The sequence below is a fragment of the Ailuropoda melanoleuca genome, chromosome 15 (genome assembly GCF_002007445.2).
Source record: "Ailuropoda melanoleuca isolate Jingjing chromosome 15, ASM200744v2, whole genome shotgun sequence".
Lineage (NCBI taxonomy): Eukaryota > Metazoa > Chordata > Mammalia > Carnivora > Ursidae > Ailuropoda > Ailuropoda melanoleuca.
Genome location: NC_048232.1, coordinates 3,087,985 through 3,160,073, shown reverse-complemented (window position 1 = coordinate 3,160,073; position 72,089 = coordinate 3,087,985). Strand labels below are relative to the sequence as shown.

The 72,089-nt window shown below is 45.9% G+C and overlaps 1 long non-coding RNA gene across 1 annotated transcript; it reads right to left on the bottom strand.

Moving 5' to 3' along the window:
• Positions 1-37,539: 37,539 nt before the first annotated feature.
• On the bottom strand, positions 37,540-44,238 carry LOC117796375. Its single transcript, XR_004620833.1, has 3 exons — positions 44,034-44,238; positions 39,890-40,063; positions 37,540-37,594 (listed from the first exon to the last, which is right to left on the bottom strand). It is a non-coding gene; the product is annotated as an uncharacterized LOC117796375 (long non-coding RNA).
• Between the last annotated feature and the right edge of the window lie 27,851 nt (positions 44,239-72,089).

Sequence of the window (72,089 nt, the reverse complement as noted above, 5' to 3'; positions counted from 1 at the left end):
TCCAAGTCACAGAGAGGTGGCTGTCGGGGAGGCAGGGCAAAGGGAGGGACAGCATGGCGTCAGCACCACCCACGCCCTGGTTAGATGGCATTTCATGGAGCGAATGGTCAGCAGGTCAGACACAACTGAGAGGGCCATTGAAGTAAAGACAAATATCTTCGATTTAGCAAAGAAAACTGGCGAAGGTCTTAGGGGGGTTGGAGCAGTGAGAGACAGGGAGAGATGCTGGGATGGGAATGGTGGTCTGGGCACCTGTGGGCGGTGTTGGAGGTGAACCAGTGCATCTGCGTGTGCCAGTGAGTCAGCCGGGCACGAGTCTATACCATCTGCTCTTCAGTTAGTGCCCTACGCACACCTGTAGGGCCGTGATCCTTTAGCAAGCCGAGCCTGGGACTGGCTCCACAGGAGAGCTGCTCCCGTCAGCCCTGACCCCAGGACCAGATGAACACAAAGACAAGTTGCTTGAGCTCTGTGTCGAGACCGGGCAGTGGGCTGGGGTAGCGGTCGACATCACACCACGTCTACCCATATGACGCCCACTCATCCCATGTGGTTGTTGAAAGGTGAATGAAACAGTTGGCATTGAGGTTGGTGACATTCAGTTGCATTAGCGTGTTTCAAGTGCCTTACGGCCACAGTGGCTAGTGGCCCCCGTCTGGGACCGCACAGACTGCAGCGCCCTCCCGTCTGCACGCACGGCCCCCGGGACATCACTGGCTGGAGGCAGGGAGCAGCCCAGGAGTCATTAGCGTGCGGACCGAGACCAGACACAGGTACGACCGTTCTGAGCCAGCAGCCGGAGCTCTGCCAGGTGAGAAGAAGCGTTAGTTTCCTCAGAGGGGCTCAGCAAGGGGGGGCGCATCAGCAGCAGGGCCCTGGAGCAGGGCTTCTGACGGCGTCACCCCACAGCCTCGGCCAGGTCCCCCATACGGCACAGGACAGCCACCTCCATCCGGAGACCTCGTTTCTCACCAGCGCTGGGCCCAAGTTCTTCTCCTCTGTTGTCAGGTGGCAGAGCCACAGTCTCACACCACTGGAGGACTCACAGGTGAAAGCCAAGTTTCTGAGGAAGATTCAAGAAAAAAAAAAAATGGAAGACTATGAGTGAGTGAAGAGGGAGAGCCAGCGCTACTGGGACTGCAGGAGATGGCATTCCCCTGCGCGGGCATCGCGGGAAGGGAGTAGCTCTCCCAGAAGCAGATGCTAATAGAGAGAAAGTTAGCAGGCAACAAAGAAAGACAATTAATTCAATAAATGATGTTGAAAAATGTGTAGACTTGGTTGGAGGGAAAAAAATCAGTTCAGACCCTTAATTCATACCATATATAAAAATAAACTAAAGAGGAATTAAGTGGAATATATAAAAAGCCAAAACACTAAAAATAACAACAATTTAAAAGAATCAAGGGACCTTTAACTATGTCAAGAGGAGAAGAGGACTTTCCAAGAAGAAAATCAATGAAAGAGATTACAGGCAAGATACAGATGGATTTGATTAATGCTCGGGATCGGCCATGACGTCATGAAGGCACAGGCTTTCTCCTCCGCTCCCCGAGGTTTGGGGGCTGGTGCGGGCTTGTCCTAGGAGCCACCGCAGCCGAGCCCTGCATGGTCGCTGCCAGCCAACTGGTCATCTCCACGGGCCATGCGGGGCTTACAAACACTAAGATAAAGTGAAAACCATCAGTAACTCTAAAACGTTCATTGCAAGGTGTATGAGAAGAGAGGGAGGGGCGTCTGGGTATGTCAGTCGGTTAAGCATCTGCCTTCGGCTCAGGTCGTGATATCAGAGTCCTAAGATCGAGCCCCACCTCAGGCTCCTTGCTCAGCAGAAGGCTGCTTCTCCCCCTGCCCCTCTGTGCATTCTCTCTCTCAAATAAATAAATAAAATCTTAAAAAAGAAGCAAGAAACGACGGACCATATACTACAAGGATTACAGGCACCTGCTTCCGACAGCTAAGTAGCTCACGGGTTACTCACAGAACAAGTTGTGCGGGGCCTGAGAAGCAGAGGAAAAAGCCCTCAACCTCTGCAGTAACGGAAAGAAATTCAAATTGTTAAAAAGGTTGAGATTTCATTTTTTTGCCTAACGAATTTGCAAGTGTTTCTTTTCTTTCTTTTAATAAAACCGCCATTTCTGTTAGAATTTCTGGTAGACAGACAGTCTCATTCATTCTTGGCTGAAGTCTAAACTGGTACAGAATTCCCAGCAGGAGTTTCCCGATTTATAACCATAGACTGAAAACCCTCCATGCCCCTCGAGCTGGCAGCTCCATTCCTAGGAATATTCCGTAATATGCAAGCTGGCTGGCCCATAAGGATCTGTGTGCAGTGATGTTTACTGAGGTTGGGCAGAACTGTTAGAGTCAGAAATGTTCAAGACTCAGAGACGACTCTACCATTTGGTGTATTATTAAGATAGAGTATTGGGCAGTCAGTGACATGGGTTAAGCGCCCTCGGCATCAGCTGGAAATGTAAAGCACAGGAGGCAGGCCATCGTGCTGAGTAGGGCACCTCCCCCCGTGGCGTGTGTATGAACGCTTATTTGATGTGACAAACAGAGGGGGTTGTCTCCTCACATTGTCCTAGCTGCGAAGACTGGGGGTACACACTGCATCCCCCAAATAACGGTAGGTAGTGCTCTTTGGCTAACACAAATGAGTTCTATTTTTTCCTATGGGTTTTATCCATATTTTCCAACTTTTTTCAAAGGACCCTTCATTTATCATTTCCAGCAAAAATGTCAATACACACATTTTTAAGATGAGGTTTCAGTGATGAGGTGGCTAAGGCCCGTGGAAGTCCCCGTTAGTCTCCTTTCTGTCCTTCTCCAAGGAGCCCAAGGATGTCTCATTTTGCCAAGTGTGAGAGGGCACAGGGAGGGGGCCAGAGGCCAAGGGTCTCTGCTGAGATGGGTAGTGAACGTAAACCCTGACCGTTGGCAAGAGAGAAGACCCAGAGAGAGGAGGGGTCCCCCGTGTGGGGTGTCCGTAGTGAAGACCCTCAGGGAGGAGGGGTCCCCTGTGAATGTGTTTGTGATTGTGATTTTGAGGCCAGGCAGACGTCAGTTAAAAAAGACAGGTATAAACTATCTTTATTACAGGCTTTTTCTACATTTAATCTTTGCATCAGCGGTCAGGTTTGGTTAGCTCTTCCGTACTTCTCAGTTCAAGAGAAGCCAGAATATACATTGCGGTTTCAGAAAACCTAGTTTTCTTAGCTGGAGTATTAGCCCAGGACCCAGCTCTCAAATATTCAAGAAGAGAACGGTGACAAGCCGAAGTTATAATTATCAGAGTTATATTAGAATTATCAGACTGAACACCATGTGCCCCGCCCCACGCTGGAAACTCAGACGAGCAATGAAAACCAGGGCTCAAACTGCTTGTCATTCAGTGAATTGATACTCGAAGACAAACACAAAATGTTTTTTGTTTGTTTGAGTTTTTATTTAAATTCTAGGGAGTTACCATATAGTGTAATATTGGTTTCAGGAGTAGAATTGAGAGACTCATCACTTCCATACAACACCCAGTGTTCATCACAAATGTCCCCATAACCCCCGTTCCCCACCTAGCCCATCCCCACCCAGTCCCTCCAACACTCAGTTTGTGCTCTGTAGTTAAGAGTCTCTTAGGCTTTGCTCCCTCTCTTTTTTGCCCACCTATGTTCTTGTGTTTTGTTTCTTAAATCCCACACATGGGGGCGCCTGAGTGGCGCAGTCGTTAAGCGTCTGCCTTCGGCTCAGGACGTGATCCCAGCGTCCTGGGATCGAGCCCCACATCAGGCTCTTCTGCTAGGAGCCTGCTTCTTCCTCTCCCACTCCCCCGCTTATGTTCCCTCTCTCGCTGGCTGTCTCTATCTCTGTCAAATAAATAAAAAAATCTTTAAAAATATTTAAAAAAATGAATCCCACATATGAGTGAAATCATATGGTATTTGTCTTTCTCTGACTGACTTATTTGCTTGGCATGATCCCCTCCACCTCCATCCATGTTGTTCCAAGTGGCAAGATTTCATTCATTTTGATGGCTGAGTAATATTCCATTGCATATACACCACATCTTCTTTATCCTTTCATCTGTCGATGGACACTTGGGCTCCTTCCATAGTTTGGCTATTGTGGACGATGCTGCTATAAACATTGGGGTGCAGGCGCCCCTTCAAATCTGTATTTTTGTATCCTTTAGTTAGATACCTAGAAGTGCAATTGCTGGATTGTAGGGTAGCTCTATTTCTAACTTTTTGAGGAACCTCCAATACTATTTTCCACAGTGGCTGCATCAGCTTGCATTCCCACCAACAGTGTAAGAAGGTTAATTTTCCTCCATATCCTCACCAACATTGGCTGTTTCTTGTGTTGTTGATTTCAGCCATTGTGACAGTTGTGAGGTGGTGTCTCACCATAGTTTTGACTTGCATTTCCCTGATGATCAGTGATGTTAAGCATCTTTTCATGCATCTGTTGGCCACCTGTATGTCTCCTTTGGAAAAATGTCTATTCCTGTCTTCTGCCCATTTTTTAACCAGATTATTTGTTTTTTGGGTGTTGAGTTTGATAAGTTCTTTATATATTTTGGACACTAATCCTTTATCAGAGATGTCATTTGCAAATATCTTCTCCCCTAGGTTATCTTTTAGTTTTATTGATCATTTCCTTTGCTGTGCAGAAGCTTTTTATCTTGATGTAATCCCAATAGTTCATTTTTGCTTTTGTTTCCCTTGCCTCAGGGGATGTGTCTAGTAAAAAGTTGCTATAGCTGAGGTCAAAGGGGTTACTGCCTGTGTTCTATTCTAGGATTTTGATGGTTTCCTGTCTCACATGTAGGTCTTTCATCCATTTTGAATTTATCCTTGTGTATGGTGTAAGAAAGTGGTCCAGTTTCATTCTTCTGCATGTTGCTGACCAGTTTTCCCAACACACTTTGTTGAAGAGACTGTCTTTTTTCCATTGGCTTTTCTTTCTTGCTTTGTTGAAGATTAGTTAACCATAAAGTTGAGGGTCCATTTCTGGGATTTCTGTTCTGTTCCATTGATCTATGTGTCTGAGTTTGTGTCAATGCCATACTGTCTTGATGATTATAGCTTTGTAATAGAGCGTGAAGTCCGGAATCATGATGCCTCAAGCTTTGCTTTTCTTTTTCAAAATTGTTTTGTCTAGTTGAGGTCTTTTGTGGCTCCATATAAATTTTAGGATTGTTTGTTCCAGCTCCGTGAAAAGTGCTGTTAGTATTGATAGGGATTGCATTAAATGTATAGATTGCTTTGGGTAGTATAGACATTTTCACAATATTTGTTCTTCCAATCTATGAGCATGGAATTTTTTCCATTTCTTTGTGCCCTCTTCAGTTTCTTTCATAATAAACATTTTATAGCTTTTAGAATACAGATGTATTACCTGTTTGGTTAGGTTTGTTCTTAGATATCCTATGGTTTTGGGTGCTATTGTAAATGGGATCGATTCCTTGATTTTTCTTTCTGCTGCTTCATTACTGGTGTATAGAAATGCAACAAATTTCTGTACATTGATTTTGTATCTTGGGACTTCGCTGAATTTGTGTATCAGTTCTAGCAAGACAAACGCAAAATGCTTAAATGGCAGTACAAGACTGTGTAAGGCTTAGAAGGGTAAATCCCAAACTCCCTAAAGATTTGGAAAGGAAACACAAACACGGACACACACACCATAATGGGTTGAGTCTCACCTCTTCCTCCAAATTCATATGTTGAAGCCCTAACCTTCAGAACCTCAGAATGTGACTGTATTTGGAAATGGGGTCTTTACAGAGGTGAGTAAGGTAAAATACAGTCTTTGGGGTAGACCTTAATCCAACATGATTGATGTCCTTTAAGGAAATCAGGACATAGACACACACAGAGGGAAGAGCAGGTGAGCACGGGGGGAGAAGGTGGCCATCGTAGGCTAAGGAGAGAGATGCCAGGAGAAACCAGCCCTGCCAAGACCTTCATCTGGACTTCCAGCCTCCAGAGCTTTGGGGAAATGGATTTCTGTTGGCTAAGGCACATGAGACACTTGATGACGGCATCTCTCGGAAAGTAGTGCATCCCACTTCAGAGTTACTTGTCATTCAGCCCTACTGTACCAGTGAAAGTTTGACTCTCCCTTGTCTGTCTCCTGCCTTCTCAGCCATCACTGCCTGTAAGACAGCGCTGACCTCTGATTTAACCCCTGCCCCAAAAGTGGATGGTGTTCCTGTTTAATTTGCATAGGAAGAAATTGGTATTATAAGGGTTGACCATCTCTTTTTCACATCAAAAACAGAAGGACAGGGGCACTGCAGTACTTTTCCCCACCTCTTTCTATGGTCCATTTCAGATTCCACACCAAGGTCTTTAAGGAAAAGAGCCAAGTCAGAGCCACGTGGTCTCTCCGTGGCTGGTGGGCCCTGGACCAGTGCCCTTCTGCGTCAGTTGCTCTTCCAATTAGTTCTCTGGGGCTGTTTCCTTGAAACAGACCCACCATGTGCCAGAGGCCCCAGGCACCCTCTGACATGAGTTTCAAAATGCTGTGTCGAGAAAGACAGCAGCAAACATGAACTTTCCCTCAGATTCGTAAAGGACTTGTGACCCCAAAACGCTTGAAAGCTACCAGGAGGCTTCGTGCATATTGGTGGAGTGTACAGTATGATAGCTCTCCTCTCTACCATGTCCTCTTTTCTTCTTGCTTCCAAACCATCTCCTGACACAGCCCTGGAAGGTGGAGCCGGAGGAAATGCATCGCACTGCGCATGTGCTTTGCTCAGTATTTCCAAGTAAATGAAAGTGTCATAAGAAATGGTCAATGTGGTTTAAGTCTCTGGTCAGCCAGCCTCTGCATCCACATTTGACTTAAAGCTTTTTCTAGGAAGGAAGTGTGGGGAAACCTCCACAACCTTCTCCTCTGCCGAAATCTCCCCTGTGATCAGCAAGTGTGACTCATTGATTCCAGCTCTGACACAAACACCTCAAATGAACGCCAACTAACAAGACGCAGGGTGACTACTAGCTTTAAGTATATTCCAGAAAGTTCTGCCAAGTCTGGAAAAATTGCAGTGCTATTGGGTCATGACAGTACAACAGAGCTTTGACTGAAGCAGAAAACAAGCAAATGAAGAGAGGCAGTAGGTGGGCAGCAGGCTACAGAGGAGCTGGTTTGCAAATTGGTTCCCCAGAGCCACGGTGCCCTGCACAGTCACACATTCTGTGTAGTTTTTTGCTAAGAACTCACATCAGCCTTTGAGAGAAACAGAGCCCTGGTCTGACCTCCTCCTCATGGAGAACACGGGTGTAGGAATCCAGAAGCAGCTTGACATTCTGAGCCAGGGGCAGGGATCACAGGCGCAGGAAGACAGGCCTTTCATGGGACTTAGTCCTGGGCCTTGCAGTAACGGGTCATACCTCGAGGGCTTCAAGACTCAAATATAATTTGGTTGCTAAAGAGAAGACATGCCATTTTGTTAGGCTAGGTGTCCAAATCTGTTTCTTTTTTCCTAAAGAAAAACTAATGTTCAAAATGTGATCATTTCTGTTATAATACAGCGCTGTTTAGTAAGAACTCATTTCCACGAAGACCCAGTGATGCAATCCACAGACATGCATTGAGCAACTAGACGAGTACACACACCGAACACCATATCGTTTATGTAAAACAATAATAAATGTGAAAAGCAATGTCCTTATTCTGGTATTCTTGTATAATCATCATCGTCACAACAAAATTGTGTTTGTGTCCCTCTGTACAGTTTATACTTCAATGAGACAGTGGAACTGCATTCCCAGGCAGTCCTGAACTAAGCTTCTGGACAGCTAAGAGACACGCCGGGAGCACGAGGTCACGGAGCTCAGCATTAGGGCCGGATACCCAGTGAGTCTACACCGTCTCATGAACACACGCATGGCAGCAGCAAACAGCCAGCAAACACACCGACACAAACACGCCCAGACGGAAGCTGCTACTCCTGCCGCCCTTTGGGGGCTGGTGGTCCCCGAGTCCGGTCCCTGCTCTACCACTCACCACGGAGGGGTCTTGGGAAGCTGGCCACCCTGTCCGTCCTCCATTTCCTCATTTCTTTCTTTCTTCCTTTTTTTTTATAAAGATTTTATTTATTCATTTGACAGAGAGAGAGACACAGCCAGCGAGAGAGGGAACACAAGCAGGGGGAGTGGGAGAGGAAGAAGCAGGCTCCCAGTGGAGAAGCCTGATGTGGGGCTCGATCCCAGAACACCAGGATCACGCCCTGAGCCGAAGGCAGACACTTAACAACTGTGCCACCCAGGCGCCCCATTTCCTCATTTCTAATGGGACAAAGAGGAATCTATCTTAGGAGTGTCAAAAGGGCTTCACGAGTCAGTGTATGTGAAAGGCTATATTGTGCTTGGCATCTAGGAAGGCTTCAGTTCAGGGGAATGTACAGAAATAGAGCTTGCTGCAACACGGGAGACAAATAATAGAAGATAAAGAATACTGGTGGGCAGGCTACCTGGAGGGAGGTGTGTGGAGCACCAGGAAATAGGTAATTGAGAAAATATATTGAGAAAATACGAGAGAACAGCACAGTCTTTAGGAAACCGTTTCTGGAAACCAAGCAACGGTTTGATAACTTCGGTGTCTAGCAAAGTACTAGGCATCGTGAGGACAGAGATTTTTATAATCCTTACCCTGGAATAGCTGCAGAGACTAGGGCTCTTCTCTAATCAAACAGATTTACCGTCGAGCAGCCCATCTTTCTGGGGGAAATTAGTAGATTGATTTTAGACGGCGTGACACAAATACGGTAGAGATGTCGGGAAACAGTGGTAATTGCCAGGGAAGTCTCCTTGGAAGAGGTAAAAATTCAATGAGATCTTGAAATATAGGTAAATATTGTGAAAGAAAGTAATTTGGATAGGCACATCAGAAATTAGAATACCAGATCAAGGCAGTCCTGGGAATTAAATTGCAGAAAAGCTTAAGAAGTCTCAATCCCAAAATTGAGGATCAAGTTAAATATTCAAAACACTGTACTGAATCGACATGGAAACATAATTTTTCAAAAGGATTTAAATTTTTTTCCCCAAGTTCTATTTTGTCCTTAAATGTCCTTAAATGCCACTATATTCCTGACACAAATTTGATGCTTCTATTTTTGACTAAGAAGAGTGGAATATTTTTAACCAAGAGCATTCAGTCTTGAGGCTTCAAATTGCCAATTTGAAAGTATCTTGGTTGTAGCTCAAAAAAAAAAAGCATATTAAGTTACACAGATGCAATTACACGTAGAGTAAGGCTAGGAATTCTAGACTCAAAATATTGCTATTGCTTTTATTGTTATTGCCTCGTTGTGGTATTACACGTCTTATACGTACTTCCTTTGTGGGAGTGCCTTTGTTTCTGAGGGTTTCTGTGTTTTCAGCAAGTCATTCGTTTATTCTTATAACTGCCTCTGGAGGGCCTTGAAAGAACAAGAAAATCTACATTATCATAACTAGTGGTTTTAAAGGTCTACTTTTTACACTTTTTTTTTTGAGATTTATTTTATTTTTATTTATTTATTTATTTGACAGAGAGAGAGACAGCCAGCGAGAGAGGGAACACAAGCAGGGGGAATGTGAGAGGAAGAAGCAGGCTCCCAGTAGAGCAGGGAGCCTGACGTGGGGCTCGATCCCAGGACTCTGGGATCACGCCCTGAGCTGAAGGCAGACGCTTAACCACTAAGCCATCCAGGCAACCCAGAGGTCTACTTTTTAAATAGGCTTTATTTCTTAGAGCAGTTTTAGGTTCACAACAAAATTGAAAGGAAGGTCCAGAGATTTCCCATCCTCACCCCATACCACATGTGCAATACCCGTGATCAATACTTCACCAGAGTGGTATGTTTGTTACAATTGATCAACCTACATTGTCACGTCATCGTCACCAAAGAGGAGAACGTAGCCTGGCTGACATGGCACTCTTTCACGATCAGGCAACGCTTCCAGGGCCCCACATGAGTATGTGTGTTTGATGCCAGCAAAGACGGCACAAGCCATGTGTAACAGGCTGAAGGTCCAGCAAACCCCAAGGTCCTGGGTCCTGCAGATCCACATCCTCACTGAAATGCTGCAGCCCTTCTTTAGTTAAAAGTCATCTTCTAGACTCACTTTGACTGGATTTGAGCTCCACCCTTTTCTTGGTGGTTTGACCTCTGAAGTCAAGGCCAGCACCACTACAGGGCGGTGTGTTCTTGAGGAAGGCCCCAAAAAAAGAACCTGAGAGAGGGGAGAGCGCCCCCTGCAGCAGCCTGGACCGCACTGTCCCATGAGAAGGCACCTCTTACCAGGGAAACCAGCCTCTTTCAACTCCTCAGTGCAAAGATGTAAAAAGAAAAGCGTGAGACCAAAGAGAATGCAGGCTCTGTGCCCCCTTCAGGGTTCTGGACTCCTACACACAGAGATGATGATGCGGGGTCCTTACCCGTCGAGGAGCCGGAGGGCTGCTTCGGGAGCTGCAAAGAGTAGCAGAGACCAAATATTCTAAAAGGGGTCATGGACTATTCCAAGGTATGTGCACTCCCTCTGGGCTCTCCTGCGTGGAACAACAGCGGCTTTAGAGCAGTCACCTGGGGTCTCTCCCGACTTGTCAGGGGGTCAAGGCTTTAGGATCTAAGTTGTAACGGTGCTGTGCTCTGAATACGAGCTTTCTGTTATTTTTCCCATGGAAGCAGACGTAGGAAACGCTAACGGTTAGCTAGCCCACGGGATAAGAGGGAGCTGCTGCTCCCAGCCCGGGGCTCGAGCGCTGGGGTTATCAACCCGTCCACACACCTGCCAGCCACCCTCCACTACCGGCTCGCCGGGCTGCGTGCCTTTGATCTCTACGGCAGCCTCGCAAAGACTTCTGATCTTGTTCATCCTCTTTAAATGTATCCTGGCATGTTTCCTTTTAAGCACTTTTACAAGACTTTTTAGACCATTTCTGAAAGAAGAACGAATATGCAAAGAGCAGAAATTAAACAAATAGCTCCAAATTAGAATTCGCTTACAGATCTCAAAACGCTCTGTGCAAAACGGGCTCCGGGGACACACAGGGCTATGAATGAACTCTGTGCCCCGCCAGGGTTCTGGGTCCTCGGTGGCAGGACACAGAAGAACGTCCGTGGCTCTGCTGATGCCCCTTCCCTTGGTGGCGTCCTGCCCCTCCCCACCCCCTCTGTTGTATTAGTGCAGAAACACATCCAAGCACAAACCGCCGTCTGTTCAGAATATGATAACTTGAGTCACTGAAGCATCACCACAGACAGCCAAGGAGCTGGGGACGCGCTGGCGCCACCTCTGTCGTGCTGATGTTCAACGGGGAGCCACTGAGCACACCAGCCAAGGCTCACGGAGGCCACAGCCACTCTAAGGAGACAGCTTTGCTTGCTCGATTTTCTGCGGAGTCTGGGCGCGGCTCCTGATGAGAAGGGCTTGGTGAACTAGGAGGGAAGGAGGGCAGAATACCTTCTTTCCTTTGTTTTGTCCCATCACCAGCACGTCGCAGCGGGCACCGTGAGCCCATCTAGGGGCTGCGGCATCCAGCCATTCAGAGAACTAAACACTACGTGGGTCAGACCCGTGTCTCTCCCAACCGCACACACTCAGGATTCCCCCCACGGCCTCCTGCAGAGCTGCGGTTTAAGGTCTCACATCTCAGAAACAGCACCTTTGTTTTGTTCTGTTCTGTTTTGTTGGCAAGTCCATGATTTTAGGATTTCCATTTCACTTCGGTGTGACGTCGAGGTGGTTAAGCTGTGGCTAGATTGCCCCCCGCCCCCGCCCTCAGGATGGAGTACAAATAAGTTTTGTCTCTATTTGTGATTTTTTCCCGTTGTGTAATACAAATGGAAGCACGTAAAGAAAAGCCAAAGATTAATCCAAAGGACTGAGAGATTTCGGGTCTTCCTTACTCGTCATGTAACTTCACTCCCTGAGCGCACCTGACACCCTGCAGGGCCAGGCTAAGGGGAGGGAAGGGGACGCGAGGCGGAAGGCCATGCGAGGCTGCCCCGACTGAGTCCCTGGCCTAATGAGGAACACACAGCCCAAATAGTTTGAATTTTTCAGTCAGTTGTCTGATTAAAGTCCTACTATAGATGATACATGAGGCAAAATCTTAGTATTACATGGACTTGGCTTTTTCCTGTGTTTTCGAATATCTGCGGATGTGTGAAGTTATAGCAAAACATACTCGAGGAAGAGGAGGGACTCCGTCAAGAGGGTCAGAGAGAGCAGCGGGCACATAGATGAGTAGACACATACATGTGGAAGGGGCTGGACAAGCACAGGCTGCCTCCAGAAACAACGAAGGAAGCAGAGATCTTACTTTCAACTGTGTAGTTAACGAGTCTTCAAATCTACAAGAAGAGCATGCATTTTGCAACTTTAAAAAATTTGTAAGGCTGCAAAGTAAGTTTTCACAACATCCCACCACGACAAATGTGACTGTTGGGCCTAGGTAAGTACGATGTGGATTCGTACATTGGTCTGAGTCTTTACAAAGAGCCCAGGCTCTGCAGAGTATGAACCACTTCCAGGTAGGCCGTGTGCAGGCAGAGAAGCCGAATGTGGAGGACTGCACATTTATGGGCGCAAACGCCAATGTATATTGCGTATGGCCATGGGTATTGCCCTTCCTTGATCAATAACATGCATGTTATCTTTTTAAGTATTTCACACTCTCTGTCTGGGCCAGGAAACACCCATCAGTGGAAGGTGGCCAACACCAGTGCCCAGGATTTCCCAGTCCCACCTGAGGCTGGGACTTTCTGACCAAAGCCCACTGTCTGGTGATGTGTTCTCCCTTCTGTCTCCATTATGGAGTCTGTTTGTAGCAAATGAAGGCTTTCGTCTCTGAACCTTTCTTCAGGAGAGCAGGGAAAGAGAAAGATGGGACAGAGCCCTACCAAGGTCATCCAAGGAACCCTAAGTCCTCTGTAAGTAAAGGAAATAAATGCCCCTCAGAAAGGTCTCCACGAAGAGCAGCTGAGCAAGACAGGAGCGCAAATGGAGTTGCAGGCATGCAGCTTGCTCCCAGTGGCAGGAGGAATGCATGAGTCAATTCCTGAAAATACAGACGGTGAAGAGGGTATCAGTCCACTGAGGAAGCTCAGCCAGAAGGCAGCCAACCCCCTTGGCGGGGAGGGGTCCTGTCCCAGCGTCCGGTGAGGGGTGCTGTGATGACCACAATCCTGAGCAAGACCAGAAAACCCTCATCAGGTGCCATATTGGATGAGGTTGGGATGGGACAGGTAATAAGAAGCACTTAGACGTCCTGTAGACCAACCAACCAGAGGTTCCCAGAGTGACTGCTCCCATGGGTATTCTGCGACCCAGCCAAACCTCAATACAAGAATAGAATCCTATGTACCTGAGAAGGGAGGGACGTCCTCCACTGCGTGATGTAGACACAGCTACGGACCATCTCCAGTTGGTATTCATTCCAGCCTCACAGGAGGAACGGACGAGGGAATTCCCAGAGTGCGGGACACCTGATCTGCTGCTGTACTGCACGAGGATTCCCTTCAGATCACACGAGGAAGCAGACCACAGTTTTGTACAGAATTAGACCGTGGGACATTCTCCCATGCAATTGACACTCTGCGGGAAATAACAAGGAGCAGCAGTTCCCGAACTGGAATGATAAACCTCACTATGCAAATAAACCGCGAATCTTGGACACTGCGAAGGAGTTGCCGCTGTTACTGGAGCCCTGACAGTATCATAAGTACCCTTAAAAAGCGGCGCATCAAGTTATCCCAGTGGGAAATCTAAGAGTCACTTGCATCTTCCCAAGATCAAGATACCACTCTCTAAGAGGAGTGAATATTGAAATTGTTGCTAGTTTATCCACTGACGGGCAAAACTCGAATAGCTTACCCAGGTCCATCAAAGATGTATCCACCTTAAGCTTCTACAAAAGAGGAAGTTGGTTGGTTGGTTGGCTGGTTGGTTGGTTGCTCTCCAAAGCAATCCATGCTACGGGTACGTGAACCGCAGTGACGCTGCGGAGACAGAGCTGCCAACAGAGCCGATGGGGCTTGCAGAGGGTTGCTTGCTTCACTGTTCTATAGCCTGAGATGGTTGGACTGCGAATATTTGAGGAGAGAATTGTCCAAATGAAAAGCTGACGAGCTTCGGAAAATGGGTAGGACGCACACACCGAGCGTGTGCACACGCGCTCTCCCTGTCCCTGGAATGCAGGTCCCGCCCTCACCGTTGAGATGGAATTAAGCTAAGGTGACAGGGCAGCCACCCCATGGGCAGCAGAGGACCAGGAATCGCAGGTGGGCAGCAGAGGACCAGGAATCGCAGGTGGAACTCAGGCAGCTGGGACGGAGAGCTGCCTACTCGCTCCCCTCGGAGTGCAAGGGACAGAAGTGAGAGAGGTCTGGAGTAACAGAATTTCACGGAACGAAACCAAACCAAAGAGCCCGAGGGTGATGTAGCCTCAAAACAGGCTGTGACCAGGTGTCAGAGATAGGAAAACTGCAGCTGTTTCCCACGGTTTCCCAAGCCCCGGTCCCTATGTCCAGCCGGGATTCTTTTATAGGCAGGAGTATACACTTTATGTGCAGGAATGTGTCTTCCGTTCCAGGAAGCCTTGTATCCTAGGTGCCCAGGAGCAACTACCAACCAACCAGCATCCATCCAGGAACCAGCTTTCACGGGGAAGGGTCTAGAAACCATTTTGTGTGACGAACAGCACTGAGGTCCAGAGGAGGAGTCACTCGAAGTGAGCTGATGTGGAGTGGAAACCGGTAGCTCTCCTTAAATATTGTAACAGGCATCAGAGGGAAGAGGAGGCTAATATTTTAAATCACCAAAGGAAAGATCTGGAAGCAAGGGCGGGGGGAGTTATTGGAAGCAGACTATCGCTCAATGTAAGAGAGAACTTTTGGTCATAAAAGTGCCCCAATGGGGTGCCTGAGGGGCTCAGTTGGTGAAGCATCTGCCTTCAGCTCAGGTCATGATCCCAGGGCCCTGGGATGGAGCCCCTCATGGGGCCCTCTGCTCAGCAGGGAGTCTGCTTCTCCCTCTCCCTCTTCCCCTCCCTCTGCTTGTGTGCACTGCACTCTCTCTCAAATAAATAATAAATACATGATTAAAAAATAAATCTTAAAGGTAAAGTGCCCCAACATTCCATGAGCCCTGAGCTTTATGTCCTGTGTATCTCCACACTGAAATTGAGGAACTCCTTTGGAGAGCTTGTCCCCAAGCAGTAGGATTTGCTCAAAAGTCTATCAAAGAAGGACACATAAGTATTTCATAAATGCATTAAAGTCTAGTTAAGAAAGTACAATGATTTGTTGTCACAAAGCCAGAACATTAAGTGAATTCAATTGACTTTATCACTATTACATAACACCAGATGATTAAGGAAAGAAGGCTGGATCCCTTGAGTTACAACTTTAAAACCTGACGTTGCTCAGTGTGGAATTCAGGGAACTAACACTTCCGATTTCGGCTCCAGGCTTCGCCATCCACACAGCATCCAACACATTCTTGTTGACTCACCATCTGCTTGTTCCTGGTGGGCTACCGAGACGAGCATGGCCTGTTGGGATGAGGCTCAGATTCGCCACGTTCTCTTCCACGAGGGCACGAGGGGAATGGCCTCACACCCTGGACCTGACAAGAATCCTCTGGAATCAGACAGCAGGCAAGAGAACGTGCAGCCAGGAAGATTTCTGTTCTGAGAGCGTCTAATAAAATTCATGTAGGGTACTGAACCAGGTACTCCTAATTTTAAAAGACTCTTGTTAGGAAAAATAGGTTCTTAAAACATCATTGAAACTAAAAGCCAACAATGTCTTAGACAAATGCTGACTTTTCAAAACGTCTGCTAAGTCGGCTTTCATGAGGGAGAAGCTCTAACGCCAAGCTCCGGTCATAAACACTACGGCCGCTAAGCAAAAGGAACCCTCTCCAGCAAATACTCATGGGCACACCAAAGTCGCATCTCCTAGGATCCAGCTACATTTGCTAGAAACAAAATAGGTGGTGATGATTTCGTCGTGTTCCCTGTTTTCAGTCTCAAAGGTCTCAGGGCTCTGGTGAGATTTTCTCTGAACCACAAGGTGCTGATATGGGAGGGACCCAGAGCGAGACATGGTGGGGTGTCTCCATGTTGACGAGCCATATGGCGCCAGGCTCTGAGGGCTGGGGCAGTAGAGGAGAGGAGGAGGGAGAGAGAGGCCACACAACACCCAGGAGTGCCAGGAGCTCCAGCATCAGCTGCCTGCCCTCGTCATGGCCAAAGAATATGGGTCTGTATCGACTTCCATGTAAGACTTGGAACTAAATCTGGGATAGTTGCTCCGCGTGACAGTGTTCAATCATGGTACTGTAACAGTTGGCTATTTTCACCCTACCTTTATCTTAGAATCTTCCGAAAGAAGCAAGTTAGAAATCATCTAAGACATGATAAAATTTCAGAAGGAAATATGTGGAAAGGATTAGTGAGTAAAGTGAGGAGTTTCAAACCTGGATCTGTCAGTGGCTGAGGCATAGCTTCCTACTCTGATTCAGGGATGTTCCCACTGCTCCATTCCTACCCCATTTATTTCTCTTCTGAAGACAGATTGGTGCAAGCTGATGGTCACTTGCCATTCGTTTGGGGGCACTGCTTAGAAATTGTCATCATTTAAGATTTCTGTTTAGTGGTTTCTATAATGATTCTATAAACTAGTAGATGCCTATCATTTTCATTTACGCTGAGTGTCCTGCTGGTATACGTTATTAGTAGATGCTGATCTTTTGCATGTACGGCTTATGTTCTGCTGAAATGTGCTACTGGCTCTGGCTTTCCTTTGGAACAAATTGCTAGTCTATCACCCACACATCTTCATCTGAGTCTTTCCCTGTAACTGCCCGCAAATAGACAGGCTACCTTAATTCGGTATATCAGTTGGTTCACGTGATGTGGTGAAGAAATCATTTGTATTCAGAACAAAAGAAATATTGTATGCAAAGAAAAAAACAAAAATACAAATAATTGGAAAACATACATTTGCTGGCCTGTTCTGATAATACACTTATACACACAAAGAAACAGCTCACCTCGGTGAAAAGAAAAAGCCAATCAAGTAATTCAGGGAAACAAAATGTTCAAGTGAAGAAACCAAAGAAAACCAAGTTCTAAATGTATAATTGTATTTGGACTTAAACGATCTCAGAATATCAGAAATAACAGCATATAACTTCTTTTGAGTGATAGGAAAACCAAGCCCCAGGAAACCCAATATGAAGTGAGATCCTTGTCTCAATAATTCTCAAGGGGAAACCATATGGAACACCAAAGGTGTGGAAAAACCCCAGAATGGCTCACATGCACACACATTATCAAACCAGTCACACTTTCCTAGAGAGATTTTTCCTAGAATATATGTTTAAAAAAAAAAAAACAAACAAACAAACATTCTGGGGGTGCCTGGCTGGCTCAGTTGGAAGACCATGTGACTCTTGATCTCACGGTTAGAAGTTCGAGCCCCAAGTTGGGTGTGTAGAGATTACTTAAATAAATAAAACTTTAAAAAATCATTTTCTTTACCTTTCATTAACTCAGGCTCTAGCAATGATGAAATTACTGTCATGTCACAGTGCGGAGACTAGACCAGGTCACCTAGTGTGTCAAAGTCGATGTCTGCTTAATTTATTTTGCATTTATTCGTAGATCTCTTATCTGCCTACCTTAGGGCAAAAATGGTCTGAGAAGGGGAAATAAAATAATATATATTTTTCCGTTTCCATTTATAATTTATGCCCCAACTGCTCCTCAGATGGGTTTAAAGTCACAATGGTCCTGTTTAGTTGACCAGCTGGGAACTAAGTTATTAAAATAATCCTTTGAAAATTAGAACAACTTTTTCATATTCATTTCTCCTTTTTCCTATGACTTGCTCATTTTTAGTGCTTTTCATGACATTTCAAATTTTGATCTAAATAACAGCAATAACTATCTTCAGCTTCCAAAAATATTACAAACCAACAGTTATTTCATGTGACATTATGCCGGACTCAGACGACAGAAACCACACATGCCACATCTAACAGGCACCCCCACTCTGCCAGGCAGGGAAGCAGCATGTCTGTGAGGGGTGCTAGAAATCTCCAGGAAGTCAAGGGCAAGGAAGACACCAATGATGAACTTTAGTCTGTTTTTGTGGTGTTGGAGGACGGACTCGTTCTGAGGACACTTAGAGTTGGTGGGAGATGAAGGAATAGAAATAGCACTGTTTTAAAGAATAAATATGGGGCTTGTGGTTTTCACAGATGCTCCAAGTTTGTATCAGCTCACAAGAACTGGGTAGAGATAGAAAAAAGCAAAGATACTGGAGACGGGATAGAGCAAAGTTTGATCTCAAAGGCAAAATGCCAGCTTTGAAAAAGATTAAGAAGTAATAATGGAGTAAAAAAAAAAAATCCTTCTTCTTTGACTTTGAAACATGCGTTTTACTCCAGGGAAATTAGAAATTTCTTAGAAATGAGCTCTACCGGAGCTGCGACACGGAAAAATATCTTTACCACAAATAAATCCATTGGAGACACAACTCAGTTTCTCAAGCATGTGGAGCCATTGATGCGAAATGCATTTGACTCATCGTTGGAAGGGAAGTTTTATTTAGCTGTGAAGCTGGGATGATATTTTTAGAAAGAGTAAAGTTCATGGAATTTTTAAAGTGTTGAATGCCTGTAGCAGATGACATTTTTAGGGGATGTGCAGAAGTGACCATTCTGGGCTGGGAGCTTCAGAGCCTGTCCTGCCTTCCCTCCGTGATGCTGGGGCTGCGGAAGGCTCCAGGGCAGGATCTGGGGTGTGGTGCAGCCGGTGCATCGGGGCTGGCGTGTGAATTCCCCCGAGGCAGCCGGCTCCTGAATTCTTTCAGCTTCTCCAGGAATACTTGGTTCCCTGGAGAACACCGGGTCAGAATTTCAGATGTGGGGAGGACCCTACTGGTCCATCACCACACCCTCCAGTCTCAACGTGAGCCTGAGGAGCTGAGGCCCAGCATTCAGGGAGCTTCGCACAGTCAGCCCAGAGCATCCCCCGACACACACATGCTCCCCTCCTCTCCTTTTTCACCAGATGAAGTAACACAGAACTCCGCCAAGGGAAGGGAGTGCTCTCACTGCTTTAAGAATACGCTTCGGGGTGGAGCTGGGTTGTGGCTGCCTGGCGGTTCTGCGTCTTTCATGGCATGGATGCAAAGTGTCACCCTCCCGAGGAAGAAGCACATCCACATGGCTTCACCCTTCCAAGAACACGCCTGCCCTCCCAGCATTCTTGTTGACGGTTTCTGTCTGCCTCTTGACTTTCTATGACTCATGGTCCCACTGGCAGGTGTGCCCTTCACTCATCGCAGATGACCCGCAGCGTTCTCCTGAGTCCAACCACAGCGACCAGAGGGCAGACAGGACAAAACCAAATGGGAGCTCATGTGCAGAAAATCCATCTTTTGCTCTTTAAAGAGAAAAACCTTATTTCATCCTGATTGAACAAAAACCAGGAAAGCAGAGGAGTAACGATGGATTTGAATATCCGATCTCTCTTACTGGGGTTCTACACACAATACGCTGACCTTTACAGAGGTGGTTCTTGTCCATAAAAACCAAACCGCGGGTATACCAGCTGGCCACAACATCACGTGAAAGATTTACTATAAAGCCATCTCTGAGCCAAGTGGCATGGACCTGATATTTTGGCATCTTTTTTCCCCAGTTCATTATAATCATCTCCCACACTTAAAAGTGTTTCTTTCCACACAACTCAGATATGAGCATATTACTGTCCTTTGAATTTGTTTTGCTATCACAGGCTTAAGTAAATATTTTGATCACTGGGAGTTGCTAAAGAATGTCTGAAGATACATAGGGCGTTGCTTTGTCATGAGAGCTTTGAAACAAGGAATGTGGAATTCCAAATTTCTTAGCGTGAAGAATACAGTGTGCTTGCTGACATAACTCGTCCAGGCCAGACCCCTGTTTCCACGTGGAATTTGGAGCTGGTGGTCATCTTGGAACACCGGTCAAAAGCAGAAATGAGAGACGGCCACCCATCCTTGGGAACCTGGGCTCTCAGACCGTGTACTGGGCAAATGTTTTAGAAATTCCCCTCAGAATTCAGATTTTGGGGAATTCAGACAACTAGACAAAGACCTAGTTCAGTTTTGTTTCTGAAATATTAACTCAGGAAAACAAAAATCACTCTCAACAAAAAAAACATTTTACTGTGCTATGCTTCCTATTCTGCCTCTCTAGTGAGGACTGTTTTTTCTTTTTTATCTCTCAACCCTGGGAAAAAGCAGCATTATGGCACAGAGGACTCAGCTATGTAAACAAGCAGCTTGAAACATGTATCCAATCTATGGGACCAGCTTCCAGATCATCCCAGGACCCCACTAAAATAAAACCACCTCAGCCCATTCTCCAGGGGTCTCATCAAGAATGCACATGAAATCCCTGGGAAATCTACAATCTCGCTGAGAGGTGTTCCTTAAGTTGATACACGCAAGAGGGTTGGCCGGTCCTCCCTGAAATAAACTTTAACTTGTGATAAAGCCGGAGAGAATGCGGATGTCCCCAGAGCAGGGATTGTTGAAGGCTCTGGGCTTCAGACCCCTCCTCTTTTCTCACCAGGCTTTCTCCCCTCGTGGTAGGGTACAGTGTCCTGACTCCCGCTGCTCTGTAAAGGAACAACCGCCACATGTATATTTTAATCCTAGACCTTGTCCACCTTCCAGAGTTTCGCAAGCCCCCTGCTTGGCGTTTCCACCTACATGGTCTGTTAGTCCAAATCAGCAGGTCCAACACTAAGCCGATGCTTCTCTCCTGCCGAACAGCTCGTGGTTCAGCCTTCCTGGTTTCGTGGGTGGCAATTCCATTCTTCCAATTGCTTGGGACAGAAATTGGAAGTTTAATTTGCCTTGCCCTCATGCTGCATGTCCAAAGCTCAGCAAACCCTATTACATGCCCAGATCTGACCCCTTCTCACTGTCATTGTGACAACGCAGACATGAGCGATTCAAGTCTCTGACCTGAATTGTGCAATAGCCAGGCAGCTTGTCCTTCTGCTTCCATCCATGCTCCACTATACTCTATTCTTGATCCAGCAACCAGAGTCTGTTTTAAGTTCAAAATACGGGCTCTCTGACCTCAGCAGCTTCCTACTTCACTCCGAGCCCAAGTTAAGTCTTGTAAGCAAACACCCATTGTTATCTGATATTGTTCTGTGCACTCCGCTAGGTCTGTTAAAGGTCACTCTGCTCCAGCCACACGTGCATCCTGGCCAAGTGTCTTCTTCCCCAAGAGACCATCCTGTGCAGCCCCACCCTTACCCCGTCCCCTTCTCACACTGCACTCACCACCTGTGACAAAGGGGGGCTGACCCGTGTGAGCTTCTATTTAAAGAATGCCTTCCACCACCACAATGTCATTGCTACAAGGATGGAGATCTTTGTTTCTCTTGTTGTTGTTCTTTTTATCCAGCAGGAGTGTCTCACACACAGCAGGTGCACATTTAATATTTGTTGAATGAATAAAAGTTTCTATGTGATCCTGAGGGCCCTGAAGGATGCAAGGAATTCTATCTCCACACACAAACATGCACACACTTCCTAACAAAGCCCACTCTTGTGTTTCCATCTCCCATCCGGACATGCGGTTCAACATTCTCATGATGATTATCCCACTTTACTCATCGGTCCAACCTTGTTTCCCCTGTTAGACTAGGACCAGCTTAAGTGCAGACATTCCTCACATTTTCCTTCCTTAGGATCTCTCCATATTTAAATATAGTAATGCTCTTGGAAAACAATTTTCCTAATGACTAGGAATTTCTCTTTAAGTCCAAAAGCCATGGTTGGAGGTAGTAAGGATCCCCACATTCTAGTGAATGCTCTGGAACATTCCAAAAAGAATGCTACAGAGCTGCCGGAACCATGCCCTCTCCACCAGATTAAGCTGTAGGTATCCTGACCTTTGACACACTACAACCCATCTAGCCTACAAATCCTGTAAAACCAGGAGCTAGAATGCATTTTTCTTGAGTCGATGATTTTTCTTGAGCTCTTGGCTCCTTAGAAGTGTTGTAGCAAATGGGTGCTCTGTGACCCCAAAAGCTCCTAGAGATTGGGCTGCCTGGAAATCCAAGCTCTGGCTGAGAACTTGGAAACAGCAGAAGTCTTCCCCATGTGGTCTCTGCCTGGAATATGAGAAGAGACTCTGAGAATTCCATATAGACACAAGTACCCTCTTCTTTACTGAAATGGGAAGCTGGCAGGGTAAGAAGAGAGGCAACCAGGGGTAAGCCATGTGTCCAGGTGCCTCCTCCACCCTCAACATTTGGTGTGGAAATGAGCATCGAAGGGACATTACTCAGAGGGTGACCTTGAGTGAGAGCCTGCTTCCCTGATGGGTCGTCTTATACATGGCAGAGTTTTTGAAAGGGAGGACATGGATGAGTTACTCACCACGTTCTTCTAATTCATACAAAATGCTCCTGCTATTTGATATGTACTTTCCAATCTTAGATGATTAAAACAAATGACACAGAAAAAAGGGGGAAAAGAAGTCTGGAAGACTGAGTTTCAAATTCAATGGGAACATGAAATATCGCTATTTGTGGATAATAGGACAGCATCCTTTTTCTTTTTATCCATTTCCCCGGGGCACTGAGGTGTGATTCTTTGCAGTACAATATCACCTCCATGCCACAATATGTCGCAGAAAGGACGTTTTAGCACTGATCAATCTACACTCAAGCCATTGTGTGAGTAGAGTGTCCAGAAGTTTTATACTTGAGGAAATGGGTCTTTTTCAACAGAATACTACTTATAGGACCTCTCGTTGTGTGTATGCCCAAAGTGCCTAATATAAACCCGATGGAAAAATAAACGTAGCTTGGTCACAAAAAAATCACGCACAATGAGTTGTAATTAACTAGAAGCATAACTGCATAGATGGGGCCATATTCTCTTTAATTTTATGGTTTCATAGATAAATGTTATGTCCAGAATAGCTCCAAATGCCTAACAGAATACGAGAATAGCTATTCTCTTCCCATGACATTTTTAATGTGAAAATGAAGGAGCAATTCATGTTAAAAATAATAACTTTATTGGTTGCACCCGACTGAATTATTAGATGGAAGCTTGTTTTGAGTTGATTTTAATGATTTCCCCACCATTCTCCATCCATAAGAGACTAAATTTTGACTCTGTCCCCAACTTAGAATAGAATGTTCCAGAGGAAGGAAACTTTGCAGCCACGTGGTTCATTTATGTTCTGCTAAGAGTTGGCATTGTTTTCTCAAGTGTGCAGAGCTGGGTAGTGCTGGGTAAGGGCTCTTGTCCAGTGTCAGTGCTTGCTGTGGGCTTCTCATTGTCTTTACTAATACTAGCCTCTGCCGTCTACTAGCTGTGTGGCCTTGGGCCTCAGTTTCCTCATTAGTTAGATGAAAGAGGTCATTTAGATCACCTCTGAGATGTGGAATCTCTAAGATTCACAAAGATCCTAGTAATGGAAAAAAATCCCCTAGCATCACGGAAGCGTCTGATCCAACAGAAAGTTACAAAATTCATTCTGGAACGTGTTTCTTCTTTTGTTCCACTTGGCAATCAATTACTTAACCAATGTTTTGTGCATTTTTTTTCAACGTCCTACACATTGTATTATTTTTTATTTTTCATCTATGCAAAGGTACCTGCTGGAATTGTGCCATGTGGAGCCTAAGTGGCACCCCCAGAGGTCCTGCAGGACCCTTACTGGGTCAACTCAGTTCCTGGATAGTTTAAAATGCCGCCTCTGTCCACCCCACCATCTCTGTGCATTTCTCTAATAAAATCAGTGATGCACAGATCCGTTGGCATTTAACATGACAATCAATCCCTTGCAATGTTAACCTTCACTGTGCACAACTACTGGCATTGTGTGCGCATGTTCTGTCCTCCCTCTCCCAATGTAGGCTGCGAGACGGAGTGGGGTGTTCTCATTTACTGGATAGCATTCACTTCAAGGCTCAGAAGAACGCAGGAGCTGCTGGAATGGATGGTAAAGTGGTAGACACAGAACCCCGACTGTAAGGCGCTCCAGCAACGTTAGACATTGCCAAGGAACGTGAGCCTTTGTGGAAGAAGCTTCTTTGGGGCTTGCCATCAATTTGCCACGGTAAATTTTCCACAATTCAGGGTCTGGTTTTCAGCCATATTGACCCCGAAATTGAACAAGAATGGTGACTTACACAGCACATTAAAGAGTTCTAGCTTCAAATACATCTCAGAAAGAGAAACACAGTCGGATGACCTGGAGGGACTCGTTAGGAACTGCAGGTTACAACTACATTGATTGAAAGCCATGGTTTTTGCATAAATGCTTTCTGCAAGAGTTTTACACGAGAGAATACTGAAGATAGGAGATCTGTTAAAGGTATATCCCTTACACCGAAGCTCAGGCTTTCTCCATTACTCCTCACTAGATCTTTTATCAAAACCATCAGGAGAAAATGAAGGTAGAAATAGTACTTCTAAGGATATAGTATAACTGAGGTATTTTCATATGCATTATTTCACTCAATACCATAAGAAAGTAGAATTTCTCCATTGTAGAAATGAGATAACCTTCTCAAAATGACACAGTAAGTGGGTTAATACAGATTAATGAATGCAGAATTTTCGGAGTTCCAGGTGTAGTCAAAGTGGGCCACGCAAAGATCATTAACAGAAATAATGCAGTCATGCTATCAACTTAAAATGCAAATAAAAACCTGTAATGAGAAACATGTATTAACTTTTGTAAAGGAAAATAATGCCTGCTCTTGAGATAAGAGAGAATATCTCAAAAAGGAAAATTCTAAAACAAGCCCTCAGAAATGTGTGTTTTGCATCTGCTTTGGCAGACACAGTGCAGCTGGAGAAGTCTAAAGTGAATTCCTTCTAGTCCATGTCCAGCCTGAAGCTACATTCCCAGCCTTTACCTGGACCCTAGCTAGGAAACAGAGAAACCGCATGGAGGCCAGCCCTGACATTTACGACATTGATGGAAAAAATCACACCCTCCCAACTTGATGTCTTTTCCTGATGGAATTGTAAAATTCTAGAAATGGGGATGACAGTTGAATGCTACCCCTGTTTATTTTAACAAAATACTGGATATTATATTTTTATGACATCTTCCTTCAAAAAGAAATTCAAAATGTTTGGAAACAATCACTGTCATCTATGTTTTGAAGGTAGCTATGGTGTCATAAATAAAGGGGAATAATGAACAATCCAGTGGAACTCAGTCTCTCCCAGGTGGTAAAACAAACAATGAGAATGAGAGGGCTGGGCTCCAGGATGCCTGGCACATGGGGAAAGACAGAGGCATGAGAAGGCACAGGTGGTTTGGAACAATGATTTCAAACATAACCAAAAGCAGACTCTAAAAATAATATTTAAAGACAGAATCAGAGATAATTCACTGATGAGTCCAAATCCAAAGGTTCCAGAAGGTGCCTGCCAGATTAGAAGCACAGCGAAATGCACAAGCTTAGCAGATTGCTGTCCTCTAGCGTCCTGACCACGAGGCCTGCTTCCTCTTGCTAGAGTCTCCCCGGTGAGTGTCAGGTGGGCACTCGCTACACAGTCGCTGGCCCTGGGCATCTGTCTACAGAGCTGTTGTTCTCACCGGGCACACCTCCAGCATCTCCAGCCTGACCCAGCTGACCACATCATTGCAAACAGTCAGGTTGTTCTATTTAGAAATTTTCACCACTACTTTTATTTCTTCCCTGTCCATTCAATACAATTTTTCTCTTTCTACTAGAAAAAAAAAAGTTGGTATTGGAAGAATTCTATTCTTGTATTTAAAAAGTAAAAATAATTGCCCTTGAGTTTCAGTGATTTCTTGGAAAGTAGAACAAACAGGAAGAAACATGTCAGTAAAAATACATATACATATATATATATATGTATACATATATAGATAGATAGATAGATTTTTTTTAATGGGTCAAGAATTTTTTTTCTGGCAAAAGGTTTTCAAATGATTCACTTATAAAAAAATATCTACTTTTTTGTGCTTTCAATATGCTACCAGTATTAGAGGTCTCTAGAGAAACACAGCCTAGATAGATAGATAGATAGATAGATAGATAGATAGATAAGAGAGATAGAGATTGACTGATTGATTGATTAATTGATTATGAGACATTGGCTCCTGTGATTATAGAGGCCAAGTCCCATGATATGCTGTCTGCAAAATGGAGACCCAGGAAAGCCAGTGATGTAATTCAGTCTGGACTCTGAAGCCCCAAGAACCAGGGAAAGCCAATGGTGTAATTCCTGGTCTGAGGGCAGGAGAAGATGAGATGAGATGTCCCGGCTCATGTGTGAGACAGGAAAAAGGACAAGATCCTCCTTCCTCTGCCTTTTGTTGTCTTCAGACCTTACGTGGGTTGGATAATACCCACTCCCCACCCCAACATGGCAAAGGCCATCTACTTTGCTGGGTTCTCTGGTTCAAACGCTCATCTCATCTGCAAACCCCCTCACAGATGCATCCAGAAGTGATGTTTAATCTGCACGCTGTGGCAGGTCAGATCGACACGTAACATTCATCGTTATGGCTACTTATCTGAACACCTCTGTCTTCATCCTTTGAAATCAATGGCAAAAGATTTAACATCAAAAGACCACCCAACCCTTTCTCACAGATATATTAAAGTAGAGGATAGAGTCACACACGTTTAAATCTGGAAGAACTCTCGGATCACAGGCTAAGTGATAGAACTTTCTCTACAGTGCCATTGTTTTTGGTCAAATGCAGCAAATGTGTTGTCTTAGAATCCGATGTCAAAGGGGGCCTTGTATAAATGACTACACATTCGATGGGACACTGACTAGGCTGACACCATGGCTTACAGGGGACAGAAATCTCTATCTCTCTTGTGACAGTCTGGAGGCAGGCAGGCTCCAGGGATTGTGGGCAGCTACGTTCCTTGAGGTCATCCAAGGACCCAGGTTACCTTCTCTCTTGTTGGCTCACGTCCTCCAGGATGATTGTTTCTGGTCTGCAGAGATGAAGCTGACCCCGGTCTGTGAGATGAGAGAAAAAGGGAAGCCCAGTGGAAACTGCCCACGGGTCCGTGCTCACTCTCTTTTATCTAGGAAGTAGTCAGCCCACACCTAGCTATACCTTCTAACCTCCCGAGGAGTAGGGGAGGAAGGGGGGACAGAGTCTGCTGCTATAAGGAAAAGGTGGAAAGGTGTGGTGGGGTCACAATTAGAGCCTTTTCCACATTCACCACCCATTTGCAAAGGTCCGGCAACATGAGATTAAAATGACGTGGAAGGGTCCAGCCAGAAATGGGGATGAAATAACCACTCAAAATGAACTCGTGTTTTGTTTTTGGATAGAATATAGGAAACTTACTAAAAGCAGAGACAGCAGAAGGATGGGCTTTGCACTCCAGACTTCTTTCTCAATGTCGGTGAAATGTGTCCCTTCCTTTCCAGCTGAAGACCCCATCCAGCTACTGTTGATGCACACACAGTGGCCTCCCACTGGTCTCCCTGCCTCCCGGCTTCTCCCACAAAGGCCCTACTCCCCATCTCAACACCCCTTACCCATCGAGACAAGAGGCCCTGAGTGTCTTCATGTCCCCCTGTCCCCTGCTTGTTGTTGCCCACCACCTGGCCCCACAGTGGCCACTTGTGAGATCTCATTCCTGCTCACTGCCTTCAAAGACATGACCACGAACACGCCCTTGAAGGCTAGGGCTCCTAATTTGTTATCCTTTGTTAAAAAATGCTTTTCATTTTAATGCCTTTGTACTTGCTGTTCGCGTTTGAAGTCCTTTTTCCTGCTAAGGACCTCATGGTGGGTGTTTCCCCAATGGAGGAAAGCACAGCAAAGCTTTAGCTGTCACCATCCCGCACCTCGTGGCTGGTCAGGTCCTTCTTAGAATATCATACGATGCACAAACAGCTGTTGTTGGAGAGCTTTCTCCTTTAAGCCCCAAAGTAAAGAAGGAATAATGGCAGATCACTGTGAGGGGCTCCAGCCGGCACAACGAGTAGCTTTCAGAAATAATCACTCCTGGTGGGGTCCCAAACAATATCTATGTCTATTTAGGGACAGAAAGAAATCAGTCAAGAACGTTCTTTTTTGACCAGTCAGTAAGACGGACTTAACATAATGACTTTAGTCCTAAAAGTTGCTCCCCAGGCCTTTCGTCTCAATTAGCTACTGCACCAGCCCAGGCAAAGACGACAAAAGCTCCTTTCACTGGGCCAGGTCCCAGGGCAGCAGGTAAATTGGTAATTGGAATCCTGTCTGGGGCAGAGGCCTCCCTGGCAGAGAATGGGGAGCCAGCTGGTGGCTGGCTGATCAACGGACAAGATCGGTGTTTGCTGTGCACTGCCTGAGCTCTGTGGCTGTATCCTTACATATGCTCAGTGGTCAAAACGCGTCTTTGATCTTCCTCTCTTGCTCTTTATAGAGCACTTTGTTCCTCCCCCCCTGACGTCTTATTAATATTTGCTCTTAGGAAAACAGGGAATGTGAGCATATTTTAAGTCAATCCTTTCTTTTCTTTTTTCTTTTCTTTTCTTTTCTTTTTTCTTTGAGAACTTGGTGTTTCATTGAAAATAATGTGGGGCAGAAGGGAAAGGGATTTCCATAAGATATCAAATAGCCACACACTTTTAATATTGTGTATGCTCTTACCCAAACACTAATCCCTCTCCTCCCTCTACTCTCTGCCCCTTCCTCCCTCCTTTTCTTTACTTCACATTCTGACATCCTTCACTCAGGGCAGATCAACATAGAAACCTCCTACGGTCTCTCCCCTCCAAAGACAGCAGGAACTACGAAGAGGCAGCCATCTTCTTGAGGACAATAGTTTATTTTCTCTTGCGTGTTTGTTATAATTAAAAGATAATACTTACACAACGCTGGACACAGTGCCTGAAAAGAAAAGCCCCAATGCTGGTGGCATTCATTATTATGCTTACTCTTGTTTATCCTTATGGGAGGGGGTAGGATCTGCCCTCCTTGTCCATGCAAGAAGAATTCTGTGTATCAGGGCACAGACACATTATTGTGATGGTCCCCACCAGCCATAGGTAGATAACATGCTCTTAGATATAGGTAATGGGATGGAATTCATCACAGGGAGGCTAGAATGAGAAATGATCGCTAGTGCATATGCAAAGGGGGGGCAAACAAATTGAAGACAAGCAAACACCTACCATGCATCAACAATACCCATGGGCCACCTCTTCAGGAATCCTCTCTCCTGAAAAGTCATCCCATCTTGTGGAGTAGAGGCTCCGGCCCCAGGTTCGCAAACTTCTGGCTCTCCAGGACTTAGTAGTGAAGTATTTTTCTAAATAGTAATGGTGACGATGAAGAGTGTTATTCAGTGGTTGTATTAGGAAAAAATGAGACGCGATGACCCACAGTGAGTCTGTACTGAAACACTGAAACAGCTGGAAAGGCACGGCCAGGCAGGGATGGATTCGAAGAATGATAAAAATACATCAAGAGGAAAGACTGAGAACTAGTTGAACCACGGGAGTGCCGTGTCCAAGGTCGATGCCAAGAACTCACGTTTCCTTTCCCTCAAAGAGCTTCACGGCCCACGTGAAGCTCTTGGTTCCACCCTGCCAGCATTTGTGGACATGAACTGAATTGACAAACCCGTGACAATGGTCAGATCTCCACAGGACCATGTCCTGTGACTGTCAGTGACCGGCTAGGCCAGTGGTCTGTCAAGGAACAGTCATCTGTTTCTAGTTTTGTGTCTGCTTTGTAACAGGCAAAAGGTCTCAGAACAAGAGCCCCTTGAACTGGTGCTGAAAAGCGCATTTGTGAATTACGTGCTCGCTTTGTGGACAGCTGTAACGAAAGTCCTGGAGGCCAGGATAGGACATCTTTCCCCTTAGCTTTTAAATGTACCTTTCCCTGGGGTTCCCCAGGGTGTTGAGCAACTGGAAATAGTGTTTTTGTTTGGCTAATTTTTTTAAAGCTCGATGAGCTCATAAAATGTCAATCAGTTGAGGTACAGGCTCTAAATCCGGTCCCAGCGACGCCAAAGCCCCCCAAGTTCATTACCGGTTTACATGCTCGTGCTGCTACCTTGGTCTGCAGGAACTGTCCCCCAGGCCCTGCCCGGCTCCCCACTTTTGCCTTGGTGACCTTTCTACTCGGCAGGACTCCCTCCAGGGGGATTTCATCCACCGACAGTCACCCCCTTCCCCTCACTTGCCTCCCTCCTCTGAGCAGCCTTCAACTCCGGGCACTGGACTTAACACATCTCAGCGTGCGTCAAGATGTGCCCGTCTGGCTCCTCCAAAAGTCTGTGGCTTGGTCATCCTTAGGCTGTTAGCACCGGGCACAGCAGTGTGGGGGACACGCGACGTGCCCGAGTAAACATGGAAGCAGTAACGAGGCACTGTGCGTGAAATACGCTCGTTGTTTGGCCAAAGAGGCTGTGGAGGAAGGAGCCCTCGTGGCCGTGTAAACTCAAGTCTGGGACTCACTGGTCAGAATGGGTCTAGAAGAAAGTAAGAGGCAGCACATGCACTCCTGGGGTTCCCCAAAAGCAGAGTTGGTCCTGGAGAAATCTCTGTGGGGTACCAAAAGCAGGGCTTCCAAATATGGAGACTGGACGAGAGCTTCGTTGAGTCTGTAACGAGATGCGCTCACCCCCACCTGAAAATCCTGGCCCAGAATTCAGAAATCCTGCTGATTTTGTTTACACTAGAAAACCGGCGTGTTGCTGAGTAGTCTGGGAGCCGCCGTACAAGGGAGACCGTTGGCGCATAATGTAGACCTAGCCATCTAGTGATAGGAAGGCATCTGATGTATTATTTTATTTAATCTCTGCAATGGTCCTACGAGGTAGGTGTTAGTGTAACACGGACTTTGTGTCCGTGAACACTGAGACTCAGAGGGGCCTCGTAGCTTCACCTTCCACGGTGGGGCCGGAACGTCACCCGGTGTTTGTCCTTCTGCAAAGCCCGCCAGTCTCAATAGGGAAAGCGCCCAGTCCTGCGAAGGCTTCCAGCATCGCCACCCAGGTGCTCCTGAGGCCTCACGGTGGGTGTCCCTGGGAGGCTTTCACACTCAGCCGCAGCCTCAGAGCCCTGCACCCCTGCTCTCTCTGACCGACATCTCCCTCCACGCGTGTGCGCGATGCAGCGGGGAGGTGACCGGTCTGGAGACAGCCAGCATCGAGGTGATGCCTCAGCAAGCGTGTGACGTGAGCATGGACGCGGCTCTCAACCCGGCTTCCTGACCCAGGAGCAAGACGGAGGAGCATTACCCGCAGGCTCCCTTGCAGAGCGAACACTCTCTCTCTTTTTTTGGGGGGGGGGTCCTCTTGAGCAATTAACAATAATGACTGAATCGGTTTTGCGTCCTCTTCTTGTTTTATGGGAACCAAATTTTGGAAAAAATCAAAAATGAAACAGAAACCCAAAACTGACAATGCTGAGTATTTACAAGAAGGCTTTCCTCGAGGTCGTGGGTCCGACGGCCTGTGACACGGAACGTACGCAGTGCGCCTTCCTGCAAAGGTCTGGGGCAGAGAAACACATGGTCTCTTCCGGCTCATCGCTGACATCCAGGCTAGAAGAGCGACCTTGAGGTGCACACAGTGGTGGTCATTGGCCAGGGACCTGCCTGAAGAATTTTCACGGCAGAGGCTCTTCACGTCCCTTTTCCCTGCAGCTCCCACATTTGGAGCCACGTCGCATCTGAGATTCTTCCATCATGAAATGAGACTCTGTGGCCTTTCACCTGCTACGCTCCTTCGCGGGGGTCTCCTGCTCGGACGGCTGCATTATCATCCCCGAACCACGTATCCCTTAAGAAATGTCTTGGGCTCTGAGGTGTGGACACTATTTTTCTGTCTTGCCTTTTCAAATTTAAATCCCACACATTTCTTCTGACTTTTCACACCAGGAATACGTCTTCTACTGATTCCGTGGCAGGCTGCGCAAAGAGGTGCTCTGGTCCTCAGATGTGGGTGTAAGTAGGCCGCGTTTCAGTTAAGTACAGCCTGCCACCTGTTGCACGGCGCTCGTCCCGGAGCAAGTCTGAATTGGCTCCGTTTGCGTCCTTACCTACCTGAGGGGGTCACACCTGCACGGTGGGGCCGAGGTAGCCTCTTCACTGACAGCGTGGTTCTCAGGCACTTGTGTTGGCCCCTCCCGCGTTCACCTTCTTCAGCTCTTGGCTCCCGGAGTCTGGAGGCCCCCGGACATGGGCTGAGGGACCCGCAGATGCCAGCGCGGCTCAACACGGACCTCCAAGAGCTTTCCCTTCCCTGTCGGCGTGCTGTAAAAATGCTGCTGCCATCGCCCGACTCGACAGTCCTGCTAATCTCTTAGTTGGTCAAAAAGTCATTTATAAAGAGGAACTGTTTCTTGTATGAAGGTTAGCCTAGCAGAGCTGTGCTACTGAAGAATAGGGAGCCATTAGGACAGCCGTGTGCCCATCCAGTGTTAAATGTTATTGACCATCCTGCCTCAATAACCCTGCATTTTCTTTTTTTTTTTCCCTATTGCCAGTGTCACAGAAGCATAATGGGCTAAGGTAACAAAAATCTGTCATCCTGCAATCCTGGAGGTCAGAGGAGGAAAGGAGTCTCACGGGGTAAAATCAAGACGTCAGCAAGGTGCCTTCCTTTCTGGAGACTCCAGGGGAGAATCCAAATCCTGTCTCTTCCAGCTTCTAGAAGCCACCTGCATTGCTGGGCTCATAGCCCCTTCCATCTGCAAAGCCAGCAGAAATGCCAGGCTGACTTCCTTTCGTGCCGGCACCTCTCTTGCGTCTTCTACTCCCAACCCCCTCTTCCAATTGTGCGGATCCTTGTGATTACATTGGGCTCACTGCGGATAATCCAGGATAATCTCCTCATCTCAGGATCTTTGCTTTATTCTCGACTATAAAGTTCCTTTTTCATGCAGAGTAATATATTCACAGGTTCTGGGGATTAAGATACGGACATGGACATCGTTGTGGGATCATTTTTTTCAGCCTACCACAATCTGCCTTCTGTTTGAGACAGGGAAACCCAAAGGGTCTTATGAGAGAAAAAGCTGTTTTTTCCCTTTACTCCTTTTCCGTTTCTATTCTTGCCAGGACCTGCACCCCCACCTCACTTTACACGTTTCATAATGCAAATAGCGTATGTCCTCCTTATAAGGGACAAAGAGTTAATATTTCTCTAGCATAGGTGGTATCTAGGGGAGGACCAGGTGAGAATGAGTGGGTGAAGCCATGATGTGCACACCCCAGACTACTGGAGCTGGACATCTGTGTCTCGCTCCGAGGAATAACGCGTGGGCCCTCGTCTTTGTTTTAACCAGCTCCTGCATGCCTGAGGGGTCACGTGCACCAGACCACCATCCTCAGTAAAGCCCCCCAGACGCTAAACCCAAAAAAGACTCTCTCCTTTCCTTTCTAAGTCTCCCAGGATTCCATCTGCCCTGCTCTCTCTCCATCCTCGATAAGCTCTGCTTTTACCTCCTGCTGGCTCACATCTGACGTCCATCCTGTGTGAAGCGTAGGACTGTCTTGGCTGCTCCCGCGGGACCCCCCCCTGGGTCCTCCAACCAGCCTGTGGTCTTCGTGTCCCCTAAGGATTCATGTCTCCCACATGCAGAATATATCCCCATCCCAAGGCCCCTAACAGCAGTATTATATCTCATTTCTCCGTTTGGAAGTCCCAAATCTCCCAAATCTCCTCATCTAAACCAGGTCTGAGTGAGGCTTTTGGCACGATCCATCCTGGGCCAAAGCTCTTCTTCTCCCTGTGAGCTCGTGAAAGTCAAGAAACAGGTTATCTGCTTCTGAAATATAATTTTGAAACCACATGGAACAATAGTTATAAACATTCATGTTCAAAAAAGTAGACAAGAAGGCAAAAAGGAGCCCCACCAGCCAAGCAATTCCAAAATCCAACCAAGCACACTCCATTGGGTATTGAAGCGAGAACAACCCTCCTGCTGGGTTGGCTCAGAGGCGTCCTTCCAAGAAACAATGAATCAACACCGGAGAACAGCTGTGTGAGGGTCAAATCCGGGTTATCCGAATCCAAATTGGGCAAACTCCGAAGATCAGTTGTGGGGCAAAGACCCATGCGCAGTGTGGACAGAATTCTATGAAGAGCTAGGCTGGAAAGGCTGGAAGTGTTCCAGTTCCATCCCCTTGAGATCTGGAGGCAGGGAGGGTGACATTTCCTCCAAAACAAAGACAAATATTTGTATAATAATTAATCTTTCAGAGATTGATATTTCCCTAAAGGTGAAAAAAAAAGTCTTCTTTCAGACATCAGAGAATACATTACACTCATCTAAAAGAAAATTAAGCTCCTGTCTGTTCTGAGTTAATAGTTCAGCTAAATAAGTCACGTTTCCTAGCTTTACACTGGTGTTGAATATGGGGCTTCATGTAATTCGTGAGAGAAGAATGTTAGTCTGCCATAGTACCTGGAAAAACACATGCAGAAACAGGAGAAATATGCATTAGAGCCAAACTGGAAATATAATTTATAATCTAATCCATTAATTTCATCACTGAAAAATCACTTTTGTTCGTGCCCAAGGAACCTGAAAACTTGTGGAAGGATTTTCATTTTTAAGGAAGCAGTCTATATAAGCTAGAGGCCAAGCTAGTTATGCCCAGAGCACTGTGTCTGTAAGGGTCCACGCCGTACCCCTGTGATTCCTTACGTCCATTCTGGAATGTACCTCGGCAAGTCTTCAGTCACCAGGTAATTGAGGGAGAACGTGGGAGAAACCACAGAGCATGCTAGACTCCTTGTCCCATTCGGTATGTAGGCAAGCTCTTAGAAAGGGAAAGGGACGGCACCATTAATGTATTCCCACAAATGCTGACAGGCATTCAGAGCGCTCAAATATATATCAAGAATTTTTTTACAATCTCAGAATATGATATGATCAATAGACGGGATTTTAAAGATTAGTCCAACCAACTAATTTCACAGATGAGAAAACAGGAGCTTAGAGAAATGATAAAGGTTAGGGAGCCATTGATGGCAAGACCAGCACCAGAATTCAGTCCCTGAGCAGCCCTGCCCATCGCTGCTCTGCCTGTGTGCATAACGGAAAAACCGTACATCCCAGTGACCTCATCTGTACGGTTTTCCCTGTGGTACGGTGGTTTGAATCGAATGGATTGGCGTGTCATATTTTCTACGAAGTCCTAGAAACACACACATGTCACATAAACACATGACAGTCTCCATACATTGTGAATCCAGGAAATTCTCTGTGGGTAGCCGCTCAGACCTTCTCCCCTCCCAGGGAGAGCCCTCCATCTGGAGTGGGACCGGGGCTTGGAGATGTGTTGACGGGTCTACCCTCCATGGAATCCCTTCAGCCCTGGGACAGCCGAGCCTCCATCCACATCAGGCTGCAAGCTTCCCATCACGGGCAGACTGCAGTGTGATGGCCAAACACTGTGATTTCCCACACGTGCCAGGACCGAACATGCCTCACGATAGCATTTGGGCTGTGTTTTCTGTATGGTGCCTAGTACTTCATCAGTATTGCCGCCTACAGTCCTCACGACTGTCTATCTGGGTGTCACCATTGTGGTTTACCAGGCGTAGAGAGGGGAAGTGACTTGCTCAGAAGAATACATCTAGCAAATGACTGGCCCTGGATCTCACAGACAGGATGCAGGAAGGAATGGGAGAAGCTTATCTTAGCTACGCCTGCAGATTGTTGGTGTCAAATAAGAGCCAGGGATACTCCTACTCCTAGCAAAGGAGACAAGATCCTCCCTCAAGATCAGGTGCCTGAATTCACTTGTGAATCCCTGGTGTCCAGAGAGAGAGCTCACACACGTGCCCACCTCACAAAACTGCTCTAAGGACTCCGAGGACAGACGCAGAGCCAAATGATCTCTCAGGTGCCTAAGACTAAAATATTATGTGACAAACTTTGATCTTCAAAGCTCTCTTTCTGCAAAGATAACCGACCCCCACCCCCAGCGTGCAAGGTACAATCACAGCCCTCCGCCACTTGCACAGATCCCCTTAGTGAACTATGCATATCCCTCCACCCACCCTGGAGTAGGACGAAATGGCACATTCCTTTTCCAAAGTGGGCTGCTTGCACACATCAGCGGCATCAAGAATTTGGAGAAGGGTAACGTGGAGCCCGTAGCCGCTTGCTGGCAGAATTTACCGACCGGGGTGATCCCGCTGAGATCGGTAGCAGAGTCACACAGACCCTAAATGCCATTTCAAAGCCAACCAGGGGCAGAATAAGCCCTGATTTGTATTTATGATAATGACATTTCAAAGTCTAAAAATTATAGGGTTGCTGGCAGAGATGGGCCTATTATAAAATAATTGCATCCAACTTCGTGTAAACAAAAAAGAAAGTCACCGTGTTGTGGATGGTTGAAAGAAAAGGTTTCCTTAAAAGAGTGGAGAAAAAAAGACTCCATTTCAAATAAAAAGAGCTTCAAAGGCTATCGGGAAATCCGTGGAATTTTAAAATGAGAATCTCACTCAGAGAATTCTCTAAAATTCCCTAAACTTAAAAGCATTATTTTTCTTCAGACTTCTAATCGAGATTACATACCAAACCCTACAATAGAACCGCCCACCAAGAAATAAGAGCGGATGGTTTGCGCTGTAGATGTTCCCTGCTTGCTGCATTTAAATACAATTACTGACCTTCTCCCCACGGTCAGGATGCCAGCGTTCCATGGCAACCGCGAAAGAAAGGTCACAATACAGTTTTCCAAGGCAATTTTTGGCCCTTCAGGGGGATCCGCTATTAGGTTTAGAGGCCGTGTCACCTGAGAAGCCGTGGGCAACGATCAGCTTTCTTCTTGAGCATGTTTTTGCTTTCTTCCTAGTCACACATGGCTTGCACCTGAGCGGTTCAGCCGTTCCTGCGCGAGGCATTCGGCCGCCGCACATGCATCAACCTGCCCAGAGCGAAGGTGCCGATGGAATGGAGAGTGTGTGACGGGTTTGAGTTCCACTAAGCCCAGAGGCAGTATGTGCACAGATTTTTTTAAGGCTTCATTTCTGTGATCAGCAGAAGCTGTCTGACACCAGGTCAGCCTGCCTCGGCTGGTGAGTTAGCCCATCTCTGCTCGGTAAACGGGGAGTACCCACACTCACTCCCAGCACTGCCGCGAGGATCGCCGACGGGAGTCATTCAGAAACATCCGCTCCAGTGCCTGAAATAGCACAAGCAGTCAATCAGCTCAGCCATTCCTATTATTGGTACACACTCATCTTCATTATCTCAGCAGTTTGTGTGTGCTTCATTTTTAGGAAGTGTGAGCAGGGAGTAGCATTTCAAAATATAAAATGTGAATGTGTTATTTTAACAATTTCCCTTGGCTCGTATAGGCTTAAAATAGATATTATCTCATGGGTTTTAAAGTTGAATGAAATATATTACAAGTTTTTCTGTATCGTAGGAATGATCAATATCGTGATGCCCGGGGTGCCTATGTACATAATGTATAGATTTACACGTACGTATATACACATACACTTAGTCAGCTCGGAGATCTTGGCAGTTCCACTGACGTGGGATTCTTGAGCATCATTTGTTCTGAAAAACAGAGATATGACATCAACAAAACCACAGCTGGGAAAGACACCATCTTAGCAAATACGGGGCTTACAGTAAACTGTCTTTTGGAGGCTAAAGTCATGTCTCTCACAGCGGTTGAACTCAAGAATCCACAAATTCGACAGCTATTCCAATCCCTTCCACATCAAGGATTCCCCTTAAGTCAGTATCGTTTTCTCTCTCCGAAATCCAGTCAGAAGAAGCAGGACAGGGATTCAGCTTCTCTGGCTGATGGTACCATACGTCATCTACTCAGTGACGGACGATCTGAGGACAATCAGAGCAGAACATTGGGCTTTCTAGGCTTTCCCTGGAAGCCGAGGGAAGAGAAGTCCCTTTCCATTTGACACCTAAGTAAGAATTTTCACGAAACATTTTCTTTTAAAAAAATTCACAATATATATCAACTAAATGTCAATAGTCAATTTTTTAGATGAGGGGAGGGGCTGAGCGAGAGGGAGAGGGAGAATCTTAAGCAGACTCCTCGCTGAGCATGGAGCCCTCCTTGGGGCTTGATCTCAGGACCCTGAGATCATGACCTGAGCTGAAATTAAGGACAATTAACTGACTGAGCCACCCAGACACCCCTCAAATTTTTCTTAAAAAACATTTGAGGAGACCAAGGAATTTTTTAAAAACCCATAAATATATTTCTATCATATCCTTTTTATCTTGAACTCTCAGAAACATATTATCAGAAACCTGTGCATTCCTAAAAATATGCACATTCATGCCATTTAGAGCTTTACCAAACAGGCCTTGTGTACACGATGAGAATTATTTACTGCCCAAAAAGGGCCAAAGTCACAACACCTTAAGGGATTTGGGCAAATGAATTCCTATGTCTTCGATTTCTTCTCGACTGCATGGAAGAGAAAAATAGATGTTAATGAAAGCCAAAGGAAAACCTTATTTTCTGAGTGATCTAACCTATCAAAAGAAATACTGACTTCTAAAAAATACATGTTTTTTAAAAAATGGATGATTTACAATTCTCAAGCATGAAACAATGGGCCTATGCATGTGGCCTCTTCCTGGAGCACAGCACCACCTTTTCACCAGGTTTCCCTTGCTGGCTAGCCAACACTCCTTTGTTTTATCATTCAAGGCCTAGTCGTGATTTCTGATATCACATGACAGTGTTGCTATGGGAACAGTGGCTTTGTGTGTTCCTCAGGGAACAAAGGGTGATTTCCATGGGAGGATTTCAGAGCAGGCCTGGTCCCCTGTTGGTAAACGGTTGTGGTTTATTAAATATTATCGGCAAAATTCCATCCATCCTTTGCAAGTCCTCTTTCCAGCAAATCCTTCTTTCAATACGTGGTATTACAACCCTGGGACCCAAAAATGAGGTTTGCAGGGTCGGGAAGGCTCACCAGTCAAAAACAGGTAGCAGGATTTTAAATCCTGGCTTTTGTCTTTGGAATCCCAAGTCACAGCTGTTCCGGGAGATTTCAGATCCTGCTGTAATTTTTTTTTTTAAATCTTGGTACCCATATGACTAATTTTAAAGCAGATGAAGAGTCATCAGATAACCTTCCAGCTCTCCCAACTCTGCCCACAGCCATTTGGCTAAATTCAAGTACTTGATTTATATGTGTAGACAACCTTAGTGAAAAACCCAGAAAAATTCAAAATCTCTATTAAAAAAAAAAACCTTGTAGTGATTGAGTTATAGTATTACATCAAATAAGTTTTCTCAAGTAACTGTATAATGATTTACAGATACAATGTATTTATTCACCACATTCCTTTTACTTGTTCATTCTTTTCTTTCTTTTTTTAAGATTTATTTATTTTAGAGAGAGAGAGAGGGAGGGGGGAGGGGCAGAGAGAGGGAGAGAGAATCTCAAGCGGACTCCCCACAGAGCATGGAGCCTGATGCGGGGCTCGATCCCATGACCCCTCGCTCATGACCTGAGCCGAAATCCAGAGCTGGACGCTCAGACTGAGCCCCCAGCTGCCCCTGCTTGTTCAGCCTTAAACTGTGTTATCTTTTTCTCCTTACAGCGTTCATGCTGTAAGTACATGAATCGTGAAGTGTACAGTAGTCTTCCTTACCCATGGGCGATATGTTCCAATGCCCCCAGCGGAGGCCTGGAATCGAGTCCCTGGCCCTCCCTAGACTCTGGTTTTCCTTTTGCATACACACCTATGACACATTTTAACTTCTGCATTAGGTACTGTAAGAGATGAACGACAATAATAAAACAGAACAGTTCTAACCATGTCTTTAATAAAAGTTATGTGAATATGGTCTGCTTCTCAAAATACCTTCTCGAGCTGTCCTCAACCATGTCGTGATGATGGGAGGTGACAGAATGCCCACGTGAGAGGTGAAGGGAGGCGAGCGACGCAGGCGCTGTGACGTGAGGCTACCGCTGAGCTGACCACCCATCACAGGGAGGATCATTGGCTTCTGCACCGAGGTTGACACTTCGCTGACACCTTGGGAAGCAAAAAAGTCCATCACTTTTTTTTTAACAGGTGCACATGCTCACATACCCATCACCCAGATCAAATTATAGAACATCAACACTCAGAACCTTCGAATCATCACCTTCCAAAAGGTAACCGCTGTTTTGAAAGCTACCTGTCTGAATTTAGGTGACCAGTTTTGTAGTTTCTGTAAATGGAACATACAGAATCATGCAGATGTACTGTTGTGTGTCTAACTGCCGTAGGCCAGACGGCATACATACTTTCTTCTGTCTGAATTCCACACGTGAATATATCCTGAATCATTTAGCATTACACTGGAAACATCTGAGCTGTTTCCAGTTTGGGGCTATTGTGATAAAGCCACGATCAACTTTTCCATACAGATCTTTTTGTGGGTATCTGCACTCTTTCCTCTTGGCTCGCAGAGTTACATTCACTTATTCTGACAGTTTATCTGTATACTCTAAGGAATTTTCTATCTACACAGTCATGCTGTCTCTGCAAAATGATAGTTTTATTTCTTTCTTTCCAATTTCTTTTGCTTGACTATTGCCCTGGACAGGGGTCCTGGTCTGTCACTAAACGGAAATGGTTATCCATTCTGTAGCAGAAAGCTTTCAAGGTTTGGTTATCAAGTATATGTTCTGCAGGTTGTTTTCTTGTGATTACCCTTTATTATACAAAGGAAATCTCCCCCTCTATTCATAGCTTGCTGAGAGCTTTATCATGAATGGATGCTGCAAATAGCAGGGGCTTCCCTTGCAGTCTGCTGATAATCTCATGTGATTTTCCTTCTTTAATATGTTAATATGATCAAATACATCCTTTGAATTTTCAGCGTTAAACCTACATCCACAGAATAAGTCCAACGTGGTTGTGATGCGTCGCTCTTCTCATACACCATCGGTTTGACGCTAATATTCTGCCCATGATGTTGCACCTGTGTGGGTGAAGACCGTTTGCTTGCACTTTTCCTGCCCTATAAAGGGCCTGTTAGCTTGGTAGTGAAGTCACGCTGGCCACACGAAATCAGTGGGTGTGTCGCATATTCTCTTGTCTGGTTGAGTTTGTGTAAGAGTAGTAGGAGTCCTGCCTTTATTTTATTTTACTTTATTTTTTGAAAATTTTTATTTATTTATTTATTTATTTATTTGAGAGAGACAGCTTGCCCACGTGCGCACAAGCAGGCAGAGGGCCAGTGGGAGAGGGAGAAACAGACTCATGGATAAGCAGGGAGCCCAACACCGGACTCGATCCTCGCACCCTGGGATCATGCCCTGAGCCAAAGGCAGGCACTTAACTGACTGAGCCCCCCAGGAGCCCCTCTTTTCCTGTCTTCTAAAATAGGTTAGTTATGTCTTTGATTTTCAGCTCAGTTGTACATCCAAAGAAACATACAAGTACTGAAAGATAGGTGTGAGAATGTGTATAGTCAGTCCTGGTGTAATCACCCAAACGGGAAGTAACTTAATGCCCGCCAGTCGCCTTGTACATTAAACTAAGGAGTCTGGGGACACCTGGGTGGCTCCGTCAGTTAAGTGCCCGACTCTTGATTTTGGGTCCGGTCATGATCTCAGGGTCATGAGATGGATCCCCACATGGGGCTCTGTGCTGGGTGTGGAGTCCGCGTGAGATCCTCTCTCCCTCTCCCCCTTCCCATCATCCTCTACCTTGCTCGCACACACCTCTTTCTCTCAAAAAACAAAAATTAAATTAAAAAAAACATGAACTAAGGACTTTGACTTTTATTCTGAAAGACATGAAAGTGGGGTAGGCAGGCCCCTGACTGGTTTCCAGCACATGAATGCCATTATCAGCAGCTGTTTCTGAAAGGTCTTCTCTGGCACGGTTTGGAGACGTGTTGGAGAGGGCCAGATTGGGTGAATCTGAGCCAAGTGGAAGGCTGTCGAATAACCTAGGAGACTGATGCGCTGGTAGAGGGAGTGACGGGGATGGACAGGTGTGTGCAGTAATATTAATATTGATGAGATGAACACCATGGCTCACGGTTGAATATGGGGGGAGGGATGGCCACAGTTGGGGCGTTTCTGAGGCTGAGACACCTGTCCTGTCCCTCTACCTTCAATTTCTTCCACGTCTCCACATCACCGCACACCCTTGACAGCTTGCTTCCTGGACCTTCTCCCTGGGTGACAAGCGGATAACAAGCTCCAAGGACTTCCTTCTGCTTCCCCCGTCCATCCTCTGTCTCTTCGGGGTCTTCTTCTCAACCTTAGCTCCAGAGTTTTCAGAGGTAATTCCAGGTCCTTTCTGTTTCTCTGTCCACACGCTGTTCCTAAGTGCATCCATTTTCATGAGGTTAAGTACCACATATGTGTTAATGCCTCAGAAACACATGTCTAATCCAATTCTGCTCCCTCAACTACAGACTCTCCCCCCAACACCCTGTCCCCTGCACGCGCGCACACACACACACACACACACCACACACACACACACACACCATCTCCAACCAAATGTCCTAAAAACACTGCATGCCCTATGCAGACAGGGGAAACCAGCTTTTCAGTCCCATATCTACCCCATCCCTTTTCTTTCCCAGCCATCTCTAGCTCAGAAAACTGGATTATTATCTTCCCAGTTACTTAAACCAAACCTAGGTTCATTTTCTCTCTCATCTTAGTCCTTTGTTTTAAGGCTTCACATTACACCAAAGGGAGATAAAAAGCACTCCTTACCAAGGGCCGCAGAACCTTGTTAGGACCTGAGTATACCCATCCCCCTGTCAGAACCCACGCCCTGCACTCTCCATGTCCTCAGTGAGCTCCTGACACGGACACTTTGGGCCCCTCTCTGCTTCCCAGGGGAGCCCCATCCTCTCCTGGCTTGGCCTTTGCTGCCTGCAGCCCCCGCTGCAAACGCTCTTCCCTACTTCTCATCCCCTTGGACCCTCCCGGGCCCTTCTCTCCAGGAATGCCCTTCTCCTCTGCCCTTTCTCCTTCATCCCTGCACTGAAGCTACGGTCCTCCCCACTCGCACTGCCGGCTGTAATGACACTCGCGTTTTCTCTTTGCCTGCCGGATCATTGCCTGCACCCCCGCTGGCCTGGGAGCCCTGTGCAGACAGGGACCACACCTCTGTCTTCACCCAGAGTCAGATGGGGTTGATGGATTTGGGGCAGGAAAATGTTCAAAACGGTCTTTAATAAGTTGAGAGACAATGTCAAGGATGGTTATTTCTGGGTTATTTCTGGGATGGAGCAGTTTTTGTATTCCTCGCTGCACTTTATTACATAAACCAACTTTAACTGTATTTACCACATAGTACTTTTATAACCAGAAAAACAAACCCAACAAAAAAGGCACAAAAGACTCATGTATGATGTGGAATAACATTGTTAGAAATTTGTTTGAATGGTGATGCTCAGAGGGTTTTATCCTTGCCTAACTGGAAAGCTCCAGGTACCCAGAATAACTCGCAACACTGCATTTAGTGACTACCGGCTTTTGTAACCCAGAGGGACCGTCTCTACACACCTCGTACCTACATAGATGGAGGGAGGGCCATCACCTCTAGCTTCTTTTTAATCTTGGGTCTAAATCAAGGGTTTTCATTTCTAACAGTCATTCTTTTTTTTCTCATCTCTCCTTGATTTTCAGAAAGGGATTTTTTTTTTTTTTAATCTGTGCCACAAGATTTCAAATCGACTTAAAGATCATGCGGTCGGATGTAGTTGCCTTTCAGCCCGGAGGGTGTAAGCTTTTCCTGAGGCAGACTCCCCACTGACTTCCCAAAATAGCGGGATGTCGATGTGGTTAAACGTGTTTTCAGTCTAAACAGATTTATTTATGTGGATTCGTAAGTGAGTCACATCTATACTGTTATTTTATTCTAGAGCGATTGGCAACGTATTAAAGAGCTGTTCTTTTGACAGTTATATGATATAACCAGATGAAACGTGTCTCGGGCTTGTAAGGGCTCTAGTCACAATAGCTCACAGGTATTGCACACTGACCTAGTGGTAAGGATGAGGTCACGTCTGCAAGTTAGTTGTCGCTGTTCTCGTCTCACAGGTAAGGACATTGGGACCCAGGGGTCAAATCACTCCTTCGTGGCTCGGAGTCAGTATTTGGAACCGGCTGGCTGTTCTTTCTCTTCTCACGACTCTATGGGCCTCTCTTCCTTTTTTCTCCATTTCCTCTGCTCTCCCCATCAGCGTCCCTCGGGCTTTGCCCCTAGAGTAGGAAAGAAATAAAAATAAGGCCAAACCAGTGTGATGACTCATTTGTAAGCCAAGCATAATTTGACTTCAATATTGCACAGCACATAAAGCTAATTCTGAGACAGCTTATTTATTCCCCTGTGGAATAGCAAGATAAAGTCCCTTTGTGGAGGAAATAGAGCTGCTCCAAAATAGACAAGAAACCACTTTCCCTGTTCTGATTGCCCATTTGGAACTTTGCAAGGCTGCGTTAAGAACCACCATACGACAACTCCCCCTTTTACCACTTCCTCCACCTGGAAATGCCACATGAGTCAGAATCATGAGTGTGGTTTCATCCACAGCCTTCTTTCTCATGGTTCGAAAATGTGCTTTTACTGGAAAACACCCTGATAAATCCCAGACTTAAAAACTTACAATATATCTTTATTTAACAGCACAGAACAGGGTGGTCATCACCCATTCAAAGCGGAGAGAGAACAACCGTCTGGTGGGATGTGCCAGTTGGAATTCACAACTTCCCTCTCCTGTTCACGTACTTCTAACAAGAAACAAGATCGTTCACACTTGACACAGTTGCTTACAAACGTCTTGGTAGAGCCGTAGAGGAGGCAAAGCCCCAGGACTGTGGGAAACCCTGACCCATGGGGCACGCAGCTAAATGTTTTAATGATTGTGTGATACAGAAGAAAGTCCACAGCACATACTCAGGCTCCTTGAAAATAGGACATGACCCATCTCCAGGACTAACAGAAACAGGGATGATGATGATGTTCACCTACTATTTTATCATTCATGCTTTGAGATATGAATGGGATTCTTAAAAATTCTGAGCTTCAGAATAAATGATTTCATGATGCAGAGAACTCGCAGTAGGGCCTTAGATCATTATGTCTTCCATGATGGAAGTTTTCTGGAAGGTAATCCATCCCTAGGCAAGAAAATGGACATTTGGACTGACCAGAAAGATGAGCCTCCTTGTATATACAAACAAACAGGGAGCTGAAAACTGTAATAACAGGTTTGGAGGGACAGGGTTCAAGGGTGGAGGCAAGTCACTCAGCATCTCCAGGCTTTAATTTACTCACGTGCAAATGAGGATAATGATACCTGTCCTGACACCATCATTGTAAGACCAAATGAGCTGTATTATCTGAAAGCACTTTGAAAATTCTAGATCACAACCGACTGCAAGATGCTATTTACCACCCCTGCAGTAACTTTCATTCATGGAACTTGAAGCAGAGAATAGTTTTTCCAAAAGAGATCAATCAAGAACAATTAGTCCTTGAAATCTACTAATGTAGGGCTTATTTGTACTCTCTTCCCAAGTGGAAACTACTTGAAATTCATTTGTATGGCGGTTGTTGGCATTATGTACCTAGAAACAGCGTTAGGTTTTCAAAACAACAGAGATACACTCTGGCTGTAACACAGTAATTGTGTTTCCAGGAAAGCTGATGCATACTGCTAAAGATTCCTTTATAAACTGTTGTTCCAGTGAGGAAGGTAGAGTTTAGAAATTAGATTGTCTCAGACCTACAATTGCAAGGTTGCTTGTGTCAGAGGACGTTCTGGTAACCAGCTGATTCAGTCAATGTAGATGCACGCATCCCAGCCCGATCATCATTGAGCAAACCGCACGTTTCATCACATCTCTGCTTTGCTCGTGAAGACTGGCCCTTTCTTTTGTCTCACCACTAGTGCACTCATTCTTGGGGTGCTTTTTACATGTTCTGAATATATTGTCACTCACGGTCATGATGTGTGATGCGTGAAGCTACTTAACGTGTCTATACCACGGGACAGTAACAATTGGGAATGAGCCATCTCTGGCTGCCAGCACAAATTTCCTCCCCAAATGATGCACTTCTTTATGTGCAATTAAAATAATAAACTCTCCTGCTGTAGAATTAATGTCTGTGTTACTTTTATTCCAATTTTAAATAAAATTAAACTCCTGAAAGTGCATTTCTAGGTTAGGCTGAATAATAATAATAGTAAAGATGACAATAATAGCAGCTCCTACGTATCGAGGATTCAGTGCAGCTTTTCAAAATCATGTCAATGTCACGCCGCCACGCTTGATAGTGAGAGAGTCCCCCAGGCAATCACTTCTCGCCAGTGCCCTCCAGCCTACCTTTCTTGGGCTACTGAGTGGTAGCCATAAACCAGGGATCAAAACGGTAATGCTAACATGTCTCATTTTTGAGTGCTTAAATACATGCCAAACTCGCTAAATGCTTTGTATGTAGTTATCTTAATCTGCACAATAAAAACTGATAGGTACTGTCACACTCATTTTATAGACAAGGAAACTGAGCTTAAGAGGCATTAGGTGACTTCTCTTGAATAGTATAGCTAAACATTGGTCAAATCATAATTTTAACATAGGTAGGTGTGACTTCAAGGTCTGAACTCTTTTTTTTTAAAGATTTTATTTATTTATTTGACACAGAGAGAGACAGCCAGAGAAGAAACACAAGCAGGGGGAGCAGGAGAGGGAGAAGCAGGCTCCCCGCTGAGCAGGGAGCCTGATGGGGGGCTCAATCCCAGGACCCTGGGATTATGACCTGAGCCGAAGGCAGATGCTCAACTGACTGAGCCACCCAGGCACCCCATCAAGGTCTGAACTCTGAACCATGGCTTCATTTGATGTGAACAGAGGAGCCATGGTGAATAATTCTGTGAGCCCAACAGAGCAGGAATTTCTATTTCTACGAAACATAGAGTACCTTATAAAGTAAGGCACAAATTACAACACCAGCAAACAAGAACCCACCAAATAGCTAAATCGTGGAAGGAGCCGAGATGCCCTTCAACAGATGACTGGAATAAGAAGACGTGGTCCATATATACAATGGAATATTACTCAGCTATCAGAATGAACGAGTTCTCAACATTTGCTGCAACATGGACGGCACTGGAGGAGATAATGCTAAGTGAAATAAGTCAAGCAGAGAAAGACAATTATCATATGGTTTCTCTCATCTATGGAACATAAGAAACTATGGACCCTGAGAAACAAACTGAGGGCTTCAGAGGGAAGTAGGGTGGGGGAATGGGATAGGCTGGTGATGGGTAGTAAGGAGGGCACGTATTGCATGGTGCACTGGGTGTTATACGCAACTAATGAATCATGGAACTTTACATCAAAACCCAGGGATGTACTGTATGGTGACTAACATAATATAATAAAAAAACATTATTATAAAAAAATCAATAACAAAAAATAAATATCCTAATAGAAAAATAAGCAAATTATATGAATAAGTGTTTCACAAAAGAGGAAAATGTAACATTTATGGGAAATAAATATTACTTTTCCAGTAAAATAAATAAATAAATAAATAAGAAATAAATAAGAACCCACCAGATGTAGAGACATGCTCGGTTTCTCATCCTGTAATCTGCTTCCACGGAAGCTGTGTGAACTGGCGGACCGGTCCGAGCTGCTTGAACACAGGAAGAGCCGCTTTGCTTACAGAGAACCTGCATCTTCTTTTATCAGAGTTAGGGGACTAGGAACAGTGTCCAGACCGATCTGGGACCATGGACACAAAACCATTTTCCAACCCTTTGATTTTTTCACGTGTGTCTTGATTTGAAGGTACTTCTGGATGGACCACAGCACTCCCGGCTTCCCCTGGCTCCTGGAGTCTGGATTGGAAAGACAAAGCTCTTCTCTCTGCAGCAGCCATGAAGAGATGGAACATAGTCAACTGCTCTAAAACCAACAATTAATCGGTCTAGATCGATTAGCCAAAACACCGTGGAGCAGATAAATTCATTTGCTTAATAAGGGTCGACCTGGCAACTTATTTATCCTCAAAGGCTCACTGGGAAGCCTCACTGCTTCAAAGTTGACCATGATGGAGATTGATTTGAGACATTTTAATGCCCACAGAAGCAACTGATGTTGACACTTTAAAAGTGTTCCAAAGTAACTCATCACAGCCATACTCCTGGAAGAATTTGTGGGTCATAAACTCCATGCCCTAATTTATCACAGTGCAGAGTTCTTTACACATAACATCTCATTTAGTTCTCACAATGCCTAAAAACGTAGGTACTCATGTTACCCTCAAGCCATTGACGTAGGCATTAAAGTTTAGATACATCAATTGCCTAAGAGTAAAAAAAAGATCCTGAGCAAGGTGGCCAACTTCAGAACTCTATTTTTATGTTCTATAATGTAGACTTTGGGGCTCGGACTGTTCATTCATTTGCACATTATGAGGTATACCAACACCTAATTATCTCTCAAGATAAATGTTCATGCTGTCTGCAGCACTCCAATGCTCCCCTCCACGTAAAAGTGAGAGGTGGTTCTCTGTTCAACTTGGAGTCTTGGATTGGTCCTTAAGTTCCATGAGGGAATATCAGTAATATCTCCTGTTTATATGCTTATACAACATTGCTGATGCCATAACGTTAGAGTATTGTTTCAAATGACTTCCAAAGTCTCATATGGAGAAATATTTCTGGAGGACGGCCCCAAAGATATACAATTCATACATTCTTCCTGTCTAGACTTATTTTTAAAGATTTTATTTATTTATTTGACAGAGAAAGAGAGAGAGAGCACAAGCAGGAGAGCAAAAGAGGGAGAGTGAGAAGCAGACTCCCTGATGAGCAGGGAGTCTGATGTGGGGCTCGGTTCCGGGACTCCGGGATCATGACCTCGCCCGAAGGCAGACGCCTAACTGACTGAGCCACCCGGGTGCCCCTCTTCTTGTCTAGGCTTAATCACTGATAAAACCAGACCAACTTTGGACTGTGAACCTAGGCTTTATCCACTTGGCGCTGATAGACCCAGCGGACTGGCTATTGTTGATGTGATGCTCCCGGAGTCCATCGAGGGATACTGTAAGGAAGCTCAGGGCCATGTTTTTTCTTGGTATTTTGGGCAGGAAGCTTTTTAGCCCATCACTCAGGATTTTCCCTATAAATACTCGGGGAAAATTACACATTGATACCTGAGTGCCCAGGGGAAAAAGCAAAACAACAGAAAGGTTTCTTTGAAAACCTTTATGGATTATTTGTAGATCACGGGAATTATCTAAATGCTTCATTTTTTCCCCTTTTCCTCTGGCCGCTTGGCAGTGACTTACATTCAGTAATGACATCAAATGTGTGGCACTAATTTTTGTGTGCTTATTACCCTTCTAATCTCTTCTTCCAGTTCTACCTTGATTTTCCATTTTTCTTGGTTTTCTACCTAAAAATTGACTTCAGAGTTTCTTGACTGCCTCAAAAATTTACCTCTGGTATTTCAAGCTGCCTCTGTCATGATCTTGATGGAGTCCCAATCAACCACCACCAGTGATTCACTACAAGGTTCTGGTCCCCGATCCTCTCAGTCCAGGGCTGGCTACATCCTTCGCTGACCTGGTGCAAAATGAAAATGTGGAGTTGGTAAGGGACAAGGAATCAAGCTCTCCTTCTCATGGGTTTGCCACCCCAACACATAGAGGGCACCAGATCATGGAGGGCAAATCTGGAGATGGACCTTCCAGGGGGCAGGGTCACCCTGTGTGACTCTCCTGGCCCCATGCCCATGAACCTGGCCCCGCTCCAGCCCCTCCCAATTATCCCAGGCTAATTCTCATTCTTGCTTCTCTTGTCCAGCCTGCCCTGGAATTCATGGCAAAATATTTCAGCCCTACAGTGGTTAAATCAGGCAGTCCAGCTGCTGCCCTCCCATGACCAGCTGTGGGATACCCACCAATTTCTAGCTCTCCAAGACAGGAGAAAATCAAGTCCCTTTCACCTTCTGGCACCTAGCCCTTTCTGTCCAAATTACCAGAATTTGACATGAGAGGTGTCACTGGCATTTCTGCACAAACTTTCAGCATCCTGAGATTGTAACTCAAAAAAGTTGGCCACATGCTCACTATCTCCTTCCCTGTCTTGGTTCAATTTCCTCATACTGAATGAGTTTTACCCTTTCCAGATTGAAGGTTATGGGTTTTTTGATGAAGAAAAGGAAAGCAAAATAGAAGGTGAACAGCTTTTCTTTCTGTCATCTGTTCTCTGTCAGTCATCTGTTAATATCATGCCATATGCCTGGAGCATAATTTCCATCTTTTTTCCTACCCCAAACACAGCTACTATAGCCGTGTCTGTTTTTCTTAAGAATACGGGCAACCCCAAACCCGCTGAGGGGGTCAGCACTTCCTGAGTACAGGGTGCTCCGTCATTGCTCTGACCCTGGCTCTTAGTCTCGGGCTGGCTTCTCACCTCCCACTCGTGGCCAGTGCCTTCTACCAGAGTTTGATGGGAAGCTATCTTAGTCCTTGCAGATTATCCCATCATCCCCATCTGTCCTCTCCAAATCTTCCATGATCACTTTGTTCAATTCTCTTTCAGCTCAACTCGTGCTCCCAGATGCAGCCCCTGGAGGCTGTGCAGCTCAGACATGGGAGTGGGTGCTACAGACTGAATGTGTCCCCTCGAAATTCCTGTGTTGAAACCTAACCCCTAGTGTGATGGGAGATCATGTTTCATGAGGGTGGAGGCCTTTGGGGTGGGATTAGTGCTCTTGTAAAAGGGACCCCAGAGACCTTCCTTGCCCCCCCCCACCACATGAGGACATAGTGAGAAGACATCTTTTCTGAACCAGGAAGCAGGGTCCCAGCAGACCCCTCATCTCCTGGCACCTTGCATTTGAATTTCCAACCTCCTGTCTTGGCTCCCAGTTCTGCCACCCACTGGCCACGTGACCTTGAAAGTCACTTAACTTCTCCATGCCTGAATTTTCATCTTTAATTTGGGGCTAATAAGAGCACCTACCTCATAGACTTATTTATGGTGAGAATCAAGTAAGTAAATAAGCAAAATTCTTAAACAGTGCCTGGCTCAGGATACGCCCTCAGTGGATGCCAGCTACCATCATTATCTAAGGAAGACACATACCCTTCGCCACAGGCCACACCAGTCCTCACTGCCTCACCCCTGACAGATTCATGTATTTCCTGACTGGTCCTGGAGGTGCCTGGGCTTCTGATGGCTTCCTTACATCTCCATTGAGTATCCCAGCCTGTCACCCTGACTTCTGCCAGAATGACCTTTCCACCTTCACAGAATGTGACTGCCTGCATTTGAACCCATCAATTTTCCATCACACCCATACTTCCGGAGGGAAGCGGGGCCCACCTGGGGCCTCGCGGTAACGTGCACGAGGGTGGAGAGCCTGCAGGTGGGGTGAGGCTCGTGTCCCTCTCCCCAGGCAACCTCCCTTTCGGCAACCTGCAGCAGCTGCTCTGATAAAGGTGTCAGGGTGGAGCCCAGAAGGTTCCATCATGGCAGGAGACAAACCTAGGGGAGCTGGCGGTCAGCGGGGAGCCAGTGAAACGGCAGAAGCTGCCCTTCTCCCTTTCTCTCAGGGCTGCGGTCGTGTTGGACGCATTTCCATCTACTTCTTTTCATTACGGTTCTCGCTGTCAGACCATTGCAAAGCCCCCTTCGTCCAACACCTTGCACTTCACACCTGGTAGTCGATCTGGTTTAAAAATGCATGTTTTCCCCTTTCTAATGAATTTAGGATAAACTGGGTCACCCAGGAATCGGTGTCGCAAAGAACCAGCTCCGAGAGCTAACACAGAAGGCAATGCCTTCAGCTTCAATACAAAGAGTCAGAACAAGATAAAGAGAATAATGATCTCTAACCTCCAACCCGCAGCCCTTCTCCCAAATCCAGCGCACCACCAGAAGCCGCCTGGGAAAGCCTGCTGTTGCCATGGCGACAGGACCCCTGGGCGCCTCTCAGCTGCTGCTTCCTTTCTGGGCCAGGGAGTTTTCAACCAACAGCATTAGGCTGGCACCTGTCTTAGTCCCAGACAGCGGGGGGTTGGTTTTGCTTTGCTTTTTTGGCCTTCTTTTCCTTTTTTTCCTTTCTTTTCTCTCTTTTTTTGGAAACTCCGGGGACCTTAGTTTAAATATATACCTAATGAGAAGCGCCACACCACGCACGCCCCCCACCCGCATACATACGCTGTGGGCCGACAGTACAGCCCCGAGCCAGTACAAAACAGTGCGCAACACGCTCACAGATTGAATGGTTCAAGGGACAGTTTCCAGCCTGCCCCCTGGGCTGCTTGCTGGGGCCTCTTTCTCATAGGTGGGTAGGACTTTGAGGCCACTGATGCTGTGAAGCTTCCTGGAGTGGCCCAATTACAGAGACACCTGAGATCAATTATTTCTGCGGGGGAAAAAAAAAAAAAAGAGGCCCCCAGGGCTTCATTCAGCGGCGGTAAAATGGCGCAGCAGGAAAGTGCTCACAGGCTAGCGGATAAGCGGGGGGCGCGCTGCGCAAGTCAAGCGAGAGCAGCGCCTCTGATTCCTCCCACGCCCGTGCGCCAGCCTCCGCAACTGGCTCCTCTCAAAGACTTCATGTTTTTGAACAGTTTAAGGCTCATGGCAAAACCAAAGGGAAGGCACAGAGATTTCCCACAGACACTTGCTTCCATAGACACCCAACTTCCCCCACCGTCAGCATCCCCACCGGGTGGTGCACTTGTGACAGCCCATGAACCAACGTTGACCATTAACACCACTCCAAGTCCGTGGTTGACACTGGGGTTCCCTCTTGGTGTTGTGCGTTTTATGGGTTTGAGCAAATGTATAATAACATGTATCTACCATTATGGTATCATGCGGAGTGTTTTCACTGACCTGAAAATCCTCTGTGCTCCACCGCCCATCCCTCCCTCCCCCCAACTCCTGGCAACCATTGATCCCTTTACTGTCTCCATAGTTGTGACTTTTCCAGATGTCATTTAGGTGGAATCACATAGTGTGGAGCCTTTTCAGATCAGCTTCCTCCATTTAGTAATACCACACTTGAGATTTTTTTCATGTCTTTTCATGTCTTGGTAGTTCATTAATTTTTCTTTCTTTCTTTCTTTCTTTCTTTCTTTCTTTCTTTCTTTCTTTCTTTCCTTCTTTCTTTTCTTTCTTTCTTTCCTTCTTTCTTTTCTTTCTTTCTTTCTTTCTTTCTTTCTTTCTTTCTTCTTTCTTTATTTTTAAATATCCTTAGTCGTGTATGCCGTGCTCTGCTAGTGTTCAGTTGTTCTCAGAGAGAGTTGTTCTATACCTAGTTCTGGATTTTGGTCAATCTGTGGGCAAAGGTGAGCTGAGGATCTTCCTACTCTACCATCTTGATCCCACTGATGGTTCATTTCATTTTAACACTGAATAATATTCTATTACCTGTTTATTTATCTACTCACCTACTGAAGGACATCTTGGTTGCTTCCATATTTTGGCAATTATGGATAAAGTTGCTATCAACTTCCTTGTGCAGATTTCTGCATAGACATAAGTTTTCAACTCCTCTGGGTAAATCTGAGGAGCAGCACTGCTAGATTTTATGGTGTAGATATGTCTAGTTTTGTAAGAAATTGTAAGAAACTGCCAAACCGTATTCTAAAGTGACTGCAGCATTTTGCGTTCCCACCAGTGGTGAGCGAGACTCCCTGTTGCTCCCCAGATCATTGTATTTATGTGTTTGTTTTTGACATCTGTCCACCTTTTTTCCTCAAGCAAAATACACCCGAAGGGAACTAATTGAATCAAAATCATCCAGAGAGCTCCCATATCCCAAGCTCATTGTTATACAGTATGAGTGCAGTCAGAAAGAAATCCCGGTCACCAAGAAGGAAAAATAGATTTCTCGCCAAGAAGTAAACATATAAGGCAAATCTTAAACATGGGTGTGACTCTGCACTTTCATCAGGTAAGAACCAAATCTATGACTTACAATATCTGTGTTTATAACATTCTCAAACAGAGACTTGATATCAATAAACCAGGGCATCTCAAACAGTAAGGCATTCTTTGTGTTGACCAGACAACTCTATTAAATATCATCCTAAGAGAAATATGGTTTAAAATAGCTTTTTGGAAGCAATAATTTTTAAGGGTGGGATTTGAAAATTTTCCTATCTTTGGTTGGACAACTATCGTTGAAGTCAATAATCCAACATTAGCACAAGGAAGCATTATGATCGAATGCAGCATCAGAACATCACAGACATTTCCTTCCTAAATCTATTTTATAGTGACAGCTATCATGATGCTGAGTCTAACCCACACTCTTAGAGCAAAGACCTCCAAACTGGGGCGGGTGATATGGAGCTGTCATGACCGGGGCCCTGACTTTGCCTTAGCTCCGCGAAAACAGGACCAGACTCGCCTGCGTTCCAACATAATTGAGAGCTGCAGTTCTATCAGTTAAAATCCTCAGAATGGAGACTAAGTAGGAATGAGCAAATGCAAATGAGCTGATAAAAGCATGGGCCTTGCTCTGTAAGTAAACAGAGTAGCAATCTTTTCTTGGCTACGGTTAGGTAACGCCAGGTCGGAATTTAAAATGGAGCTCGATCCTAACTGGAAAATGCATGTGACATTCTTAAGTGTCTCCAATTTGGCCACAGGTCAAGGGTTCAGGCTAAAAAGTTGGGAGTTAAGGGTGTCCTGACTCCTGAGCTTTGGAGTTTCCAAGAGAGGAGACCCCGTCTCTCCACATACCTCCTCCGATCTGTGTGATGAGGGCATAACCCCTAACTGCTGCTTGTGGCCTTTGTCCCGTGAACATAGACCAAGCACATGGAGATACTCACAGGAGAGGTGGTTGTGATTACATCGTGCTCAGCAGGTGGTTTCTGATCCTACCTTTTGGCGGGGGAGGGGGGTGGCAAAAAAATGCCATTTATTCAAAAACTGAAGTAAAATCTGTGTGGAAAAGTACAGAAATAACTCATTTGGGCTGATGGTTGGAATAAGAATGTGTAGTGTGAATGTATAAAAACGATTCCCAGTTTCCAACGCAGGCAGGTGCTTCCAGAATGTCTGGGCAATGAGCAGGGGGCCCTGCCCTGAGGTTGTCCATCAGGGAGACTCCTCAGAGAAGCAAGGTCCTTGCCCTTCAGAGGGGAGGAAGCCGAGACCCAAGTCCGTGGCATGCTCTGGCCATGCTTCCGTGGAGAGGAAGGTCATCTGTGCTAGAAACACTGCCCGCCCAGCGCCACTAAGTGTCACAATACCTGCCAACGAGAAGCAGAAACCTGCCTGAACAACCCCAGACCTCCGGAATGAGGGGCCGTGGAGGCATGAACTGGCTTTTCAGAGCTGACTATCTTTTTTTCTTATTTAACTAAGTAAAATTACAAACTTTTTAAGGAATAGAGCACACCAATTTTAATTAACGCATGCTTTTTTGGTGGCGGAGGGAGAGAGAAATATACTCATTAGATCATCTGTCTTTAACCCTTCTGATATTCCTCCCGTTCTTCCTAATTTCAAAGGGACAGAGTTTTTATTTCCTTTATATAATCCTATCTAAGACATATCCAGGAAGGGAGTCGTATCTCAACTAACCGTTGGACCAAGGTTTTTAGAGTGGTTGAATGTGGGCACCTGGGTGGCTCACTCGGTGAAGCGTCTGCCTTTGGCTCAGGTCATGAACTCAGGGTCCTGGGATCGAGCCCCAAGTCAGGCTCCCTGCTTAGTGAGGAGTCTGCTTCTCTCTCTGCCTCTGCTGCTCCCACTGCTTGTGCTCTCTCTCTCTCTCACTCTAATAAATAAAATCTTAAAAGAAAAAGTGGTTGAATGGAATAAAAGCAAGTCACTGGGGAGGGGGTCGCACAGCGAGGCCTTGCACCTCAACTCTTGCTCTAGGGAAATAATTCCACTTTTTCCTTTGTGTTAGCAGTGATCTACTTTAGAATCCTACAATACGTATTTCTGCTTCTATCCCGGGCCTCTGACAGAATGCAGGCACTTCAGACAATATTGAAATATGAAATGACAATCTTAACATCATCTTTGTATACCCATTCTCCCGTTGCCTGTGGGTGTAAACACTTTTCTATTTAAGTCATGTTTCCAGCTTTCTCACCTCAAGCATCCTCTAAATTAGCCCTCGATCTTTTACGCAGTAGCATTTGCAAGGACCGAGCATAGCCCAAAAGGCAGAAGTGAAGGGAAACTGCCCAGGGGACGGCGGGAATCAGTCTGGGAATGAAGCCGGTCTCGGGGCAGGTAGAGCCACAGAAATCCCAGGAATAGGAAATCACAGATTCTTCAGCATAAAATAAACTTGTGAGAAACTAATTGCCGCAGATTTCATCATGCCCAAAATAAAACCCGGGGAAGATATCATGAGCATACTGCAATGCATAAAATCTTCACATTTGTAATACAATACTCAAAATATGCACCGGAGGGCTGGAGCTTGTCTTCGATGTTCAGTTTTCTAAATCACTTCAGACAGCTAGTCCTATTCGCGAATCACAGCGACTGCGTGTCGAGAGGAAGAGAAGCAGCACAGCACACAGGGCTCCTCCTGGGAGAATGCATGTCCCAGAAGGTGGAGTGGAAGGCTCTGGTTCCTCAGGCACAGACAGGAGTGGGGGCTTAGCCAAGTCACCCCCTTCCTGGGGGTGGGGACCTAGACTTTCTACCACCCAGTCTCTCTGGGACGAGAAGAGGCTGCTATTTACAACCGTCACAAATGACTGTTTATTACTCGGGAGTTTGAAGGAGGCCCATGCAAAGATTACATTCCACCGGCTTGATCACAGAAAATGCTGGGGTACGAGAGCCATAATGACTGGCTGCTCTTAGAGTCCCTGCTGCACCCTCTCTGGGAGTATTTGCATAAGCTCACGGCCTGGGGCGATTCCTGAAAACAGGAGCTGCCTCACTGTCATCTTCAGGCCGTGAGGAAGTCTCCCCAACTTCCTCCTCAGTTAGGGTCTGTCCCTCCTGAAAACAAGCAGGCAGTGGTGGGTCCCTGCCGTTGGTTGTCGGCCAGCTCCAGGAATCAGGCGCACCCACGGAGGGTATGACAATGCGGAGGACGGTAAGCCGGGGGTGTCCATCACACGCAGACGGTGGGGATAGCTGGCTTGGAACTCACTATATTAGAAGCCAGAAGGTGGAGGAAACCAGAGCTGGTAGGGGTGACGGTCAAACAGCCTGGGCTTTGGAGCCAGAGAATCCGGAACCGGAATCTGAGCTGTAAGTTGTGAGGCTCAGAGGAAAGAGCGACCTGCTATCAACGGCAATAGGGGATCGGTGTAGACGATATAAACGCAGGAGAGCCCGGGGGAGGAGGGACCGAGAAAAGCAAGGACTCAGGGAGCTGGACAGAACTGCGTGGTGGCCCCAAGAGAGAAAGTAGACAGAAGGCAGAACTTGTCCACGAAATGCAGCCCAATACAGTTCACTCTGTGCCTCTGGAGTCGCTCGTGCCACACGCTTGAAGAGGTTGTGTGTTGGACAGAGCAGCCCAGGGCGAAGACAGGCTCTAGGGAAGAGCTGCATCCAGGAGCCCGGTGGGGACAATCTCCCCCTCCACCTACAGAGCTGTCGGCAGGGAGGTCATCCCCGGGCAAGACCCCTGTAGGCAGGGACTTCTCCAGGCTCTCGCAGGGTCTGGAGCTTCCTGAGGACTTCTCTTCTCTGGATGAGGGACCTCCTACCCGCGGCATGGGCATGGCACTCCTCTTTCTTACAGCTCCCTGTTCCAAATCCTGCGTGTATACACACAGGTACACGCATGCACACACACACACACACACAGAATTTAAGCTGACTTTTCCTGAGCAAAGCCCCATTCAGAAAAAAGACCACTCACTCTCCACATTCGTTTGACTTCTACTAGTACTTATTTGCTCAAAACTCAACTTGCCTCTTAATTTCCAGGCTCTTAAGCAAGGAATACCTAGCTTGCCCATCATTAATGTCCCATGAGAGCTTCTGAGCTACGAGATTAACCTTCCATCTCCAGTCACTTGGCCACGGGAAACTCTTAGATGACCTTAGTGCACCTACAACAAGTTAATGGACATATAAATTTACTATACACATATACCACAGTTCAGGAAAGCACACGGTGATTTCTTGAATGAGTGCTGACTCAATTGTTTATCCAGTCAAAGGCAGGGAACAATGTGCGTTGAGCCTACTTTCCTTGGTAATATTATGTGATCGCTTTACAAGGGTATCCCTAAAATCGTTAGTCAGTGCGTTAGGCTTCAAGGCAAAGTAAGCCATGGACAGTTTCTTCCCGCTCTTGACCGTGGCAGGTAATGAATGATCTCAGACTCTGCACTGTAATATTTCCAGAAGATTTCTCTTCTATCCGTTTTGTTTTTCCAACCGTGGTAATTCTGGCAGGTTTTTCAGGTCCCTGGGTGCGGTGGTCTAATTACAAACACAGTAACAGGGGCAGGTTCCGACAGGTAGCTAAATGACGCAGCCCACACCTGAGTAACTCTTCTGGCTGATGGGACATAGTCACCGAGAAGCAGTTGGCCGTGAGTGCGAGTTTCTCCCACACCTCACTCTGTGCCACCACGACGCGATTCTGCCCTCGCTTTCCCACGGTCACCTGGCGCACTGCCTGATGGGCCATGTGACCTTCAAAGGGTAAATGGATACGACCTCTGACTCCTTTCCTGTTCTGGTCATGCTGCGTGGAGGAGGCGGGCCTGCTCTGGGCACGTCGACTTCCATTTTCTCTTCTGCCAAATTCTCAAAGGAATGGGTTGATGAGTAGTTTCTCTCACAGAAGAGACCGGCAAAGAATAAAGGCAGCTTGCGCCAGAATCTCCACTGAATTTCAGTCATTTCTACCTCAGACTTGTTCCCTTTGGAATCTGAATACTGTCCCAAATGAGTTTTCACATTCTTACCCAATTCCATGAGTGCAAACATTTTTATTCATGATTTCTTTCATTATTTCATTTATTTGTGTATTGGCATTGGCTGAATGGCGTCCCTCAAAATTCACAGGTCAAAGTCCTAACCCCCAGCATCTCAGAACATGACCGTATTTGGATATAAGGTCTTCAAAGAGATAATTAAGGTAAAATGAGGTCACGAGGGTGGGCCCTCGTCCAATCTGACTGGAATCCTCTTGCAAAGAGGAGATCAGGATGCAGACACGCACAGAGGGACGACCACGTGACGACACAGGGAGAGGACTGTGTCTACACCCCAAGAAGAGCGGCCTCAGAAGGAACCAATCTTGCCGACACCTTGATCTTGGACTTCCAGCCTCCGGGATGTGAAACAATAATGTCTGTTATTCAGGGCAGCCAATCTGTGGTATTTGTTATGGTGGCCCAAGCAAACTAACACAGCACTTCAAGTGTGACAGAAATGATGGATATAGCAGCACCTGGTTGGCTCATATGGTCAAACGTCTGCCTTTGGCTCAGGTCATGATCTCGGGGTCTTGGGATTGAGTCCCGCATGGGGCTCCCTTCTCAGCGGGGCGTCTGCTTCTCTCTCCCTCAACCTCTCCCCTTGCTCATGCTCCCTCTCTCTCTCTCTCAAATAAATAAATAAAATCTTAAAAAAAGAATTGATGGATATACATTGGTGAATAAAACAAGAAAGTTCCCTCACCCTTCCGCCATGTTGAGGAAGATGCCGTCTGGGAACCAGGAAGTGGTCCTCACCAGACACCGAGCCCGCCCACACCTGGATCTTGGGTGCCTAGTTTCTGGTGCCAAGAGAGGAATGTCTGCTGCTGCTAAGCCCCCGTGCCGTATTTGATATGGCAGCCCGAGCAGACTAAGGCACCCTCTCTGATGTATTTCCTTTACAATTCACAATATTCATGAGTGAGATCTTGAAAATGAACTCGCAGTCTACTCAGACGTGGAATTGCTGTGTTTCCTCTCAGTAAAGATGTGATGAAAGGTGATAATCACATAGGCCTATGGAAAGGCAGCTGGGTCTGTCAGTGCTTTGAGGAAGCCATAATTCCTCTGTTCCTCCTGCTTATTCTGCGGAACATAACAGTGGTTCTCGAGGTTGGCTGAACTCACGCGGGGAGCTTTAGCAATGCTGATGCCTGGGCCCTGCCCTCAGAGAGCCTCATCTGACTGGTCCGCAGAGAGGCCAGGGCATCGGGATGTTTAAACCCTCCCCAGGGAATTGCACCATGCAGCCACGATCGGGACTTCTGCTCTCCCAGCACACACTGGAGGATGCTTTGCCCATCTCCTCAAATACCCACCCTTGGCTGAGTGTCAGGCTAATGACTCTGGGTGGAAATTCAATCCAATCCAACAAACCTCTCAGAGCCTGTGGTGATGGACAGTTCATGGGGAAGTGAGCACATACAAGGTGTGACCCAGAACTCAAGGCATTTCCAGCTTGTTTTGGGGGCCAGGCTCTGGGGATGAGGACAGCAGCTGGGGAGAAGACACGGGGGTGGGCAATGCTCAGGACAGTCAACTGGCGGAGTGGGAGTCAAGGAAGCGAGGAGACCAGTGACTCTTGAGTTAATGCCTCGGGGACCCGCCTTTCCGTGACCTCCACTGGCCTGTGAGCTCGGGGGTTATCAGGTTCTGTATCCCCGTCTTCTCCAACAATTCCTGGCTCACCTTTGGGGGTTATTTCATTACTTGGTTAATTAATTAAACATGTGTCATGTTTTTTTAGTCGAAAAACACCTGTCAGGTGTTCTGTGGAGGTTTCCTGAGGAATAACCAGTTGGTTGAAGGACTAGGTGACGTGGGGGCTCATGATCGAACGTGGATTGGCAGTTTGTCTACACGTCTCCTCCCGTGGAGTCAGGGGCTGTCCAGGCTGAGCACATCGCTCACGGCTGAGCCTGCAGAAGCCTGGTGGGGTCCGCGATGCCACGGCTGCCTCCTCGCTGGGCCGGTGTCTTCACCAGCGTCTAGCTCCTGCTGCCCAGATATTAGTCAGGAAGCTTCCTAAGTCCCCAAACCTCCTACATCCGTGAGACCTGCTGGAGAAGTATCTATGTAGAGTTGAGAATCATTTCATTTCAAATCCACATCACAGTTACATGTTGTCTTTAATCCGCAGGCTTCACCGCTGCATTTCTGAGGAAAGCTTATACCTTCCCCCTGCACCAGGCCTTTGGGATGTTATTTTATAAAACAGTTACCGTTAAACATGAAGAGGACCTCTCCCACGCTGTAAACCACGTAACTTACTCTCGTATTACTTTTATTGTCCTCTTCTGTCTCCGTCGCAAGCGTGACCTCCTCCTGCCTGGCAGGATATGAGCCGTGGGAGGACGGGATCTTTGACTCCTGCGCTGCATGATGTGGCCCGAAGAGCTGGAGCGGCACCTGACTCACAGCAGGGGAGCCTCAGGTCCCTGCTGCACCAACGGGAGGACGCACGCTCACTGCGCCTGAGACGCTGTCCTGCGCAGCGGGTACCAGTGAGAGACACGCAGCTGGACCTTCGCGGTGCCTGCGGGCTGCCGTGGTGGGGTCGAGCACGGCTTGGTGCTGACTTCTGCCCGCAGTCCTGCAGGACGAGAGAGGGGGAAGGAGCAAAGTCTGGAGAGGAGGCTACGGAGGTGTGAGGCAATGCTTTGGAAAGCCGTGTGTGAGCTGCTCACTGGCTGTTCCTTAGGGCCACTCCCCAGGGCCTGTGGTCACTACCTGGTTGGCATCAGCAGTAAAGCCCCATGTCAGTGGCAGCTGCCTCTCTCTGCAGCTCCTGAATGTTCCATCGTACTCACGTCTGTGTTTCTGCTAAGGCTGTTCCCTCCATCCCAACCCTCTTCTCCTCCCCCAGCTCCTGTTTATCTACCGAACTTCTATTCGTTCTTCAAAACCCACTCAGCCATCCTTTCTGCCATGAGAGTCCCCCTGCCCCTGGCTCATCTAAGACCTTTCCTGAGCCTGACAATGAAAATAATGCTAGCTCACAGGTCCTGAGGACTCGCTATACTCCCGGCATCATCTTCATTCGTTTCTCGTAACTAACCCCCTCGGAGAATAGAAACTGAAGCGCAGAGAAGCCCCGTGTGACAGGTCAGCCCACAGCCCATTGTTCCCATTTCTCAAGTGTATCTGACCCACTAAACTCAGAGGAAGAGCCGTGTTGCCACATTTGTGTCTTCAGCCCCAGTATAGGGCTGGACACTGAGTAGCTGCTTCCTAAACATTCAGGAGTGGATAATTCTTCTCTTGGATTCCTAGACATCTCTCCCTCAGTACTCCCACCTGCAGACTGTCTGTTAAATTATTTTTGTGCCAAGATTAAAATAGAATTCTCAGAGGTTTTGGCATTTGAAAGGAGAGATGAGTACAACATTTCACACGTAGCCTAGAAGGAGTGGTAGAATTTTAGGTGCTTGCCCACCTTGGAGAGCTTTCCAGAATCTCTCCGTGTACATGGTTTAGCTAGTTCCCGACATGACAGGGCTAGGGAGTGGGAGCACGGGGAGCAGGACCCATGTGTGAGAGGCAGCCGTGCTCCTCTGCTCCTCACGCACAGCGTTTGAGACCACGCTCACCCACGTGGGAGACGTGCCGCTCACATCGTAGAGACGGTGAAGCTGGGAGCGGACCAATCCCAAGTTTGGGAGTTGCTGATGAGAAAGTTGGGAATGCTGTTGAGAAATCTGGTGAAAATCTGGCCATCGATCGAGTGTGAGGGGCTTTTGTTCCTCACCCCAAACACCACGGGTGGTACACAAACATTATAGTTTCGTTAACCATGAAAACCAGCACAACAGTGAAACAGCACAGGAATGACAGCTGACAGAGCCCTGACTTTGCAAGACATAGTTCTAGATTCTTCACATATACAAACGCAGGGAGTTCTCCCCACAGCCTATATTCTTACAGATGGAGAAACTGAGGAACAGACAGATGAGGCAACTTGATGAAGGTCACACAGTTGATAGCAAAGATAAAAATGCACAGAGACACTGCACAAAACTCAGGGTCATGAGATCGAGCCAGCATCAGGCTCTGCGCTCAGCAGGGAGCCTGCTAGAGCTCCTCCCTCTCTCTCCCCCCCCCCCCCCCCCCCCCCCCGCCGTCTGCACCTCCCTGCTCGCATTCTCTCTCTCTCAAATAAATAAATAAGTAAATCTTTAAAAATACATGGAAACAGACAACAGAATAAAATATTTTAGACACCGACATTTTTCAGAACTTGGAAGCATAAATAGGACGGGGTGATGGTCCTGTCTTTAGTTAAAATTTTGATACTCTGGCAGAGAACAAACTGATGGTTGCTGGTGGGCACAGTGAGAGAAGGGGAGTGGCAGATACGGGTTTCTAGTTAGGGAATGAATAAGTCACAGGGAAGAAAGGTGGAGCACAGGGAGCATAGTGCAGGGTACTGTAACACCCTCGTACGGGCACAGAGGGCAGGTGCACCTGAGGGGAGCACAGCACCAAGAATTGAATCGTCGAATCGCTACATAGAGCTCCTGCAGCCAATGTAACATTGGGTGTTGATGCATCTTCAATTAAATTTTTTTTGATATTTTGGTCATCATGTTTTTATATTCTGATTTTTTAAATTTTTTTAAATAACTTTTTATTATGTTATGTTATTCCCCATACAGTACATCCTTAGTTTTTGATGCAATGTTCCATGATTCATTATTTGCATAACACCCAGTGCACCATGCAATATGTGCCCTCCTTAATAAAATTCTATTGGGGCGCCTGGGTGGTTCAGTCGTTAAGCGTCTGCCTTCGGCTCAGGGCGTGATCCCGGCGTTCTGGGATCGAGCCCCACATCAGGCTCCTCTGCTGGGAGCCTGCTTCTTCCTCTCCCACTCCCCCTGCTTGTGTCCCCTCTCTAGCTGGCTGTCTCTCTCTCTCAAATGAATAAATAAAATATTTTTAAAAAATAATAAAAAAATGATAAAATAATAAAATTCTATTAAAATATTATTTGTTTTAATTATTGGGTTCTTCGGCACCCCTTTAAATTGTATGCTTGGAGGAAATACTCCCAGTGTAACGGACATGGGTGGAAGATCTCAGACTCAGAGCGTTCAGAAGAACTTCCCAATGCGGTGGTCCATTGGCGGGGAAGAGAGTCAATGTATATGGGATGAAAAGCCTGAAGGAGAAAGACCAAATCTTAGAGAACAAGGCTTGGCTGAAAAAGCCACACCCCTCGGACTCCTGAACTTTCTATGAGTAACAATATAATTTTTTTTTCTTCACAGCTGGAAATGAAGGGGAAAAAATGGTCTCTAAGTAAAGCTGAAAATCTCCTTGGTTCAGAAATTCAAGGAACAATTTGGCTTAAGAGGAAAAACTATTATTTGAGCTGTCTGCCTGTGTGCATCCATATTTTACTGTTTACCTAATTGACAAATACCTAAATAATCACAAACTAAATATTTCCAGAACTTAAGTTTTGTTCCACCTTACATTTTGCCTCAAAATTATCATTGTTTTATTTGTCCTTTTCATTTTATTTACAAATAAAAGTCATGCATGCTTAGTCAACAAAATTTGTATGACACAGAAAGATTTCCCCTTTTTCTATTTTATCTTTTTTGTGGTTGGTTAATAAAGACTGTCATCGTCATAGCAGATCGTGTGCTTACCTGCAAAAGGAAGGGCTGAATTAGATTATTTCCAAGGTTCTAGCGAGCGCTAAAAACATCTCAGGCTGAATTAAAGTCACTATACTACGTTGTCGACTGATCAAAAATACTGAGACTTGCTTTTGTCGCTTACAACACAAAATTGTCTTTCGATCTTCTCTACTTGTCTCTACATCTCCCTGACCGTACAAAACAAGAATTGGCCTGTTCCAGGGTGGTGTAAAATTCTTCCCCATGGAAGGTGACTCTCGTCCCAGTGAGAGCCGTGAGCTGTGGGAGACGGGCACTGGCCCTCTCTGGAAAGTGTTCTATGGACCCTCTGCGCTCACAGCTCCTCTCGTCCCAACGAGTAAAGGTTACAGCCAAGGCTTCTCAATAGCTTGGGAGGAAAATAAAGAAATACTCTGACTTTTTAAAAAGAGGATGTAAAAAATGTATATATTAGGAGAACATGGGAAGGATTTTCTCTCCTGGTTAGGATATAAAAGTCGGAAGAGGAAGTCACACTCATCCTGACAGCTGAGACGTTGCCCCATATTCCACAGATCAGAGGATTTTTAAACCCAACTGCAGAATGAAAGACACAGAAGAACCTAAATTAAGTAGATTCCAGAAAGGGACAAGCCCTGCTCCAAGGCTAAGAGACATAGGCTGCTTTCTGGACTGGGGGAGTGGGGGGCCAGCAGCTGGGGTTCTCAGTGTTGGTGATCAGAGCGGACCAGCCTGATGGGCCCGAATCCCAGGGAAGCCCAGCCCGGCTCCACCCACTGCCCACGGCACTACCCCACGCCGTCCACACTGCAGTGAGTAGGAACACACTACCCACGCCTGCGCCGGGGATTCTCCAACACGTGTGTCCAGCAAAAGAAACAGCCACCGTGAAACGTGCGGGAGATGATGGTTTGGGGAGACTGGCTGGAAAGGGGGCACAGGGGAGCTTTTCAGGGTGACAGCAATGCTCTATGTGTTATTTGGAGTGACAGCGCGTTCGTGTATGTAACTGACGCCTCCATAAAAATGAAGTAGGAATGAAATAAAAATGAATGAACTGTCTGGGCATCCTGACAGTTGAAAGTTGAGTGTCTATAAAAATGCGAGTAAATTTTTCCAGATTATTTACAAATAATTCATTAAACTTTTTATGACACTGTATTATTTTGTAACTTAATTTAACTTGAAATGTTTTGCAGTCAGAGTAGAGGAAGATGGAAGCTTTAACTTACAGGAATTCTTTTTCCTTTTCCTCGTAAGAACAGCATAACAAAGTTTTGATGGGAAAACTTCATTTTCCAGATGTACTAATAAAATGTCATGTTCATATTAATATCGTGATTTCACCCTCTGACACTGTAAAAAAAGAAATCCATCATTTTATTTATCTTTTTATTTGCGACTTTGCCTTGAGATCCTATATTCAGACCCAACACTAACCTTCCCCTGTAAATATAAGCTTGGTGAGGAAGACAGTTAATCTTCAAAGGGCTGTCAATTAAGTCCTCCATTAAGATACAAAGATGTGCTTGTATGCAAACTTTCGGTTTATAACTTTGAGTCACTCAGACATTCAGTGACTTAATGAGCAACAAGCCAGTTAAGAAAGTAAGCTATTGGAAGAGGGATGAATAAAACATATTAAGCAACGTGACAATGAAATAGAATATGGAGATTCCTAAGCCATAAGGCACTGAATTTGAATTTCACGTGGGAAGGACTCTGCCAGGCATTTTTTGTTTTGTTTTGTTTTTTAAATCTAGTGTGTCGTTTTAATTAAATTACAACTCTGAATTAGACATAAATCAACCAGACCCTTTTGGGTTTCATTTTTAGCACAAAGATCCTATCATCTTCAGCATTTCATTCAGAGCTAATTAAATATGGATTTATGGTTCTTAGTACCTTGAAACAGAGGAGGACTTCCAGAACTTGCTGAGCCATTGAGAAGGCAGCTATTTTGAGGATAGTAACTGAATGTCAGACATCTGCCACAGCACTCTGCTTCTAAAAGCTACATGTATTTTCTGGGTGTGTAAACAAGCCCCATAAAGCTCTCGTTGTTTCCATCCCTAGTAACAGTGTAAACCCACCACAAACTCAGCGTCTCTGTTTGCCGCCAACACGATTTCAACACAATGCTTCCACCCTCACTTCCAGAACCTTCCTTCTTGGCATTCCTGAACACCAGCAAAGCCAATGTGCACACGATTTCCTGACTCAGACCATCCCCCGCCCCCGCCCCGACTCACACACACCCATACAGCCCCCTATCCCCAGCAAAAATTTGCTGTTGAGTATTTTCAACTCTGGTTGTGGGTTAGGAAATATATTTTAGCTGAGTTTATTGGATGCCTTGAAAACCAAAATGCTGCTCCATCCGCTAATGACTATCGTGTTTTCTCTGGAGGTGCCCTGCTGCGCTGAACTCACAGTTAACACTTTCAGGTTGGAGGACAGAAATATACCAAGTAAAAACAGCAGCCGACTTCTTTCCACATCAAACAGAAACCATTTAGGTAGACAGAAAAATGCCCTCCTGGAAGTAAGGGTCCAAGGATACAAGAAGAAAAATGCTGTTTCAGTAACTAATGGAAATTAAGTGCAGCAAACCATTTTTTAAAAAGGGTGTTTGCATGTGTCTTGGGAAGGAAATGGTGCCTTTGAGACATATAGAAGGATTGTCTGTGTAAAAACAGGCAGCAGGACAGGCTTCCTGGTTTCCTGGTGCCTCGTTAACAGTTTTTGAGAGACAGCAGGATGCCTGTAAGCAAAACATTTTTAGATTTTTAAAAAATGGCTAAGACCATCATCAAAAAAGTTTTGAATAGAAAAGACACCCTTGGTGGGAAATCCGTTTGAAGGGGGCAAATTGCAAAGTGGGGCATATGATGTGGTATGAAGAGCGGTGGGAACAGAAGATGAAGCTTTGGGAATAAATCTGTATTTTTCTCAGAGAGTAGGTGGAACCCTGATTTGGTCAGTTGGTGGCAGTTAGTGGTGAGACGGGGTGGGTCAGGGTCAGGATGTTTTGTAACTTGATTCTGAGATACGGGATTACCAAAATGCATGTGTCCATTGTTCCATAGTTTTGACTTCACACACACACACATACACACACACAATATCAATCAAAAAAAACCATGTGGTTACTGCTTAGTAAATTAAAAAAAAAAGTTGAAATTCCCTTTGAAACTCATTGTCTATCTTATACTGGAAAAAATCTCTAAAGACACCATTAATACTTCCCGGCTCCGGGCCTGGGGGTCAGGGAGCCCCTCAGTCAGGCTTCACTCCCCAGAACGAATCCTCGTGCACAGCTGGGGTATGGGTCCGGCTATGGGTTGTCTGCTATGGGGTTTCAGCACCGCTGTGCCATCACAGCGTGGCTGCCGGCCGAGGGGACAGACGGTGCTCCCACTGGCCTTCAGCCTCCGGCTCTTCCCGCATAAAGGCGATGTGTGCAAACGTGTAGGAGACTGGGCTGTGGGCATTTGAATCACTCCTATTGTTCTTGGAGCTAAAATCAGCCACCCTGAGGAGGGATTGCTCGCAGGTCTCTGTGGCACAAAGGCAAATAGGCAAACCCCGGGCCTTGATAGCACTGGGCCAGCGATGTGTTCACATCGAAACCTGAACCACAGTTGGCCGACCTCCATTTTTCAAGGTGGTGTCTCCAGCTGTGTGAAGAAAGGCCTATCTTGCTTCTTTTTTTTTTTTTCCCCTTGGAGACTAAGCAATTCTTTACTCTGGGTTCACTGCTACAGAAAACCTGTTTGTCTTTTTCTCTCAATAATTGAGGTGTTAGCATCCCTCCCCAGCTCTGCCCACATCACGCTCAAAGCCAAAATCTTCAAATACGAGAAAGACGTTGGTAGACTCAGGAGGACCCAACCTGTCCAGAGAACTAGAGGCGAGTTAATGTGGAATGGCAGCTATGTCACGGACTTGCCCCTGCCGGATCTGTTTCTGTTCGAGATGGGGAACAGCAGGATGCCTCTGGGACGGGAAGCAGGGACCCCGTACTCCCTCTCCTTCTGGACTCCGGTGGGCAAGGCTGGCTCAGCAGGCGCCTGGAAATATTAGACTCGCTGCGGTCTGACCTGCCCCAGTCGCTGCAGAACTTTCTGGCTGTTTGCAACAGCGTATAATGAGTCATGCATTTACAAGCATTTTTTGCAAAGGGGAAACCCCTCCCTACTTGAAATATGACTCTCATATGAGAAGAGACAATGTCAAAACAGCAGACAACTCATCCGCGGGCTGTGTTCCTTTCATTCTTCCTGACCGATTCTGTTTTGAAGAGCAGTTTTAACTGTTAGAAGCCTGAAATCCAGCCCTGTTCTCAATCAAAAAGCCAAATTCTCTTTGGCCTTCCGTATAGCACATTAGCACCCGTGCCAAGCTAACAATCAGCTCCCAGGCCAAGAGAAACACAAATGGCTTTGGGGGTTTAGAGCGAAATGTGGGGGAATGGGATAGGCTGGTGATGGGTAGTAAGGAGGGCACGTATTGCATGGTGAACTGGTTGTTATACAGAAGCAAAGAATCATCGAACTTTACATCAAAAACTAGGGATGTACTGTATGGTGACTAACATAATATAATAAAAAAATATTATTAAAAAAAACAAAAAATGAAAAAAACAAAACCCCCCCAAAAAAGCCAAACAAACAAAAAACAGGGGCGCCTGGGTGGCTCAGTCAGTGAAGCACCTGCCTTTGGCTCAGGTCATGATCCCAGGGTCCTGGGTTTGAGTCCTGCATCATGTGCTCGCTCTCTCTCTCTCTCTCTCTCTCTGTCAAATAAACAAATAAGATCTTTAAAAACAAAACAAACCCCCAAAACCAAAAACAAGCTTGGTCCATGTCTGGTGATATGGGACGTGGAGATATGCGACTAATCCCACCCCCCCAAACTGTCCTCTTGAGCTGCAGATTCCGGGTATGATGGCTTTTCCATAACAGCATCCCCATTCCGGGGTGAGTCTTATCCTCCCAGAGCACCTAGAGCCCTTGAGGACGGTGTCACGCGTCCTCCCCCCTCCCGGTGGAAACAGCCTCAGGTTTTCAGGGGTCATAGTCTGCTTGGGCTTTCTCGTCAGACCCTAAGCCGATCTCTGCATCCTTGCTCTTACATGTACCTGAGGTTGAGAACTTTCTCCCAAGGAGAAAAAAGAACAGGATTCAGTTAGATGCGGCACGGGCTGGTTTTGGTTAGATGATTCAGCCCATTTTTGTGGATTTCCCAAGATGCTTTCTGAAACTCTGTTGAAAAATAGCTTGTGTGATCTTGTAACAAATTAAACAAAAGGCAAACCACCAAGTGTCTGCCTGTTTGACTAGAATAACCACAAAAACTCTGATTCATGGTGACCCACTGTGGGGGAGGAGATGTCAGGGGTCATCAGATAAATTGTGGCATTCAGGAACTCCAGGTCACTGCATTCCTCTGTGCGCTTTAATGAAAGGTAGAGGGGCAAGGGCTGGCAACATTTTTAATAGCCCCAAGGATCATTCCATTAAAATACTGGTAAAGGTTTGTAGCAGGAAGCATAGTTTTGCCATTTTCAGGTTTCAGTGAATTGGGGAGTTGAGGATACATGCTTATTTTTTTTTTTTATTTTAGGAGCTAAATAATCATTCCACGTATATTTTCTTTAACGATTTTTTAAAAAGGATTCCCACAATTTTTGAAGTCTATTTTCTTCCTGACTGCACACACCCACATTTCTTTGCTGACTTACTCATAGAGCAAAACAATAAGCACCCAATCTGTTTTTCACCAGCCGTGATGACTGGCCAGGCTTTTCCCTGCCTACTTCATGCAAATGGAATTTCCAGCACACCCACTCTTTGTATCCTTCTTGTTGATGTTGACGTTGTTGTTGGGTGTTTTCCTCTGGCCTGAAGAGGAGGGAGACTCTGTGCTCTCCCTTACCTCTCAGGGAAACATGGTAGCAATGAAACATATTTGGAAGATGCCCAGCCCTGCCCAGTCTAGTGATGTGGTTTATCCAACCCTCGGGCTCATTCACATACAGAACTTCCTTTTCGGAATAAAGCCTTCCTCCCTCCCCAAGGGAGGTGATCCCCTTTGGGAGATGTCCTGTCCCTCCGGGTGGCTTCTGAAATCTGCAGTTTTGCTGAGGAAACCCCATAACAACACTCTTCGCTCTTTTTCCTGAAGGTGGATTTGTTGCTAGTGTGGTGATTACTATTCCTCTCTGGAGTGGGAAATTTCAGCCCTTAGAGGATTTCTGAGTTAGAAAGAATACACAGACTTGGAAAAATTTAGAACACACACCAAGAGAATGCTGGGCACCGTGTGTTTTGCCAAAAGCCATCCAGAATTTCCTGTTTTCCAAGTCTCAGACGTAACTTTACCTTTTGGGGTCAAGTTTTCTCTGTTCCTGGGAATCTGGAACTTTCTATTCCTGATTTCCTTAAGGACTATGAAAGATACTCAATGGGCTTATAAAAAAGTATACAAATGCTTTTTTTTTTTTAAGCACCATTCTTTGTGAGTTGGACTCAGTGGATCTGAAACCATATGCATTCAATTTCGCTTGAAGTATTTACCAACTTGTCATAAAGGAGGGGAAACTCTATCAAGTGTATAAAGGATTTCATTCTATCCTTAAACCTAACAAAACAATTTCAGACGTTTCATAGTCTGTGAACAATTAAAAAGTTACATTAAATACCTTACATTTAAAATGGCTTCAGTCAGTAGAAACCTAAATATCATAATTTGTATTTCCTGTGCTTTTCAGCCATCTATGAGTGTTAGAATATATAATTGAAGCCTCTAATAGTCACAGAGGGAAAAACAGCAAACAAATGGATACTTTCATATTTTTAAGAACAAAGTCTCTAAGGTCTCCTCAAAGGTCAATAAAGAATATATTGTTAGTTGTTTCTGAATAGAGAAACAAAGGCAATCACAAACTCTCAATGACATAATGACATGGATTCTATAGAAATTTTCGAAGAAGTCAGTCTCAAGTCTATAATCTGTTTACTCTTTCCTTCAAATCTCCAGCCAACTTAGTACTTCTTTTCATTGAAATATAGCCTATGAACAAGATCGTGTGCTCAGAAAATGTCCTCCATGATACTCAGAGTCTAAAATAGAAGCACGGCAAGGCTTCCCTAAAAAATTGTGCTGTAACGATCTGGAAAGTGCTCGACATATCACCTATTGTTACAGCAGCGTGCGCTGTGAGAGCTGGTAGGAATCTTCTGGCTCCCCCTCTGCGCTGAAACACAGAGGAGATGCAAACACACTGTGACAAGACTATTAGCTGGAATGACCCTGAATTCCCACATTTAGGTCCTCCCATTCTTGTCTCCTGTACAGGTTCCAGTGTAAGCTGTAATCGGCTTTTACAGGCACCCCTATTTATATACACTCTTGTCCCTCCTGTTGAGTTTTTATTCCTGAAGTTTGTTTAACCCTGAAGTGGACTTTTTATAAGC